This window comes from Mesocricetus auratus, unplaced genomic scaffold, assembly GCF_017639785.1.
Source record: "Mesocricetus auratus isolate SY011 unplaced genomic scaffold, BCM_Maur_2.0 Super-Scaffold_100003, whole genome shotgun sequence".
NCBI classification, from domain to species: domain Eukaryota; kingdom Metazoa; phylum Chordata; class Mammalia; order Rodentia; family Cricetidae; genus Mesocricetus; species Mesocricetus auratus.
This window is the reverse complement of record NW_024429188.1, coordinates 6,760,429-6,831,190: the sequence shown is the minus strand read 5'-3', so window position 1 is coordinate 6,831,190 and position 70,762 is coordinate 6,760,429. Positions and strand designations below refer to the sequence as shown.

Here is a 70,762-nt window from a genome sequence, read left to right as displayed (position 1 = left end):
CCTCCGCACATTCTCAGATACAGGCTGTGCAGCGGGTGTGGCAGTCTGGTCCCTTTATTTCTAAATTATTGGAAGTGAAGCCCTTGAGTTTAGTTTACCCTTTCAATGGGTAGTGCTGTCCCTATGGTGGTGGTACTGACTTCTATAGGAAAGAAGTCTGAGTAAGCTTTGATTAGCAAGCCAGTAAGCAGCATCCCTCCGTGGCTTCTGCCTCCATTCCTGCCTCCAGCTTCTTGTCTTCTTGTAATTCCTGCCGTGACTACCTGCAATGATGGGCTATATATAGAAGGATAAGTCAAATAAACCCTTCCCTCCATAGCTTACTTTTCGTCATGGTATCTCATCATAGCAATAATAATCCTAACTAGGCCAATAAGCTTCCAACATGTAAAAAAGAAAAGGCTGGTGTAAAGTATCAGACCTTGGCACAAATGGATGAGGTGCATATTTAACATATCAAAGTAGACCTGGCTGCAAGGTTCTCCCAACATCCCTCAGTTCCTACGTGTTACAGAGTATGGCTGGAATACCCTACTCACTACCTTAAACTTTTCTAGCCCAGGGACTGGGCTGCCCTTCCTCCAGAGGCTCTTCCCTATACAGTCCAGACACTTTGGATACCCACCTTTGTACCTTTCATTTCTAACAGTTCTCGATATCATCAATGCCTTTCCCTTTGGGAAATTTAGTGTGATAGCCTAGGCTCTCTAAACAAAATAATTCTTTGTGGGAAAAACAAAGTCCCTAACATCAGGGGACCAGGAATTCCCCTGTGCCCTCCTAACAAACACCAAGAACAGGAATGTTAGACACACCTGATCACAAGGATGAAATGCCTATTTACAATTCAAATGCAGAGGAGCCCGAGGAAGCCAAGCGGACCACACGGGCAGAGTGAACTGTGCCAGGGCAAGCAGGGCACCTGACTCCTCACAAGAACCCACGAACACAGCAGGAAATGTGGGGGTTAAGACAGGGTTCAGGCCGGATAACCACACCCCTGCCTTCCACACACCACCAAATGGTGGGGAGGAGAGGCAAGGGGCCTGCTGGCAGAACGAGAAGAGCTGCCACCATTCGCCATGAATGTCCATCTCTCGCCTGGGCCTGGTGCGGCTTAGGCTCAGGCCTGAAGAGAGTTTGAGGGTACCACATGGATTTGCCTTCTGAGCAAAACCATCAGCTTAACGTGGAGTTGGGCAAGAATGATCCTCAACAAGAAGAGTCCTCACCAAGCACCAGAGAATCTACTGGGGACATGACTAGCCCTGAGACTCAGCATGATCAAGACCTCTCAGCTCCTTAGAGGTCTTGATGCTTGGTCACGGCCAGTCATGGACAGTGGTAAGTCCATTGACAGTTACCACAGATTCCTCCTGTGGTACCGCAAATAAAAGAAAATATACATGAGCAGGTGAGTTTCCTGTGGTCTGTGGTGGGCTCTTGGGAGAAAGGGTGGTAGATGGACTGGTTAGAGAGGGGCATTGGTTTGTACAGGTCTGGAAGCCTGACAACTGGTCTACCTACAGCCTGGAGATGGCGGATATGCACTGTTAGCAACCATGCAGAAGTTCAACTTGTTCCTGATGCTTTATTTCCTGGGACAGGATGTGGGCGTAGAAAGGGCTGGTGTGTCTTTGTCCATTTGGAAGGGGCACAGGTGGGTGGGAATGGTTTATAGGGTGGAGGTATGAGATGCTACATGGTGAGAGGTATGGGGACAGCAGTACCAGGCTCCACTGAACATCCTAGATGCCAGCCTCCTCCCAGTGTTTGTTACATGTCACTTTGTGACATAATGCACTTACAGGATTCAAGAGAGCCCAAGATATCTCCTTACTAAAAAAAAAAACAGTAACACCCCAATAAAAGGGTGATTTCAAAACATAATAAATACAGCATTGATTTGCCTAATCCTTATCAGATTTGGTTTTGGAAGGGCAGTGTATGTTGTCTGCTTGTAGTGCAGGTCATAAAGCTGGGGGCATGGTCTACTGGGAGTTTTAAAAGTACTCACCTGCCCTAAAAAATCCTTACTTTGAGTGTTTCCCAAAGTTTCTTACCTTTAAAAAGCAGATGGAAAATCCTCTGATAATTGTCCCTTCAATGCTTTATAACATTACTGGTTTCATCAAAAACAAACATAAGAAGAAGGATGGACATGAAACTCATAAGGATAGAGTTGTCACTGGAAGACTAAACTGGTGTGTTTCCGTTTCAATTGCTGGGACAAACTGCCATGATTATAAACAATGTGGAGGGAACAGTTCATTTTACCTTACAGTTCCACAGCATAGTACATTGCTCGGGGAATTCAGGACAGGAAGTCAAACAGCAGAGGAACCTGGAGCCAGGAGCTGATGCAGTGTCCATAGAGGTGTGCTGCTTGCTGGCTTGCTCCTTCCTGTCTTCTCAACCTGCTTTCTTATAGTAAACTGTGCCACCCGCCCAGAGGACAGCAACACCTGCAATGGCTTGGGACCTCCCACACCAATCACTAATTACGAAAATACACTACAAAGCCAGGCAGTGATGGCACACGCCTTTAATCCCAGCACTCCGTAGGCAGAGGCAGGCAGATCTCTGTGAGTTCAAGGCTGGGCTGGACAGACAGCCTCCAAAACAATACAGAGAAATCCTGTCTCGTAAAATCAAAAACAAACAAACAAACAAAAAAGAAAATACACTACAATCTTGCCTATAGGCCGATCAATCACACCTACAGATTTTCTCAATTTACAGACCCGCTTCTCTTGAAGTCTATTCCTCGTTGTTGGTTTGTCTTGTTCATAGTTAGTGTTTTATATATTATTTTCTTAAATTTTTTTACAAATCAATGAATGAGTGAATGAATGAATGAGTGAATAAAAAACCTAGCCACCATGATAAAATTTAGTAACAGAGATGTCCCTTACACTTATACCTGCTGCAAAACTCAAAACTAAGATTTCTCCATACACTGAGTCTGGAAGGACTTGTTGGAAGGGAAGAATATGATCAAAATACAGTTAAATTTAAAAATTGTCTTAAATAACATAAAATAGTAAAAAGGAATATAAATTGTAAAACACTAAAAAAAGAGAGAATCCATCTTCCTAAATAACTATAGCATGTATCGACTTGACTGAACACTGACCCTGGTTAACTTAATGCATGATCACAACACAATCCAACTACATCCTTCCTTTATCATTTTCGCCTAGAGGGTATGCTAATAGCAAAATGAAATGCAGTACAGCTTTGTAATTTCCGCAGTGTTCAAAATTTCAACACACCACTGAAAGTATTTTCCTAAGGATCTGGCATTGTTTTGGCTTTGCTTCTGTCTAGGCTGTCTTCCTGAATCCTTTCTCACTCAAATCCCAGCCTCCCAAGAGCAAGTTTTAAACACCTTGTGTCCTCTCTGCTACCATAATTCCTTCACTTTGAGGAGGGGGATGCTGTACGGGCCCTATCTGTGACTGAGGATTCACAGATCTTGAACAGTAACTATATTAACTGTTACACAATGCAATAAGAAGATTCTCTGTCCAAGAATGAGATTAGAAGAAATGAATTGAAATAAATATAAACACCTAGAAGACAGTTTGACAACATGGCCACTTGTCAACATCATCAAAAGATTCTCCCCTGGAGTCTGTGATTTCCTTACCCATGGTTTTTGGTCATATGTCTACTAACTGGCATGAATACACTCCTGCACATCAGACCTCAGGTCCTATCAAGAGAGCAGTTGGTTACCACTATGATTGACCCAACGGGCACATCTTGCCTGGAAGTTCAGTATTGCAACATGCAGAGTCCAGTGATAGAAAAGCCAACCTGTTGTCTCCCCCAGCAGCCTGAATAGACTTCCAGCGCTGAGGACGTTATCCAGTAGGGAGGGAATTTTTTGGTCAGTTAATAATTGATTTGTGTATTCTGCAATCAAAGTATGTGATGTCTTCATCATTAACCTCTTGTCATCTATTTATGCTTTGGTAGGCAGTCAAAAGCAAGGGCAAGAGGCTGTGTTAGTTTGTTTGCTTTAAGGCCTCTGTCACCAGCCACACAAGGAAGTAGCTGGTGATTGGCACCTAAATTTTCTTTTTTTAACGTTTATCTTGTATAAGCAGCACTGATCATCCAGGCAGGGTATCTCGGTGTTGTGGAATATTCCCTTTTAGATGTGTTATATTAGTTTATGCTGTGGAACACTTGTCCAATGATGTTAAGACATGATGCATTGTTTTATGTTGCATTTGTTCAACGCTGTGAAGCTGTGTTAGTTTGCCTGTCTAAAACACCTGCTTGATGTAATAAAGAGCTGAATAGCCAATAGCTAATCTGGAGAAAGGACAGGTGGGGCTGGTAGGCAGGGAGAATGAACAGAAGGGTTTAAAGAGAGGAGGAAAGGTAAAATAGCAAGAAAAGAATGGGGCCTGTCACCGACATACAGAGACAGACATGAAGTAAGAAGAAAGTAAAGGCCGGGGGTGGTGACCCTTATCTTTAATCTGTGAATTCAAGTCCAGCCTGGAATACAAGGGATAGTTCCAGGACAGGCTCCAAAGCCACACAGAGAAACCCTGTCTCGAAATTAAAAAAAAAACATAGCAGTGGGATTTCATGCAGTTTCATCCCGTATCTTTAGTTGTAGTTAACTCAGTCGTTGGCACTCCTTTTCCCTCAAATTCAACTTGCATTCCTGTTTAAATTTTGGTTCTAATCTTCCCCCTGCCCCATTTTCCTGTATTATATGTGTTTCAATATCCCCTCTCATTATAATATTTTTCCTTTGGATGCAAGATCATAGGTTCTCATGTAGTTCTTTCACATGTAGTTCACAAATCCAGCCGTTTGATTTTCGTGGTTTGTATTTATTTAATAATTTATTCACCTTGGTATTCCTGAAGCATTTCAAGTAAGTATACAATATATTTTGATCATATCCATTCTCTGTTGCCCCCCTCTCCAATTTCTTGCAAAGTCTCCATATTTCCCTCCTGACTTTATATGCTCTTTATTTTCTTTCATTTCTAATGCACTGAGTCTAGACAGTCCTTCCATGAATGTAAGACTTTCCACTGAAGTGCAGATGACCGAAAAGAGAACATCTGCCAATAAATCTCAGCTAAGGTGGGGGGACTCAGGGCCTCGTCTTCCATCCAATGTGGGATTAGTGGTTAGTTTCTTCCTTTACTAGTCTAGAATTGGTCATTAATCAATATGATCAGAAAGCAGAGATTTCACCATGGACATAAACATATCTTCTTTTAAAATTGTTCTCCTGTAACTAATTTATGGCCACCGGCTTTTAGCTTAGGCTAGCATCTGTCTTGGCATGTAGGTGGAGCTGAACTTCCTGATGCCAGAAAAATCCACACGCTTAGTGTGGGAATGACAGACATGTGCCACCACATAAAAATGGCCTTTTGAATTCTTTCTTCACTTCATTGCTCTGGAAAAAGAAAGAAAGTTGACGCTTGATTAAGCCAGAACTTACTAACTCGGCCCAGCAGGATATCTTTTTCAAACTACTAGTCATCAGAATTTCTAGAACTTGTTAAGGAACTGATTCAGGAATACTGGTCAATCACTAAATCTGACACAACAACATAATATTCTCACCATCTATGATCACCAGACCTTACCATGAATGACACTCGATGTTATGAGAAGCTTTTTCTTTGCTAGCCGCTTTGGTTTATCACCCGCCAGTCGCCTGGGCTCTGCCACATTGTAGTCCCCAAATAACCACACAAGACGCTGTATTAATTATGAAGCTGTTGGCCTTGCTTGTCTCTTACTGGCTAGCTCTTCTTTAAGTAGTTACCCCATAATTGTTAATCTAAGTATGTCTCTTACCGGAGAATAGTTCCAGGCTCCTACCCCATGGCATTACATGTTGACTCCTGTGTTTCTCCTTCCCAGAGTCCTCCTGGACTCCTAGTCCCTCCTATCTAGGCTTCCTATTGGCTCAACAGTACTTTATTGACAAATGCACAGGACTTCCCCCAACATCTCCTCTTTTCTGTTTCAACAAAAAGAAAGGTCTTAACTTTAACATAGTCAAATTGTGTATAACAGAACAGTTATCAAATAAGAACATAGTTACAATATTTTAGCAAGATTTAAAGAAAATATCATCCATCCCATCCTTGTGAGTCCAAAGTTCTATATGTAGCTTATCTTTTATCATAACTAAGGAAAACTATAATTATAACTATCTATCTTCAACTCCATCAAAGACCACAGAAGGATAATATATAAACACTAGGATTGACAGAGACATCTTACTGCCTGGACAGTCACCCGAAGTTCCTCTGTAACATTGGGGCATCCATCTTCAGCCCATAGGCCACAATATGTCCAGAAGATTTCTCAGCAAAGCAGGAAATTTCAAACTGTCCATCTGCATTTGCAGTCTGTCAGTCATTTCTCTGTCCTGTAGAAAGTCTGGTAGACACTTCCATGAAGCAGGAACCCTGTGAGACTGAGTTTAGCAGTCACTTTTCTGTGGGTCCTGCATGTCCAGTTTATACAGCAACAGTCAGTCTAGGCAAGAGCAGTTTCTTGCCCAATGGCTAATCTTGCCATGTTGAAAGCAAACTCCATAACGAGTTACTTCAATGCCTATCTTCCTCTCAGACGTAATTGGTGCTGCCAGGAGCAGACATTTCTCATTGTCAAGAAAAACCCTAAACCATTTTAATTGCCATTTTCTGAAGGTCTTTGAAAGGTTTGAAGAGTGTTTATCTATCTCAAATACATATCCATATATCTAGAAAACCTAACTTACCTAACTATAAATTCTATTATAAGTAACTATCTATAGTCTGTATTCAATTATGCATTATGTTTTAAAAGATCAGTATAAGCACAATACTTAATCAAAAGGAGAAATATACACATCACAAAATTGACCTTGAATTTGTATCAATAAATGAAAAACAATACCCATGCCATAATTCCCCTTTTTACCATTAAAAATAGATTGGTTGTGATCATTAACCAATTATAAACAATCGCATTTAAATGAAAACAAAGATTTATAAACAAGATGGGAATTGGGACGTCGCTCATTCCAAACTGCTTCCTGCTGGAAGGGGGCGCTGTTCATACTATGGGGATCATGACAAAACTCAGAAACCTGTATAAGTCCATATTTTCGAGGTCTGTAAGACTGCATCATCTTAGCTGTTTCAATTGTTGGAACATCTGATCCACTGCTTCCGGGGGTCTTGGTTCGTCAAACGACAGAAGCCTGGAAGGAATCCTCAGCTTTTCATTTTCTGTAGAAACATAAGCAAAAACTCCTTTTCCGAGTAACATATCATTATACTTAAATTTTGAAGTCAAGGCATTTTCAAAAGATAGAAGTTGGATTAATTCAGCAGCATTTATAATCAAGTGTACTTTAGCAGCTGTTCCTTCCTTAGCAATCAAAAAACTGAAAAACACAATAGCATACAGTATCCAGACTCTGTATATTTTCCATCTTTACGTGGCTTATTTATTTATCTATTATTACTTTATTTATTTTACTTTTATTTATTTTTCTCTGAGACAGGGTTTCTCTTTGGAAATCTGCCTGCCTCTGCCTCTGGAGCAATTTCTACCGGCGTGCGCCAACACAGTCGGCTTCTCTACTTATTCACCACTTCGTCGTTTTTTGTTTTGTTTTGTTTTGTTTTATCTCTCTCTCGATCTTACGTATTTTTTTAAACACACTGTAAACCTTTAGAGGGTTTCTTTATCCAAGTCTGACTTTACTGTAAATCTTTATGTTTTTCTGGCCACGTGTCTTATCTGTTAAAACCGCGGCTGTTTTAAACTGACGTTTACAAGATGGCGGGCATAAGCGTGACTCAAGCTTACCGCCTCAGTCCATGCTGACATCCAACAAAAGCTGCCACTTCCACCTGTACGTACACACCTTTTAATCGTTAGCAGAGTCTCTTAAAACAACCTTGCTGGTTTTTTTTTTTTTTATGCCGAGTCAGGAAGACTCTGGTAAACCAGCCACGTGAATCTCGGCTTGTCGATAGCAAAACAGAGCCCACCTGAGAAAAATGCTGCTACCAAAATCTGAGCTTCTCTCTGTTCTTCTGTTTCTAAAATTCCTTTAAAGCTTTTGTTGTTTTGCGTGGAAATTCAATCCCACTCCTGACAACCATTCTGTAAACAGAAGCTTTTTCTTTTAGAAAAGCCTTCCCGCCCGCCTGGTTCTAGATCGGCATCAGTCCCAAATAAACACACAGGAGGCTATATTAATTATGAAGCTGTTGGCCTTGCTTGTCTCTTACTGGCTAGCTCTGCTTTAAGTAATTACCCCATAATTGTTAATCTAAGTATGTCTCTTACCGGAGAATAGTTCCGGGCTCCTACCCCATGGCGTTACATGTTGACTCCTGTGTTTCTCCTTCCCAGAGTCCTCCTGAACTCCTAGTCTCTCCTATCTAGGCTTCCTATTGGCTCAACAGTACTTTATTGACAAATGCACAGGACTTCCCCCAACAACTCGAGAAGATGGAATAGCCTCTAAAAAATATTTAATTCATTGATTACATCATTTAAAACAAGTTTTCTGAATTTGCAAAATGAGTTATGATGTACTACCATGCATTTCTCCATGTGTTATCCTCTTAAGACACCTACATCTTGGGTTCCAGTTTTTCTGTACATTTGTAATTTATCTGTCATTTCACTCAATATTGTTTTCATCACTTGTTTCATTTCCTCTGAGACCCTGCTGATAGGAATGTGGGATCTTTCCATTTCCCTGTCATTATCCTTGTTTGTGTCCTTCTCTCTATTTAATTAAAGAGATCTCCTTCATCTGTCTTAAGTCTGTTGTTTCCTTTGATAACCACATTTAGCACGTTTTTCTTTAAAGGTTCAGGTTGATAATCGCCAATATTAATAACAATAATTTTGCTGTTTTCAAAATACATCACATATTATATTGTGTGTTTATTCATGTGTGTGCACGCATGCCATGGCACATGTATGGAGGTCAGAGGAGAATTTTGGGAGTCTGGTCTTTCCACCAAGTGTGACCCAGGCATAGATTTCAGGACCTCTGGGTTGGTGGCAAGAGTCTTCACCTGCTGAGCTATCTTGTTTCCCACTTAGGATTAGCTGAATTCAGGAAAAAGGAAGGGGGACAGTGGACTACAACCCAAACTATCACTGGCACATCCTGCCTCCTTGACAGCAGAGAGAATCAGCACTTCCCTTCCCTCATATAAAATCTCTCTAGAGAAGAACTATGAAGCTGGGTGTGTAGGGATTTGGAGATATGAGAGGAGATGGGGCAGAGGAAATAAGATCAAAATAGACTGTACAATTTTTTAGTAAAGTAAAAATTCCCTCTCTGTGTCATTGATTATCCCAAACAAAAGACCACATAAAGACATAACCAGGAGATTTCCAGAGATCTACAAGGATAACACCAATGGGCAAACTAAGCAATATCAGAGAGACTACCTTAATAGCCCCTCCGTGATGATAAGATTGATGACTACCTTATATACCATCCTAGAGCCTTTATCCAGTGGCTGATGGAAGCAGAGGAAGACATCCACAGCTAAACACTGAACTGAACTCCTAGAACCAAGTTGCAGAGAGGGAGGAATGATAAGAAAAGGGGTCAAGACCATGATGGTGAAACCCACAAAGACATCTGACCGGACAAGGAGAGCTCTTGAACCCCAGAATGATGGCTGAGAGGCCAACAGGGGACTGACTCCATGAATATACTATCAGTGAGGAGGCCTCAGAAATCTCTGGGGCCTTGAATAATAGACCAGTGATTACTATGACATACGAATGAACTTTGGAAGCACATTCCACATGGAGAGATGCTCTCTCAGCCTGGACACATGGGGGAAGCCCTAAGTCCTGTCCTGGATGAAATGCAGACTCTGAAGATCCCCCCCCCATTGAGGGCCTTTCCCTCCCTGGGGAATGGTGTGGGGATTGGGTGGGAGGTTGGGGGGGCTGGACAGGAGCTGGTGGAGGGACAAGGGAGGAAGGTGGGAGAAGGGAGCTGGGATTAACATGTGAAGCAAGCATGTGTCTAATTTAAATAAAAACATATAAAAAAGACATAACCAGGAAATATGATCATCAGAATTTGACTATCATGGCCCTCTAAATGTGGATCTAGTGTATACTTTGTGAGAAATAAATGTGTGGTGTTTAAATCTTATAAGGTTAAGTGTTGTGGTACAGTAGCCTCAAGGGAAACAATCGATGGTACTAAAGCCTTGGGCTTCATTTTCCTGTGATTGTCTCAATGCAGAATTTCCCAAGAGGATATAAATGAGGATGCTCAGAACATCACTGTTTGTGGCACTGTCATGCCCAGTAAACATAGGTGTCCTTGAAATCAGGAAGGGATTGGATGACAAAACTGGTGTGTACATTCTAAAGGGATATTGCTACTCCATTAGAACTAAATAGCAGCCAGGCAGTGGATGGTACATGCCTTTAGGTCCACCACTCAGGAGGGAGAGACAGGCAGAACTCTGGGAGTTTGAGCAATTATCATGATGAATTATATTTCAGACCAACAAATGTATTAAAGCAACAGCAGCATTTATTTCTCAAAAACACATGATTCAAAAACACCAGAATAGAAGATATGTTACAGGGAAGGAAATGTGTGCCAGCAGTACCACACACACACACACACACACACACACACACACACACACACACACACACACGAACAAAAGAAAAAACCTTTAAAAATAGTTTAAAAAAACAGACTGGTCAGTGTTCAACTGCTGAATAAAAGTAGACATACAGTGGTCTACAAAAGTTTCCAATTTATCCCAAACTCTGTTGATAAGAAGAGGGCGGCCAGAAACATACTCTAAAGTTTTTGAACCTAGGAGGCTCTGGAGGGGAGGTATTGGGGCAGGGATTTAATAAAAATCCATCATACGCTTATATAAAATTTTCCAACAATAAACAGAAAAAATGTTCTAATGAAAATCAATCACCTCTCATGACAAATTTAACAGGTTGGGGAGTACTAATTCATAAAGACCTGGTTTTGTTTGTTTGTAGGAGATTCACCAGCTAAGGAGTCCTAAATTTGACCAAATCACTTTTGGAAATATTTTCAGAATGTTAATATAACGCTCCCTAAGGGAAAATGGAAAGACAAACCAGAATGATCCACTGAGTAGGGGTGACACAGGGAAGAGTTTGGAGAAAAGGGCTTCGTGCCACATCTTCCTCTGCAATGAGCATTGATTGAAGGAAAGAAAAGTTGTTTGGGAAGTAGCTCTTGAAGAAGCTCACCAAGGGCCTCCTGTCTCCTGACAGACTCTCTTCCTTTGCAATCACAATGCCCCCCTCCCCAGAGAGGTATCAAGGTGGTGCATTCTGACTTCTCAGGTACATCCTGGTTTCTCTGGAATCCCACCCCTCAACCCCGTGCCCAGTGCACAGAGAGGTCAGAGGTGGTGCTCTGTGATGCTGGAAAGGTTCATAATGGCTGGTGAGGCTGTGCTGACCAATCAGGGCTGAAGGGTGTGGCCCTGCATTGTTTGGCAGCCTAGATCAGTGGGGAGCAGACAGCTGTGGGTCAGACCTCTCTGGATGGTCTCCGTTATGGATGTTAGTGAGGAGACAGTGGAGACTAATACAGATTTAGAACCTTCAACATCACAAGAACAGCAAAGGAATGCCGTGATTTCCAGTCAGAATTCTCCCTGCACACCTGGCACAGCTGCAGGTCAGCCGATTTCGGCAAGAAGTGGAAATGTGAGACCACTAGAGCAAAGTATCCTTTCTTCTTCATTTAGCAGTTTCCCTTCCCTGGGACTCTTGTCTCTCCGTGGCCTAGCATGGATTTCCTCCTCAGCCCACACCTTTTCCTCACCAGTGTCCCCTTAACAAGCTTATCATCATTGTGCTGTCCTTGCAGGTTCAAAGGTTTTATAAGCGGCAAAGAAGACACCGGCGGCACAGGATGCCAAAGAAAAGACTCATTGAGAGGTATTTGAAAAAAGTTGTGAGAGGTGGGGGAATGCCGTCTGATCAAAACCATAAGCTCAACGTGGAGCTGAGCAAGAATGATCCTCAACAAGAAGAGTCCTCACCAAGCACCAGAGAATCTACTGGAGACATGACCAGCCCCGAGACTCAGCGTGATCAAGATCTCTCACCTCCACAGAGGTCTTGATGGTCAGTCATGCCCAGTCATTGACACGAGCAGGTCCATTGACAGGTACCACAGAGCCCTCTTGTGGTACCGCAAATAAAAGAAAACATACATGAGCAGATGAGTTTCCTGTGGTCTGTGGTGGGCTCTTGGGAGAAAGGGTGGTAGATGGACTGGTTAGAGAGGGACATTGGTTTGTACAGGTCTGGAAGCCTGACAACTGGTCTACCTACAGCCTGGTGATGACAGATATGCACTGTTAGCAACCATGCAGAAGTTCAACTTGTTCCTGATGCTTTATTTCCTGGGACAGGATGTGGGGGTAGAAAGAGCTGGTGTGTCTTTGTCCATTTGGAAGGGGCACAGGTGGGTGGGAATGGTTTATAGGGTGCAGGTATGAGATGCTACATGGTGAGAGGTATGGGGACAGCAGTACCAGGCTCCACTGAACATCCTAGATGCCAGCCTCCTCCCAGTGTTTGTTACATCTCACTTTGTGACATAATGCACTTACAGGATTCAAGAGAGCCCAAGATATCACCTTACTAAAAAAAAAAAACAGTAACACCCCAATAAAAGGGTGATTTCAAAACATAATAAATACAGCATTGATTTTGCCTAATCCTTATCAGATTTGGTGTTTGGAAGGGCAGTGCATGTTTTCTGATTGTAGTGCAGGTCATAAAGCTGGGGGCATGGTCTACAGGGAGTTTTAAAAGTACTCACCTGCCCTAAAAATATCCTTACTTTGAGTGTTTCCCAAAGTTTCTTATCTTTAAATGCAGATGGAAAATCCTCTGATAAGTGTCTTTTCAGTGCTTTATAACATCACTGGTTTCATTAAAACATGAAACTCATAAGGATAGAGTTGTCACTGGAAGACTAAACTGGTGTGTTTCTGTTTCAATTGCTGGGACAAACTGCCATGATTATAAACAATGTGGAGGGAAGAGTTCATTTTAGCTTACAGTTCCACAGCTTAGTACATTCTCCAGGAATTCAGGGCAGGAAATCAATCGGCCAAGGAATCTGGAGCCAGGAACTGATGCAGTATCCATAGAAGTATGCTGCTCTCCCTCCTGCCCTCAGCCTGCTTTCTTGTATGATCCTGTGCCACCCGCCCAGAGGACAGCAACACCTATAATGGCTTGAGGCCTCCCACAGCAATCACTAATTAAGAAAATATACTACAATCTTGCCTACAGACCCAGCAATCATTCCTAGGGAGTTTCTCATTCTATAGACCCTCTTCCCTTGAAATCTTTTCCTTTTTGTTACTTTGTCTTGTTCATAGTTTGTGTTTTATATATTATTTTCTTAAATTGTTTTAAAAATAAATGAAGGAGTGAATGAAAGAAAACCTAGCCACCAGGATAAAATTTAGCAACAGAGCTGTCCCTTACACTTATACCCTCTGGGAAAGGCAAAAATCAATTTTCTCCCTACACTGGATATACCAACCACTCCCGGACAGGCCTCATGCCCAACATAAAACTGAACTCCCCTGTTATTTTGTGTGTGCTCTGATTGGGTTTGGCAGAATTTTCTTTTCATATTTTTCCTGTTTTTTCTTTTTTGAGAAACAGCCTAAATTTGAATGGGACGGGATGGGGTGGGATCTGGACAGACTTGGTAGAAGGGAAAAGTATGATCAAAATATAGTTAAATTTTAAAATTGTTGTAAATTATATAAAATAGTAAAAAGGAATGTAAATTGCGAAACCCTAAAACAGGAGAGAATCCATCTTCCTACCTGACTCTAGCATGTATGTACTTGACCGAAAACTGGCCAGCACAATTGACCTATTGTGAACTTAATGCACAATCACAACACAATCCAACTACAACCCTTCCTTTATCATTTTCTCCTATAAGGTATGTTAATATTAATATTACAGCATGAAATATAGAACAGCTTTATAAGTTACACAGTGTTCAAAATTTCAACACCTTAACGTTTAGTCACTTTAAACATCCAAAGTCTCATTCAGAGTTTAAAGTCTCTCACAAATACAAAAGTGTCTCTTATAAAATCTATGAAATCTTCAACTGTGGGGCTCCTATAAAACGACAACAACAACAATGAGAACACCTTTCTTATTCTGTGGGGGAATAACTAGGGCTAGCCATCAAATGGACTACTCATCAAATGCACTTTACCATTGAGAGTATTTTCCTAAGGATCTGGCATTGTTTGGGCTTTGCTTCTGACTAGGCTGTCGTCCTGAATCCTTTCTCACACAAATCCCAGCCTCCCAAGAGCAGGTTTTGAACACACAATGTCAACAATAAGGGTAAATACGAGAACTAAGAGATTTGCATTCTCAAGTGGTGTTCTTTTTCATTTTACAGGACAACCACTTTGTACTTATTCCTACATCAGTAGCCATACTCCTAAAAAAGCTGACTCTTCCTCTCACAGCAGCCATCAACTGCCAATAGGTCCTCAGCTAGGGCTGGGGCCCTGTGAGCACCCTCATGCTGAAAGTTTCAAGCTGCTTGATTGCTTGCAGGTCTTTCTTGTGTGCCTTGGGCTCTTCTGTGCAAACATCTCATGTCATACCCAGGGCACTGTCTTTCACATCACTCTTCTCCATCTTCTGGCTTCATTCTTTCTGTCCTCTCTTCTAATGTATCCTCTGCACTTTGAGGAGGAGGATGCTATAGGGGTCCTATCTGTGCCTGAGGATTCACAGTTTTTATTCTCAAATTTTGAACAGTAACTATATTAACTGTGACACATTACAATAAGAAGATTCTCTGTCCAAGACTCAGATTAGAAGAAATGCATTGAAATAAATAGAAATACATAGTTTGACAACATGACCACATGTCAACATCATCACAAGATTCTCTCCTGGAGCCTGTGAATTCTTTACCCATGGGTTTTGATAATGTGTCTACTACCTGGCGTAGACCTCAGGTCCTATCAAGAGAGCAGTTGGTTACCACTATTATTGCCCCAATGGGCACATCTTGCCTGGAAGTTCAGTATTGAAACATGCAGAGTCCAGTGAAAGAAAAGCCAACCTGTTGTCTCCCCCAGCAGCCTGAATAGACTTCCAGTGCTAAAGACGTTATCCAGTAGGGAGGGAATTTTTTGGTCAGTTAATAATTGATTTGTGTATCCTGCAATCAAAGTATGTGATGTCTTCATCATTAACCTCTTGCCATCTATTTATGTTTTGGTAGGCAGCAAAAAGCAAGGGCAAGAGGCTGTGTTAGTTTGGTTGCTTTAAGGGCTCTGTCACCAGCCTCACAAGGAAGTAGCTGGTGATTGGCACCTAAATTGTCTTTTATTAACCTTCATCTTTTATAAGCAGCACTGATAATCCAGGCAGGGTATCTCTGTGTTGTGGAATTTTCCTTTATGCTGTGGTACATTTGTTTAATAATGCAAAGATGTGATACATTCTTTTTTTTTTTTTGGTTTTTCTGAGATGGTTTCTCTGTGTAGTTTTGGCTGTCCTGGAACTCGCTCTTGGAGACCAGAGTGTTCTCAAACTCACAGAGATCTATCTGCCTCTACCTCTCTAGTGCTGGGATAAAAGGCATGCACCACCACTGCAGGATGTGATGCATTCGTTTATGTTGCATTTGTTCAACTCTGTGATGCTGTGTTACTTTACCTGTCTAAAATACATGATTGGTGTAATAAAGAGCTGAGTGGCCAATAGCAAATCAGGAGAAAGTCCAGGTGGGGTTGGTAGCCAGATAGAATAAACAGAAGGATTAAAAGAGAAAAGGAAAGGTAAAGAAGGGGGCCTCCCACCTAGCTACACAGACAGACACGAAAAAGAAAAGTAAAGGCCAGGTGGTGGTGACCCTTATCTTTAATCACTGAATTTGGGAGGTAAAGTCAAGTGAATTTCTGTGAGTTCGCATCCAGTCTGGTCTACAAGTGCTAGTTCCAGTATAGTCAAAGCTACACAGAGAAACCCTGTCTTGATAGAATAAAAGGGACAGGGTGTTCAAAACTCTCCCACTCTCTACACATTGTCCAGATGTGGTTCTCTGTCCTTGTTCCCATTTACTGCAAGAGGAACCTTCTCTAGTAGTGACTGAGTGAGGCACCGATCTGTGAAGATAGCAGAATGTCATTAGGAGTCATTTTGTTGTTTCTTCAAAAGAACAAACTCTTCCTTTCCTAAGAGTTCCTCCCTCTAAATGCTTGTAGTTAAATAAGTACTAAGTTTGCTTATCATATATCATAATGACAATGTCATGACAATCATAGAACACAGGATGATCTTTTCATAATGTTGTGTCACTCTTAAGCTCTATCTTTCCTGCAGTGTAGTCAGGGGTCTGACTTTACTTGAGGGGGATGGAACTGGGGTTTCTGGGAGCAGTGCTGGACTGTCTGTCCATGCTGGCACTTTTTAAATATTTGCAGCTTGATCTTTCTTGTTTCCCTGGTAAAAATTTGTCCCTTAGTACTTCAGCTTTATTACATAAATGTTGGTATTCTATGTTTTAAAAATTCATTTCAGTGTGTTTTCCAATTTCCCTTTGATTTTTTTCTTTGATTTTCATTTCCACAAAATGGAGCACATAAGTTTACACAGACTTATGGATTTCACAAGTTTCTTTCTCTTACTAATTTCATTTTGCTTTGTATTCTTTCAAATTTATTCTTTTGCCATCTGGGGATAAAACTCCAGGAACCCAGCATGCTAGACAAGGTAGGTAGAAGCATGGTCAGCCTTCAGTCCTCTAAAACCTATTGTGGTCTGCCATACGGACTATTATATGGCATATTTTTGAGACTGTTCTTGTGAACTTCTGGAAAAGGTCTAATATGTGCTAAGTGTGGTGTTGCATGATTACCCTAGGATTTAGGAGGGTGAGGTTAGGAGTGTCAGTATGCAATCCCAGTCATGGCTCCACAGTGTAAACTGAAGTTCCTAGAGAAAAGAAAAACTACATCTGTATAGAAGGTTCTACAAGTCCAAATGACTGACCCTTGTGATTATGGAGACTTACAATGTTACAGGGGAGAGACAAATCACCTTGAGATACGAACCATTCCTTGTCTTCCCTTGTGTCTGAACCAAAAATCTTGTGACTATCAAAATCTTTAAAATACATTCTTAGCAGACAGTGAGCATCCAAAAATCCAAAGGTAAGAATGTTGTCAGGCTGATCAGTGGTGACACACACCTTTAATCCCAGCACTTGGGAGGCAATGGTAGGCCAATCACTGTGAGTTCAAGGCCAGCCTGGTCTTCAGAGCGAGTTCCAGGACAGCCAATGCTGGTACACAGAGAAACCTTGTCTGAAAAACAACAAAAACAAAAGAATATCATCAGATAGTATCTGAAACATATGCAGAGTTTCCTTCAACCCATTATCTGTGGTCCCTATCAAAGGATTTGGCTTATCCTTTGTTCTATTTCACTAAAATGTCATTTAAGCACTTCCACAAAAAATGTCTTTCTGGGCAACCTGAATCATGGTCGTGGTCATGCATATTTGATACAAGAATGAACTGTCTTTTGTTGCCTTTGAGGTGAGAGTTGTGTCTTTGTGTTGATAACAGCAAGCCCCTGGAAGAAGAAGATGGGAGTAGCAAAGAAGAAGAAGAGAAGATGGAGAAAAACTCAGGAAGTACAACCATCTACCACAAGCCTGAGACGTGACCTGATTTCTATTGTGGAACTCACTTGATGAAAAGAGAGAAACACACACACCACAAATAGATAAATGAAAAATATGTTTGTGTAATGGAGAGGTGTCTCAGTGGTTAAGAACACTAGCCGGTCTTCCAGAAGTCCTGAGTTCAATTCCCAGCAACAACATGATGGCTCAAAACCATCTGTAATAAGCTCTGGCACCGTTTGCTGGTCTGCAGGCATACATGCAGACAGAACACTATAATATGTAAATAAAATCATTTTTAAAAAAGAAAAAAATGTGTGTGTGTGTGTGTTGTGCTGTTAAAATGTGCATTCTAGTTCTCTGACTGGGAGCAGCTCTATCACCTCAGCCTCTCTCCTCTGAAAACATGCCTGCTCCAAGTTAATCCCTACCAGCTTCGTAGTGAGCGGCACCTCTTAGCTACTGCACCCTCTGCTACCTTCAGTGGCACTGAACTGATCAGAGACCATGACAAATGAGAACCTTGGCAGCTTGGCAGTGCTACATCCCTTGACCTCATTTGTCTGTAGCCGAGGCCTCCAAACCAAAGCAATCCCAAAGGACATCCATACAGCCAAGTCCAATGGGGCTGGGATATCTGTATAGCCAACTGCCAATGTGTCAGCCCCCAAAGGACTTGGCTCTGGGACTTGAAATGGTTCTGTGTTTGAGAGCTTTATCATTGGTTATTCTGGGACCCCTCTCCTGAAACAGCAGCTGTTGTGTTACCAACTGGGGTTTTGATTGGGTTTGTTTTCTCTGTCACTTAAAGAAGTAAAAAGTAGGAAGAATCTCAAGCTCGATAGTCAACAGCTGGGAAATTCTCAAACGCAGCAGGCCAAACCAGCCTGGTGAAGAAAAACCTTTATTAGGTGTGATAAAGCACACACATTCAGCAAGCACACAGAGCAAAACAGATGGGGGGGGGGAAACAAAGCCCAGCTTCTCTTTGTTGGCTTGTGGTTCTTTACGTCTTTGAGGGGTCTTCCTCCCCTAATTTAGGGATGGCCAGCTTGAAGAAAGACATGATGGGTGATTGGCCCACAACTGTGGTGTAACACGTCCTGATCTGGCCTTGACTTGGTTGAGCCAGGCCATCAGCAGGGATCTTACTGGCAGGAGGAAAAGCCTACAAGGCTTTTAAATTGCCAGGCTTTTATCTCAGGTTAGGGGAGTGAGAAGGAAGCCAGTTCTGTTGGAAGGTGCAGAAGCAAGCTTCTATCTTGCTTACATCTTTATTACCTCTTCATGACATCTTTCCTTGTCTGTCTGCCTGCCAGGAAATCCATCTGACTCCTAGTTCCTCAGTTCTGTGATGCTGGGCTTTGCCCTCTCAGAAGCTATGGTGGCACTCTTCTGCCCTCTGGTTCCGTTTCTCATCTCTTTGCCTTGCAAAGCAAACGTAGCCATACCCTCTTCTACTTCCTACGTCAACCTTGCATGTCTCCGCTGTCCTGTGTGTTGTGAAGAACCAGCCTGCCTCAATCTTAGGCTTTTTTTGCCTTTGGCTTTTAGAGATAGGATCTCTCTGTGTAGCTCTGGCTGTCCTGGAACTCACTCTGTAGACCAGGCTAGCTTTAAACTCATCAAAATCCGTGCCTCTGCCTCCTGAGTGCTGAGGTTAAAGGCGTGTGCCACCACCACCAGGCTCCATTTTAGGTTTAAAAGCCGTCTTATAGTAAAGGCAAACTAGGTTCATTCCTGTTTATGATTAAACCTGTTTCTCAAGGATTGGGCTACCCCCCCCATCTGTAACCTTAACTACACATAGCTCTGTACTGCCTGTTCCAGGAAGCCGCAACCATGCCTTTGTTTCAAAAAGTTGTTTATAACCATCTTGCAATCCTACCTTTGTTTCAAAAGGTGGTTATGATTACCTGTACTTATGACTACTTTATGACCACCCTGCAATCATGGATGTTTCAGGAGGTGGTTATGACTAACTTGTTATGCTTATGTTCTGCTCCTGTAATCCACCTACTTTTCCCCCTTTGGAAATCCCCTACCCTGAACTATAAAAACTTTTGTCTTCTTCACATCCAATGCTGACCTCTTAAACCCCATTTTAGGGGGAGTCAGCCCGTGTGCACGAATAGAAAAGCTTGTTGCAATTAATTTCTTGCTTTAATTAATTTGGCCATGATAATTTAGGCCAATGGTCTGTCTTCTCCCATCTTTGGGATTAACAGCTCCTTCGCCTGTACTTTCCCAGGAAGTCTGGGGAACGTAGTTGTTTCAGGATTTGAGAAAAAAGACGAAATTGTATTACTAAGACACAAATGTGTATTTTGCTGCAGTTGGCAGTAGTGTTCCATACAGGTGTTATGATGCTGTTTGAAATGTAGTTTTAAATTTTAAAAATTACATTTATTTATTTATTATTATTATTATTATTATTATTTTGTTTTTCGAGACAGGGTTTCTCTGTGGCTTTGGAGGCTGTCCTGGAACTCTGTAGACCAGGCTTGCCTCAAACTCACAGAGATCCGCCTGCCTCTGCCTCCTGAGTGCTGGGATTAAAGGCGTGCGCCAATTGTGCGTGAGCACACGTGCCTGTTCATGCCAGAAGGACGTTGAGGTGAAAGAGGAAACTGCAGGAATTGGTTGTATGTTCCCATCATGTGGGGCTTAGGGATCGAACCCAGGTCATCAGGCATAGGGGCAGCTGCCTTTATTCATTGAGCCTCTTAGGGCCCCTCAGCTGTAGGTTCTTTCTCTCCCTCTCCTTCCTCTCCCCATTTCTCCCTCCCTCTTTTTTTCAGCTGTGCTCCCTAAGTTTCCTGCTCCAGGTTCAACTTTAGTTATTAGTATTTACTGCAGTAAGAGGCATCATCTACCACTGACACAATTTTCGACTCTTCTGGTCTTGCCGCCAGGTCAGCAGACAATGAATCTGCGTTCTGAGGATCGGTTTTCGGCTCATTTGGCCTGACGAAGTGGGCCGCGCCATTAGGCTTCCTGGGAGCCACGTGATCTAAAGGGATGATGGCGGGCGCAGCGGAAGACGTGCGAGCGCTCTTCGGAGCTGCAGTCCGCGCGGCTCTGCAGGCTTGGCCTGCTTTGCAGGTGAGTGAGGCCACGGTGGGGGTCACATTTAGGGCTGGGGCAAAATAGGAGCTGGCCGGGCGAGGCGCCTGAGCCTCGGCGGGGGCGGTGTAGGCGGCAGACTCCCAGGCCAGGGCAGGCCACGCCACTCCAATTTCCATGCTGTCATGGTCGGCTTGGGCCTGTGTTCACAGATCGCTGTGGAGAATGGCTTCGGGGGCGTACACAGCCAGGAGAAGGCCGAATGGCTGGGGGGTGCAGTGGAGGATTACTTCATCGCCAATGGTGAGTGAGTGTGAGACATTGCTGTCTGTCTGTATGGTTTGGGAGCGGCGGAGCCTCGTCCCAGAGAGCCCGCGCTTTCCCACGTCGAATGAATGGTGACGTTGGAATCAGAATCGTGCGTTTCGAGTGCTTTGCAGGCAATGACGCTGAATAGTGCTATGATTCTGGACGACACATTTTTACCTTCCAGAGAGTCACTTTCTTAGTTCCTAGAATGGTTATGAAAAGATCCGACTAATAGAACTGGGCGAGCCATATCATGTAGCTTAAAAAATTGATTTATCAAAAAAAATTGCTGAATCAAGGGAGGGAGAGATGGCTCCGTGGGCAAAGGCCGACAAACATAACGATTCCAGTTTGATAGCTGGGACCACATGGAAGGAGATAGCTGAGTCACTTAAGATGTCCTCTGATTCCCCCTACACAAGTAAACATAACTTAAACATTGTTGTATGAGGAGTGTAGCCCAGTGGTACAGCACTGTCCTAGCATGCTCATGTTTCTGGGTTTCATCCCTAGCACCACCAAAACCAACAGCAGTACCTATAATAAAGTAAAAGGCCAGGCCCTGTGGTACAGGCCTGTAAGTCTGAACAACTTTACCATGGCCTTGTCTTATAATAAAAAGTAGAGTTGGGGATATAGGTTTGTGGAAGTGCTTACCTACTACTGTGAGACTCTAGGTTCAGTCCCCCACTGCCACAAATGAATGACTAGGTAAGTGGATGAAAGAAGCAAATATAATAGTATTAAGCTCACATCCAGTCTAGCACATGGGCCATGTTTGTACTTCTAGCACCAGGGAGACTGAAGCAGGAGAAATACTCTGAGTTTGAAGCCAGCCTTGGCTCCACACCCATTCCTGCTTTTCCAGAGAACTGGAAAGATGGCTCTGCATTGGTTCTCGCAGACGACACCTGGGTTCAGTTCCATGTGTTGACTCAAAACTGTCTGTAAACCCAGTTTCAGGCAATCTGACGCCACCTTCTGTCCTCTGTGGGCACCAGGCATGCACATAGTGCACAGGCAAAATCGTCTTCCCAAATATTTCAGTGTGTCATAAGAATTAAGTATTTTACACCTTTTTAGAATTACATTTGACAATCTGGAGTTCTTAATTGGGACTAGCCACAATTGAAGTGTCTGTGCTCAGTGACCACACATGGCTACTTCTACTTCTGCACCTTTGTTGTCTTTGTGGGGAATGAGAGAACAAAAGGACCTAGGAGGAATAGTACATGCTATGGTTTTTATAAAAGTCTCCATTGATGTCCTAGTTTAGTGGATGATAAGTGTTATGATAAAGAGGTGCTCAGAGTTCTTGAGTTATCTGAGCCTGAGGAGAGGCCTTTTATTTGGTTTTTGGTTTTATTTTGTTTTTTGAGACAGTGTTTTTCTGTGTGGCCCTGGCTGTCCTAGAAGCTCTGTAAACCAGGCTGGCAGCCCCCCACCCACCCTTTTTTTTTTTGGTTTTCAGCTTTTGACAGAGTAGTGATTGGGGAGGGTCTTAAGGAATGAAAACCGGTGAAGGAGCTAGAGACATAAAGCACACTCAAGGGAGTTGAGGAGATGAGTGTTGCATTTTGAAAGGGCTTGCTGCATTGTAGGAAGGGAATGTTAGTGTGGTAGAGTATGAGTGTGCATGTACAAAGACCCTACAGGGTAAGGAATGGAAGGCCTTGTGTGCCTTTATATCCTTTAGGCCAGTGTTTATAAAATTCAAACTATAGAAGACTTGTCTAGTTAAGATATTCAATGCAGAAAAGGTTTCTCCAGTCAAATTACATAAGCTTTTTTCTCAGCTGATAGTAGTAGTAGTAGTAGTAATTGGGGACAGTATCTCCTTTGATAGTCCAGACTGTTGTGGAATTCATGTTCTCCCTGCTTCATTTTGCTGAATGCAGGGATTACAGGTGTGTGCCATTGATCCTGGCTTTGTTTTCCATTAGGTTTCTATGGAAATCCTTATTAAAACTCAGGAAAATCGAGCTGGGGATGAGGCCTGGGTTTCAATCCGCAGAGCCACATTAATCAGGCATCATGATTCATGCTTGTAATCTTAGCATCGAGGAGATAAAGGCAGAGGAATCACCAGTCACTAGTTCTAGGCTACCCTTGAGCTACACAGTTGGATGCTAGCCTGGGCTATATGATAACCTGTAACAAAACAAAACAACCCCTTAAACTCAGCAGAGTATTTCTCAAAGGCAAGCTTCAAAATAGGTAATAAAATTCATGAGCAGATTCTAAGGTAAGTAATAGGATGGTGTTTGTTAGTTAGAAAATTCACAATGTAGTTAGTGTAGACTATGAGAAAGAAACACTCATGAGAAGGCAATTTTTGGTCTAGAAAATAAGGGCTAAAATATGACAATGGCAATGGTCAGGAAAAAAAGAGTTTTGTCCATAGAGGGAGTTGGGGAGACATATTTGTGATGAGTGGCTGGCAGGGTAGATTAGGAAACTTCCATTGGCTAGAGGGATCTTGGAGGATGGGATGCTGGTTTGGAAGGCAGGATAATAAATTTGGCTTTGGATGTGGGGACTTGAAGCACCTATTTAACATCTGGAAGAGAAATTTGGAAGCTGTTATATTTTAATGGCAGGTAAAAGCACGGTGTGGAAGAGTTGTGTCTGGGAGAAAGCACGTAGGGAAGAGAAAGCTAGTCTTTCATTCAGAAAACAGAGCATGGACCCGTAAGATAACTAAGGTGCAGTGAACAGGGCTTAGAGTCACAAAGTTTGATGGTGGCTATTAAGGTTGTGATTTCATTTTTAAAAGTAGTACATTCAGCTAAGGGTGTAGTTCAGTGGTTGAGTGTTTGCCCAGCATGTGCCAGACCCTGGGGTTGATCCCCAGCGCACACAACGAAATTAAGTCCCGTATCCATTTCTTCTTACCCATGGCCCTTGAGTCTCTGGACTCCTGTTATTAGTGGAGCTACAGCTGTGTAGGGTCTCTACCCTTCAATACTTCAGCTCTGAAGTGAAGCAATTTCATATTAGGCATCTCATCTCCCTTGTGCCAAGCTTTGTGTTAGATGAGTCTTCCTAACAGTCCCCAAAGAGCTGCATTAGCCTCTCTTTAGAAATGAGAAATCGAAGACTCTGGGGCTATTTGAAGGACACCTCAAGCTGAGGTCGGTTAGAATAGGCAAGGTGAAAGAGGGTGTTTTAGTGAATAAAGACTCACTGCCCCTTTACCTACCAAGCAGATACAGCAGGCAGGTAGTGAAGAATATTGGGCAGGGCTAATGATGTTGGTCTTTGGCCAAAGAGTCCTGTTCTTTCCTATTTAGCTGACATGGAGCTGGAGGAGGTGGAAGATTTCCTTCGAGAGCTGATGACCACTGAGTTTGATACAGTTGTGGAAGATGGGAGCCTGCCCCAGGTGAGCATATGGAGACAGCTGTCAGCCCCCACCTGCCCGTTCTTCTCCCTACTGTCGGTTTGGGACAAGATTTTTGGTTCTGACCATTCTTTTCTTGAGGCATAGACAAGATTTTCTATTGCATTTTCAAATATTACTTTTATTTCTCTTTAGTTTATTCTCAACCAGGTATTTTCCCCACATGCCATAAGCTGGGCCAGATCAAATTCCATCCCTATTCTGATTAACACTGCTCACCCTGGTGAGATTCTTTCATTTGCATCTTCTCTCCCTCTTTCTTTTTTTGACAGTGTTTTACTCTTTAGCCTAGGCAGCTTGAAATGTACTGTGTATCCCAGGCCAACCTCCAATTCATAGCAGTCATTCTGCCTCAGCTTCCCAAGTACTGGGATTATAGGTGTGCAATTCTAGTACCTTCTCTTCCAGCAGGCCCTCATTCAAAGCTTCATACCCTCACCTAAACCCTAGATTTGTGATTGTTCCACTGGACTTTGTTGTTGCTTTATTTTTTGAGACAGGGTCTTACTATGTTGCCCTGGCTGTCCTGGAACTTGCTATGTAGACCAGACTGGCCTCGAACTCATACATTTGCTTGCCTCTGCCTTCCTAGTGCTGGGATTAAAGGCATGTGCCACCACTCTTAGCTGTTTTATTTTGACAGTATCTACCTTAAACTAACAGTCCTGCCTCAGAGGCCTCCCCACATGATATGAATCCTTCACTGCTCCCAGCTGCTTGGATGAACTTCTCAGGGAGAAAAAAGCCCCATTTTCTTCTGTAAAATCCCAACCCCCTCTCTACTCTGCTTTAAACAGAGGCTGGTTTTATGGTAGATTGTCTGAAAACTCCAAACTGATTGGATGTTTCCTTGGTAGGTGAGTCAGCAGCTACAGACCATGTTCCACCACTTCCAGAAGGGTGATGGGGCTGCTCTGCAGGAGATGACCTCTAACATCAACCAAAAAAAGTGCAAAGTCACGGCTACCCCACTTAAGACAGCCAAAGAAACTGGTGTGGATGAAGATGATGTGGACAGCGTAGAAGAAATGGAGGTGAAAGAGGTGCCTGTGCGTGTGTGGGCACGGGTGTCTCAAGGGTTAAGTTTTTGGAAGAGGAGCTAGATTCCCAGGGAAGTGATGATGGTTGTAGGATTGTGGTGGTACTATCAAGAAAGATCATTCACGTAGTCGTGGGAAAGTTGGGAGCAGAGCATGGGTAATTACTTAGTGCTCTCTGTTATATTTTCCTTCCAGGTGACAGCTACAAATGATGGGGCCACAACGGATGTGGTCTGCCCCCAGCCTCAACCCTCTGATCCAGACCCCCAGACTATTAAGGAAGAGGATATAGTAGAAGATGGTTGGACCATTGTCCGTAGAAAGAAATGAATAGGGCAGTAAATGGTTTGCGCCCTTGTTTGCTAAGTATTATGAAAGAGTTATAGGGGCTGTTTTGGAGGACTATACACCTCTGTCCTGATAACCATATCCCTACCTTGTTTTGATAACCATATTCCTACTAGGGAAGAAAAGCCCTAGGATCCTTGGTTGTGTTGATGGGACCTATTTCAGCCCCCTTGATCCTTAAGGTACCGTATGAGAGAGAAGTGCCTCCTAGCTGCAGTGAATGTGAAGTGGGTGATGAGTGTGGCTGTGGTTGGAGTAGAATCCAGACTTGTGGACAGTAGGCAGGTACATTTGTGGAAAGGATGAGAATTTTCCACAGTGGGAGGCTGGCTGGATTGGGACTAGTGAGATACACATGCAGTTGGATGATGTGGTACCTCCCCAATGTCCCCACCCCAGCCTCCCTTACTGCCCAGAACTTGCATCCTTCTGTGAATGCTCCCACCCTGATACTCTTGAGAGTTTGAAGGACTTGACTAAGTGGTGAACTTCGGAAAGTAGGGCTGTTTTAAGTCCAGGGATGAAGCTTAAGACCTTAATAACATAACACCTTCTTGTTTAATCCATGACTTAACCTTGGAATCATCCTTCTGAGAGCTGAGCTTCAGATTTCAGTGAAAGAGTAGTTTCTGTACCCACACACCCTCCCCCCCCAGTAGTCTAGGACTTTGGACAAACGGACGGACCATAGCAGTGCTCTGAAAGTTACTGTAAGCCTGAAATAAACTGTATTTTCTTTAAAAAACAGTATCCATTGTCCTCCCCCCCCCTCCCATTCCCGTCCTGCCCAGTGGCCCTGCCATGGGTCTGGACGATAAAATACTGGATTGCTTTGGGGCTAGGTAGAAGCTATAAGCCATGGGAAAGGCAAGAAGGGTCTAGTCACCACCCCATGTAAAGTCATACATGTGAAGACACTGGCTGAGGAGGCAAGGGTGGGTTGGGGTTTCAGGGTCAGTAACAGAGCTGGCACTTGGTCTCCTGCCTCTGGTGCTTTTGTGGGGAACTGGGTGGAAGTAGGATCTGTGGGGTGTTGGAAGGAAATAGCCTAATTCAAGTGATTCTAGCAATTAGCTCCTGCCCTCCCTGGGGACATGGATTTAAAAAATTAACATCAATGTAGGAATAGTTTTTAAAAAGCCCACATTTTGTGAAAAGATGAATTAAAAAACCCAAGACCCAGCATTCGGGATTGAAAGTGCCCGTGGTGGGAATTCAAGTATTGACTGCATTGGGAGTGGGCTGGTGCCCCCAATTGAACATGGGCAGCTGGAGTGTGGGGCAGGAGTTTCCCGTCCCCCCAAACCCTCTAGGTCTTGTCTCGGGTCTGGGAGGCTTCAGGAGTTTCAGCAGTGGCTCCTGCGGCTGCCACTGGTGTCTCCTCCATCTCCCTGTCCTCAGACAGTGTGGGCCCTGGGCAGAATGTGTCCCCACGGCCCGCCCTGCCAAGCACAGCCATCCAGCGCCGCTGGAGTTCTTCTGTCTCTGGGCTGAAGTACCAGCTTAGGTGGCTCTGGGTGATCTTGAAGACGTGCCTCCTGTCAGGCCGCTCCCCTGCCTCAGGAGGCCCCACCTCAAAGCCAATGAGGGGCAGGCTGCGCTGGGCTTTCACATCCTAGGGAAGAGAGACAGAGCTAGTGTCACCTAGGGGGCTGAGCTGTGCCCTCTGCCCAGTGAAACAACTTTGTTTTTGTTGTTTCCTCTGCTGAAGACCCTCGCCTTCACTGTATGAACAGGAAGATGTCTGCACTAGGACCAGACGCAGGCTACTTTACATATGTCTCCTCCCGTGCCCAAACCAACTGCTAGTCTTTACTATTATAGATTCAGGGCTTTGGTTATTTCCTCCATCTGCACAGTCAGGCCTAACGGTGCCTGTCTCCAATCCTGTTTTCTCCACAAAGCTAGACTCCCCACCTTACCCTCATTTTCCCTCCATACTTGGCCTCCAAACACTTGTCTCTACGTAATGTCACATAAGGATGGGACTTTTGATTTTTCCCTTCGCTAGCCTCACCCTGTCCCCAAGGGACAAGGCACACAGGGGAGGGGCAGCCTGGCATTGTCGGACGGTCAGAGAAACCTGAAGGAGTGGGATGCACACCTGAGGGGCTCCATAGATGTACAGCACCAAGGGTTCATTCTCAGGAACCACAAACCATGCCTTGTGCCATCCTTTCCCACCCTTCTCCATGTAGTGCAGGAAGCTGCAGATGACGCTGTTCTCAGCAGCCACTGAGGCCTGTTTCTGTGATCAGAGACACGGTACGTCAGTGTTGACAGAAGACTTTGCTCTTGCCTTAAATAGCCCCATAGCGTATGGACTATGTGTCAGACAAAGGTAGCAGAGCATATGAGAGATGGTTTAGCCATTGTCACTTAGGTAAGCAAGCTAGGTATGGCTGCTGCCTCTAACGGCTCGTGGACCACAGTGGGGCATTGAAACGCTGGCCAGGTAATCGACATTCACAGCTAAGCTTTCATCTTTCATTACACATGCATTGCCTGCTCTGAGAAGTCCTAATACTGATGAAAGGGATGAGTGGGTGGTTAACACCATCTGCCCCACAATCCTAAGAATAGATGTAAATGCAGGACTTGTGAGAAGAGCACAGAGACTGTTGATGAGATTCCAATTAGCATAAACAAGGCAATTTACAGTCCTGGTGCAGAGTAAGCTCCCTTAAATGTGGGACACCACGATTCATTTAATAAACAATCACCCCCAAATTGTCCTAGAAATATAGGAAGCACCAGTATTAACAGCTTCTGGGTAAAGGACTATGTCTTTTTTAAATGTTGTGTTATTTATCCTATTTCATAATACAAATAGGCCGAGGCAGGAGAATTGAAAATTCAAAGCCAGCTTAGGCTATGCAGTGAGACTTTGCTGATAAAACAAAACCTACCTAGCAGTGTTTTTCTGTCTGTGCAACCTAGCCAAATACCCTCTCTGGGCTTTAGTTTTTGTTCCTATGTAAATTAAGCATAAGAATATGGGTTGATCAGTAATATGTAGAGTACTTTAATAAACATTACTCTTTTAACCCTTATACTCATTGTCCTTGTCTCAAGTCTAGATCACCTGATTAGTGAGTGCACATAGCACCCTACTGTCTGAGATGTTCAGACCTCAACTACACTGGGTCAGTAACTGGAGGGCACACTTTGGGGATTGTGGTTACGAACTCTTACCTCTAGGATGGACCTCCTACGCTGGGGTGTATGCTGGCTGCAGGCTGGACTGCTCCCAGGTGCTCCGTGCAAGGCCACATAGCAATCAGTGCATACACGGTTGGAACGATTGTTGTCATAGATGAGGCGGGCCCGGAACTCAGAGCATTTCCCACAAACCACCTGGGGCAGCAAGTGGGCAAGAACAGCCTAATTGCCTTGGGCTTTTACCTTCACTGTACCAACTACCACAGCCAACCTGCAGCCACCTCCTCCTCAGAGGGTACCCAATCAGAAGTGAACTTTTAGGCTGTCAGCCTGCCCCCACCTTAGCTGTGCCCCTGCCTCCCAACACTCACATGCCCACAGGCCTTGCAGTGGTGCCTGCGTTTGGTGATGGAATTGAAAGGCTCTTGGCAGCGCATGCACATGGTGACTTCCTTTTCCCGGATAGGCGTAGGTGCCCTCTTCCCGAGATCCACGTTCTAGGGGGAGGGTTAGGTCCTGGGTCAGAGACAGCTCCCCAGTTCAGCCAGCCCTCCTTGCCTCTGCTCCAAGGCCTGAGTCATCACTGGTTAGGGAGCACACACATACAGAAGGTCTGGCTCTGCCCCAACCATGCTGCTAATGGAGGTAAGTCATTTTACTTTCTGGGGTACAATTTCTGCATCCCTATCAGCAGAAGACTGCTTCTTAGGGGTCTGCACTGCCTCTCTACTCCCTATTTTCTGAGAAAAAAGAAGATCACTTCGAGGGAAGGTGGGAACGTAGCGCCTCAAAGGGATCCCGGTACTGGGGGAGAGTAAGACTTACTGGAGAGTTAGGGGGAGTATCTTCATCATCTCTGTTTGTTGAGTTCAACAGTTTGAAAGTCTCCAGGGTCTGTTCATGCTTCAGCAGGGTGGAGTTGATTGCCTGGTGAAGAGGTATGAGAAATGAGAGAAATAAGACACCCACCTATCTCCGCCCTCACCACACCTTCCTGGTGCCGTAGCCTGGAGTTCTAGACCCAGCTCTGGCCCTGACACATTCATATGACTCTGAGAAAATCCCTCCCGAAATCCAGGTCTACATCTAGTAATTATAAAATGTGGAAAGGGGAGTGGTAGCTGAAACCTCAGACGGCTTTCCTGGCTACTGGTTAGGTGCAAGCTTTTATAAAGCCTGGTTCAGAGGAGCTGGCTTTTTAAAATAATGCTTGTGTCTGACTCAGAATTTCAGCTTGTTTATCTGTAAGAGAGTAATAATAGCATCTGCTGGAGGCCTGGTGTCCAGGCCCATGCTGTTTAGACAGTTAAGGGAAAGTATAACAGCCCCTAAGAGACCTGATAATGTCCTTCCAGACCCCTACCACAAAGCCTTTGGTGTTACCTGGACCCAGTCTTTCTTCTCTTCCTCAGTCCTTGTAGGGGAAAAAAGAAAGGGTTGGGTTAGGCAGGTCAACAAAAGGCAATCGGAGTGATGTTTTAGAGTTACAGGACCTAGCTTTGACTTCACTTCTTCACTTAAGATTATGTAACCTCGGACAAGTCACATAAGCTTTTTTTATTCAACAATGTCTTCCAGATCCCAGTACTAGGAACTTAGGCTTCAGAGAAGTCCCTGCCCTCAAGGAGCTCATAGTGCAATAGAGGAGACACACAGGGACAACACGGGGATCAGTGTGAGACTAGATGCAACAAAGACCGAGGAGTCCGGAGAGGGGGACCTGCCTCGGCGGCTTTTAAGGAAGGTTTCCAAAGGGAGGTGCTAGGTCTCAGACAAAGGCAATGGTGAAGATTATGTGAGAGTATGGAACACACGTGAGACTGTAACATGCCCGCTTTGCAAAGGGCAGGTTTTTCTCTTCCACGAAGATGGTGTTTGTCACTGTTCTAAGCATCACTAACATGATGTGTAAAGTGCCCAGCATGCTGTCTGCTACAATACATGGTTTGACATCCTTGGCTCTTTTTCCTTGGTTCTTCCATAGCCTTGTGTTCTCCAAGACCTCTGCCGTGGTACAACCTTATCAACCACCCAATAGGAATAGGACCCTTCATTTTCTGCTCTCTTTCATTTGGACTCTTTTATTTTCCTTCCACATGTATATTCTAAGCTTTAAATGTATTTTCCTAATATGAAAATCCCACTGTACCATTAAGACCACGGTATGAAAAAGTTAGGATGTGAGTCAACATTGGGGATGTGGGGATGTAGGTTAGTGGCTGAGTGCTTACCTATCAGGAGGTGGTGGTCAAACAAGTACTAACCTCTTGAGGAGGTGATGTATGATAAAGCCTGCAACTGATTTTGAAATGTATTAAGTCATCGAAAGGGCTCAGTGGTTGAGGGCATGTAGTCGTGCAGAGTTCAGTTCCTAGCATCCAGAGTATCTCCTACCACCTGTTAACTCCAATTCCAAGGTGATTCAGTGTCTCTGATCCTAAGGCAATTGCACTCACGTGCTCAAACCCATACACAGATATACACTCATACACGTAATTAAAAATACATTTTTAAAAGTCATTGGATATTCAGTTTTCTTGGCACCATCTGTTGAAGAACTGTCTTTTCTACAATGTATGTTTTTAGCATCTTTGTTAAAAATCAAGTGGCTAAGTAAAGCTTGATGGCACATCTGTAAACCCAGCACTTAGTAGATAGAGACAGGATCAGGAGTTCAGGGTTGTCTTGTGCTACAGAAGACCCTGTCTCAAAAAAGCAAAAAGTAAGCAAATTAGTTGGGTAAGGCTGTATGTGTTTTCTAGGTCCTATATTCTATTCATCAATCTACATGTCTGTTTTTGTGTCAGCACCATGGTATTTAGTTATGGCTCTGTAGTATAAGTTGAAATCAAGTATGCTAATACTTCAAATACTGACCCAGCACCTAGGTATATACATGAAAGATTCCAGTCAGCACACCATAGAGACTACATGCCCATCTATGTTTATTGTATCACTATTCACAACAGCCATTATGAAATCAGCCCTGGGTTGTATCAACTGACAGGTAGATAAGAAAGTGTGTGTGTGTGTGTGTGTGTGTGTGTGTGTGTGTGTGTGTGTGTGTATGTGTTAGTGGAGTTTCATAAGGAATAAAATTATGTCATTTGCCAGAAAATGGATGCAACTACTACAGATCATTATATTAAGTGAAATAAGGCAGATGCAGAAAAACAAATACCATGTGTTTTATCTCATTTGTGGACTTTAGATCTTACTATACATAAAATCATTTGTACATATGACATCAAAGTAGAAGCAAGACTGTTGGGGGAAGGACAGTGAGAAGCAAGGAGTCCGAATGGAAAGTATGGTCAAAGTACAGGATATACATACTTGTATGAAAAATGTCTTGCCAGGTGTGATAGCACATGCCTTTAATCCCAGCACTCGAGAGGCAGAGGCAGGTGGATGTCTGTGAGTTCAAGGACAGCCTGGCCTACAGAGTGAGTTCCAAGACAGGCAGAACTACACAGAGAAGCCCTGTCTCAAAAACCAAAAGTCTTTATGAAACCTAGCACGATGTACAATTGACATCTACTAATAAACAATTGAAAGCCATTGGATTGGTGGGCGGCTAAAAGGATATATATGTGAGAAACTAAATATAGTTCCATCTTAACCCCTGTAGACTAAATGGTGGTTTTATTAGTGTTCACTGGGATCCTTTTCTGTATTTTGGAAAATATTCATTAATAAAATGTGACAGCAGGTACTAGGAAAATGGCTCAGTTGGGAAAGTGTTTGCTGTACAAGCATGAAAACCTGAGCTCAATCCCCAGTATCTACACAACAGCTAGAAATTGTGGCAAATATCTGTAAACTCAGCATAGAGAGGGGTTTATTCTGACTATATATTCACATAAAGATTTCTTGTTTGTATTTCTCAACTTGTATTTCTTAGCAGTGCACACATGCTGCTTTTGATTTTTAAGAATTATGGTAGAATTTGTGGCCATGCATAAAGTGTATAAGGGTAAAGTTAATATTTTTTAGTTCCACTTACTTGGGAGACTAAGTTAGGAAGACCATTTAAACTCAGGAATTCCAAGGATGGCCTGGGGGGAAAGCCCCCAATGAAACCAAGCCAAAAAGATCTGGTAAATAGGGAATAAACCTACCACAAGACCCAGCAACTCCACTCTTAGGCATATATCCAAAAGATACATACAACAAGGATGTCTGTTCTACTATGTTCATAGCAGCATTATTTGTAATAGCCAGAACTTGGAAGCAACCTAGATGCCCCTCAACCGAAGAGTGGATACAGAAAATGTAGTACATTTACACAATGGAGTACTATTCAGCAGAAAAAAAACAATGGAATCCTGAGATTTGCAGGCAAATGGATGACACTAGAAGAAACCATCCTGAGTGAGGTAACGCAGTCACAAAAAGAGAAACATGGCATGTACTCTCTCATATATGGATTTTAGACATAGATCTGGGGAAGTGCCAGCCTACAATCCCATGGCCAGAGAGTCTGGGAAACAGAAACTTCATTCAGTGGCTGATGGAAGACGAGGCAGACTCCCATGGCTAAGCACTGAGCTGAACTCAAGAAAGCCAGTAACAGAGAGGGAGGACTGATGACCAAAGGGATTAAGACTGGGCTGGTTTAACCTCCAGAAACAGCTAACCTGACAAAGGTTAACTCTTGAATCCCAGACATTAGCATGGGAATCCAGCACGGGACTGATCAAGACCCCCCTGAATGTGGGTGTCAGTGAGGAGGCCTAGGTAATCTATTGAGCCTTGGGCAGTAGATCAGTACTCATCCCGAGTATACACACGGACTTTGGACTCCAATCCAACAATGTGAGATGCACTCTCACCCTGAACTCTTGGGGGAGGGTCTAGGCCCTGCCCTGGATGAAATGACAGACTATGGACACCCCCATGGAGGGCCTCACCCTCCCTGGGGAAATGAGGGGATAATGGGAGGGTTGGGGGGAGGGCAAAGGTGGAGGGGAGGGAAAGGGAGAGGGACCTGGAACTGACTTGTGAAGCAACCTTGTTTCTAATCTAAATTTAAACTTAAAAATAAATTTAAAAAAAAAAGAAAAAAAAAGATCTGTTAAAATCTTTTTGGCTTCTGTGTGTGGAAGGGGAGAGATTCTGGGGATGGAATCCAGGTCCTTATATATGCTAAGCAAGTTCTCTGTTCCTAACCCTAGTTATTGACTCTTAAATCAGTGGTTCTAAGTTTTGGCACACACATCAAATCACCTGAGGAGCTTTGTTGAGAATACTTGCAGACCAATTAAATCAGAATCTTTGGGGATGGAACCTAGGCATCAGTAGTTTTTTGTTTTGTTGATGGTTTGGGTTTATTTTGAAACAGGTTTCTCTGTGTAGTTCTGGATGTCCTGAACTCACTCTGTAGGCCATGCTGTCCTTGAACTCTGTATAACTCTGTGGCTGTTACACAGAGAAACGGTATCATGAAAAAACAATCAAAGTTTTAAGAAATTTGGTATGTGGTTCACACCAGTCATCTGAGCACTAGGGAGACTAAGCAGGAGGATTATTTTGAGTTCAAGGTCAACCTGGGATAATTACAGACAGTAAATATGACTACAAAGTAACCTCTCCATGTCATCCTATTGATACGAGGAGGAAACCAAACACTGCTTGGTGTGTCCCTCTATACCCAGCATTGAGCTCCCTAACTCTAGGCAGATACCGTGTCTGTGTGGCTGTCCCTTTCCCGGATGGTCCTCTTTTCTAGGGGAGTGTGTTGCTCCTTCCTGCTTTCCCCACTGCAGGCCTCAGGGAGGTTCTCTTGGTCTCCCAGAACTTCAAGGCCCAACTACTTTGTTTCTTTACCCTTCTCCCTCCTGCCTTATGCAGTCCCCATCAGAACCTCTCACTTTCATGTAGTCTATCAGCAAAGGGTCATGGACCAATGCACACTCATCCTCAAGCCCTGATCACGACCTTGTTACACACTCTCACCTGGGCTCTCACAAAGCAGTATGGTCAGTGGCTAGGAGCCCATGTGCTGAGCCGAGGTGACCTAAGCTCTAATTTCAGCTCTGATCCTTGCTAGCTGGATCTAGGGCAAGGTACCTCAACTTCTTCAGCTTTAAAAGGAACTCATGGTAGCCAGGTGTGGCGATAGCCATTTTGAATTTTGTTATTCATGATAGGGTTAAGTAACCCACTCTGCACTGCTTGTTCATTGTCCAACATGCTTTCCTGACAGAAGTGCCACCCTCTCCCCACACCATGCATCCAAGTTTCTAGTGTTCAGGATCGCACACACACATAGCTGAAGAGCAAGTCCACATCGTTAGAGAAAGGTGTTCACTCTTTCTCTGGAAAGAACTCTAGGCCTGGAATGTCTCAGCATATCTGAAGTAAAGAGTGAGCTGGAGAGAAGGCATAGGCAAGGACAGGTACCTGGCCTGGAGTTCTAGAGAGCGCTGCTTTCCTGATACCAGGAAGGTCCGAGGCATGTTGAGGTTGGAGCTCTCCTTTAGCTGAATGGGGAAGGGAAGGGTCATGGTGAAGCCTACAGAGCTCCGCAGGGCCCTGCACATATGCACATGCAGACTGGGGTCAAGGTATGCATGCTCTCCTCAGTACCAATGCCCCACCCCACATTTCCACTTCTCACCTCCATGCCATCTACATCAATGCGTGCCCGCACGCTAAACTTCTGGCCAAGGAGCCGCAGCCTGGGCACGCAGTAAAGGAGGCGGTCGTTGAACTAGGAAGGAAAAGATTTGGGATGCATGAAAATGTCATGGGAGTTACTTCCTAGTGGTAACCTGGTCAAGTCACATATAAATTGTAGTTACACGATCTATAAAAGCAATATATATATTCTAGCTCACATAGTGAAAATATAATGGAAGAAATGGCTAGAGGTCTATTGTTGAATGACTGCCAGGTCACCTATGTATTAAGGGAGGGTACGCCCACCCACAGGCCCACACCTGACACTTACTAATATGAGGTATCGATCTTGAGTGGTCCCATTCTTTGCAGACAGCTTAAGAATATGGCCTTCTTTTATGAGCTCTTTGGTGGGACTGACAATGTCTTCCTCACCCCCTAGCAGCTCATAGACCTTCAGCAGTTTGTGCATTCGTTCCTGGCAGTGAGAACAAGGTAAAGTTTGGGGTGGGCAACACCTCCCCCCTTGGATGTCATCAAGTTACAAGCTCCCACCCCCCCCCAGTACCAGAACAGAGCTACCATAGCGGGACGGCCAAGGAAGGGCAGGGATAGGAGGGTCACTTACCATTTTCCGGATGGCAGCATTAGAGTGCTCTGCTGCTGTGGCTATCAGCTCCAAAGACTCTATGGCACAGAGAAGTGGGATCAGATGGGAGTCAAGCAGAGACGAAACTCTGGGGACTTCTCTCCGCCACCAATATCTCCTCCTGGCCCGACTACACTCTCCCCTTCCCAGCAAATGCCAGCCTCAAAAGATGCTCATGGCAACATCATTTCAAATCAGAAGCTGTCCAGACTAACATCAAAGTAGCAGAAATATGGGATAGCTGGCAGCCAATAAAATGTAAGCTTGGCAGGAAACCTGGTCGTGTTTGGACAGTTATTTCTGGATATTGGGACTATGGATAGTTCTTGTTTGTTTTGTTTGCTTGGTTTTTTTTTTTTTTTGAGGCAGAATCCCCTGGGTGATCTCAAATCAAAGCAAAGCAGCAGCGGCAACAACAAAAGATTAAAACTAAAGAAGGCTGGGGATGTAGTTCAGTTGGTGGAGTGTCTGCTTAGCATGTGCAAGGCTCTGGGGTCCATCCCTAGCACAGCATAAACTGCATGTGGTGGTGTGTGCTATAATCCTACCACAGGCGGTAGAGGTAGTAAGGTCAGAAATTCAAGGTCATCCTTAGGCAGACAGCAAGTTTGAGGTCAGCCTAGATACATAAGACCCTATCTCAAACACACACACACCGAAAATGAAGACGATGATAAAGATAAGGGGGCGGCAGCAGCAACAGCAAAAAACAAAGAGCTAGGAGGAATGTGACTTTGTGGTAGCACTTGCCTTGTGTGATAGAAGCCCTACATTCAATTCTAGTGCACCAGTAAGGGAAGAAGAAAGGGGTTCTATTGTTTGTCTTCCTGATTCTGATTATAGGCACATCTTCTATGCACAAATGCACTTTCACTGCAATGGTGTTTTAGCAATACCAAACCTAAAACAAAAATGTCCAGCCATAGGCGCTCAGTTACATAATTTACAGCGCACTCATATAAGAGAATATCAGGCTTTCCCAATGATACTTATGTAGGGTTTTTAGTAATATGGGAAATGTTTAGAGTGTTTTAAGAAAAGGATACAAGCTTGAATATTAAAAAATGATCAAATTATTGCGAATACATACATCTAAAAAGAGTGTATGCCTAAACATTCATCATGGGACTCAGGTCACAGGTGGCTTCTTGGCCCCCTATTTCTGTCTTCTTCTCTGTAATTTGCATATTTCCTACCGTGACCAGGTGTTACCATGAAAAAATCGAAACGAAATCTCCATAAGCCTCCTCATGTCAAACAAACCCTGCCTCTGCTTATACTGGCTGTACCTTCATGGCCCCCACTCTACACAGTGGACTCCCCGCTCAGAATCTATGCCTGGACTGAAGAAGCACATGTCCCCATGGATCGCAAGCCAGGCCCTGTTTCCTAAGATGAGCACATTCTGGTACTCAAGCAAATCTGTGGCCACTGCTCCAGCTCAAGTCTCCATATGCCTTTCAGGTGCTGGGCCTTTCTCCAACTCTTCTTCAGCCCTGGCAGCCAGAAGGAGCTTTCTTGCACACAGTTTACTGCTTCCCCTCTGCTTAAATCTGTCAATGTCTCACTCTGTGCCAGCACAGCAAAGACCCAGCCCTTTTGTCTAGCATTCAAAGCCCTCGGTGACTGGCTTCTATTGATTGCCGCGGGTTCCTCCATATGCACCTCCTTAAACATGTCCTGTCTTGCTTCATCTGGCCAACTGCCCGTCTTCTGGATTCAGCTCACTGCGTCTAGCAGCCTTTCCTACGTTCCAAGGATGAGTTAGAACACTGTCCTTGCTTCTTCTTCCTCACTAGTCATACTGCACTTACCACTCACTGCATCTGAGGCTTCCTAGGACAGGGCCGAGTTCCCACTACCTTCCTCAGGGATTCCAAAGGATACTCAGGATAAATTAGCTCCTCCAGTAAACAGAGCCTCAGAAGACAGGTGTTACTATGCCCCATTTAGCTGAGGACAAACCCAAGAGTCAGCCAGGTGATTTTCTAACTGGAAGGTAGCAGTTGCCACGAGAGCTGCTTTTTCTCTTGTATGCTGCAGCTTTCACACCCCAGTAGAGCCCAAAAGGAAGAGAAGACTGGCAAATTGGGGGCACATAAACCTAGGTCTGGGGCTGGTGAGGTGACTCAGAGGTTAAGAGCACTGCCTGTTCTTCCAAAGGTCCTGAGTTCAGTTCCCAGCAACCACATGGTGGCTCGAAACTATCTGTAATAAGTAAGATCTGGTGCTTTCTTCTGGCCTCTGGCCTGCAGGCCTACATGCAGGAGGGACACTATATATAATAAATAAATCTTCTTGAAAAACTTAGGCCTGATATGTGGCTGGGCTCAGATTGGAAACTGTGTTTGCTATCAGAACCTGTCTAGTGATCTACCGTGCAGGAAACAGATCGACCTTACTGGGAATCCCATGTGTACAGTCTCTGGGAGTCTGTTGTGGGGATGTTAGTCTAAAGTTAGAAGCTTTAGTGGGGCCTAGGCTTGGCTTGGCAGCCTGGGGTCTCAATCTAGAGTTCAGTCTTGGGCTTAGTGTAAGTAGGTAGCTGAAGGCAGCAGTCCGAAGCAGGCAGTTTGAGAATTGAATCCAGGTTCTAGAGTTTAGTCTGGGAGCTAAAAGGAGATGAGTCAATCAGCAGAACCAAAAAGATGATTCAGTGGGCCTCAGCTTATGGATTTTACTTTGAGACATAAAAGACAAGGAGCATAGGATCTTGGCTGGGGAACACAGTGTGCAAATCTTAGCTGGCTCTCAGAGGTTCTCAATCAAAGCAGCTCCCAAAACCATCCTAGGAAGCTTATTTGTGTGAAGGGGTGGAGGGTGGCGTTAATATAGGGGACACTGACATTTGCTGTAGAGACTCAGATAAGTTTGATGCTAGTGAAAAACAAAAACCATGACACTGAAGTCAATAAGCTCAACCTGATGGCTAATGCAGTACGGCTGACAGTAGCCATCAAAAATAACGAATGCTGCCGGGTGATAGTGGCACACACCTTTAATCCCAGTACTCAGGAGGCAGAGGCAGATAGGCGTCTGTGAGCTCGAGGCTACCCTGGTCTACAGAGTGAGTTCCAGTACAGGCTCCAAAGCTACAGAGAAACCCTGTCTTGAAAAAAAAAACAACCTAATGTTTATTGAGTCTTTGCCTTGTGCCAGGTAGTGTGCTTAAAGTTTTAACTCCATTATCTCATTTAGCATCTCAAAATGATTCTGAGGTAGGCAACATTATCATTCCTATTGTGAGAAAGGTTATGAGATAACCAAGGCTGAAGTTTGCTGGAAAACACATATGCTTTTATGTTGTATTGTTTGGTTTATTTGGGGGGGTGTTAGTTTTTTTTTTCAAGACAAGGGTTTTCTGTATAGTCCTGCTGTCCTAGAATTCACTCTTTAGCCCAGGCTGGCCTCCATCCTGCCTACCTCTGCCTCCCAAGTGCTGGAACTAAAGGTGTGTACCACCACATCCAACTGGGTTTAGGGTTGTTTTTTTTTTTATTTGAAGCCCTGGAGATTTACCCTGTGGCCTCACACACGCTAAGTGCTCCACTGCTACTTTTTTTCCTTCCTAAGTTTTAAGTTTCCCAGGTTGGCTTTGGATTTACCTTGTAGTCCAGGTAGTTTATCCTCACGCCTTGGCCCCTATAGTAGCTATGATTACAAACATGAGCCACCAAGGTACCTGGCCTAAAAGGCACTTTGTTTTTGTGTTTTTCAAGACAAGGTTTCTCTGTGTAACTGCTCTGGCTGTAACTTGGTTAGTAGACCAGACTGGCCTTGAATTCACAACGCCTACTCTACCTTCCCAAGTGCTGAGATTAAAGGCGTGCGTCATCACTGCCTGGCTGGAAAGCACTTTCTTGAGGCTTAGTTTTTTTTAATAATTTATTTTTATTTTATGTGCACTGGTGTTTTGCCTGCATGTATGTCTCTGTGTGAGTGTCAGATCTTGGAGTTACAGACAGTTGTGAGCTGCCATGTGGGTGCTGGGAATTGAACCCAGGTCTCTGGAAGAGCAGTCAGTGGTCTTAAGTGCTAAGCCATCTCTCCAGCCCTGAGGTTTAGGTTTTATGGTTTGCTCGTATTTGGAGAAGAATATGGTACTTAGTATGCAGCTGTCTGTTTGCAGAGCTCGGTTACCAAACTTTCTAGAGGCTAGCTCTATTGAGAGGTCTAGGCTGGGTAGCAAAGTGCTCTCATCTGGTTGGGTAAAGGGTTTGGGATTAGCACAGGAGTCAACTGTTTGCTCCCCATCCCTGTGACATGCAGACTTTCTGTTTTCCTGCTCCTTTCCCGGCTGCTTCTTCACCTCCTTTGCGGGTCCCACTTTCCTGGGTTTTGAAGCTTAACCTCCCATTTTCCCTTCAATTTATATTTCACTCCCTTTGGCAATACTAAGTGTGGACCAATGACATTCAAATCCCTCCCTGGAATGCTAGACTCATCTGTCTAAACTGGCAGCTCACCAAACAGCATATCTCAATAACTGTCATTCAGACAGTTCTCATATGCTGCCTAAGGTGGTCTCAAACTCAGTGATCTTCCTGCCTCTGCCTCCCAGCTGTATCACCATACGCAGCAAGAACCATCAGTGTGGTTTATGATTTACTTTTAAACTGTGTGTGTATGTAAGTGCACATGGAGTCCTGATCCCTCTGGAGCTAGTGAGTTACCTGGGTTTGGGTGCTGGAAACCGAACTTGGCTATATAAGGTGGTATATGCTCTTAACCACAGAGCTCTCTCTCTAGCCCCAAGAACCATCATTCTGGACTCTACCAATCTCCATTATCTATGGTATCTTAGACTTTTCAGTGCCACTTACCAAAAGAACACATCCTGAATGGAATCATTTTTCATTACTTCTGCTGCTACTATTTTCATCTACGTCAGCTTTCGTCATATAAGGTTATTGCAAAGGCCCTCTTATAGATTTCCTGGCTCCTTCTTTATTCTCCAGTTAATGCTAACCATGACCTTCCCATAACTATCCACTATACTCAGAATAAATTAATCACTTCTTCTCAGCCTTCAAAGCTTTGCTCTGCCAACCTCTCTTCTAATGACCATTCTGCCTTCCCTTGTCACGCTCAGGTCACACTGACCCTCTTGTTGTCATAGAGACACATCTACCTCTACCCACTTGCCAATCTCCCCCTGCTTTGGGAACTCTACATTTGATACTACAGCTGCCTGGAACATTCCCCTCCCTTTGGCCCATGGCAACTTTCTTGTTATTCAGGTTTTGGTTCAACCATCTTCCCTGCATTGAAGTCACCCAACTGCCCAGTTGCTGTTACATCATTCTCTTCTACTTCTCCAAGTCACGCTTAGCACCTGGCAAATATTTTCCTGTGTACTTGTCACATTCTTATTGGGTCTCTCCAACTAGAATACATGCTCCCTAAGTCAAAGACCTCATCTATTTGGCTCAGCTTCCTAGTCCCAGTGCCTGGAACAGTGCACGAACGCTTAGCTGTTACGTTAATGATGAATAAATGAAAATATGAGCTTAAGGAAGAGCCAGTGGGCTAGAATCAAGAGCTCTAACTGGGGTCTGGCCCTATACAGATGCGGTCAACATGGAAGGAATCTAAACCAAATACTAGTCTAGTTGTTCACTGAAAGAAGACTCACTGTGAGGAGGAGGAGGAGGAAGGGGAGGAAGAGGAGAAAGGGGAGGAAGGGGAGGAAGGGGAGGAGGAGGAGGAATCTCAACCTATAGATTAAAGCCCGAGAGGCATAAAAAACATGGGGGCACGACGTCTGGAAAAATCAGTACTAGAAAGGCAACATCGGGCTTCTGGTCAGGCTTGAAACCTTTTAGGGAGGTTTATTCTTGGCCAGCAGGCCAGGAGTAGAGTGTTAACTCTGGAGGATGGAAAATTAGAAGTCTGGCTATATGGGGCTTTTACTCGGGAGCTCACCCATGGAGAATCAGTGAAACAGGCTTGGCCTGAAGGATTCAGACTAGCCTCTGAGTCTAAAGGTTCAGGTCTGGAGATTTAAGCACCCTTTCATTTTGTACTCCATTACTACTGCATCCAGAGATGAATCTTGAGTTCAGCCTAAGAAATGCATGGTCTCCTGAGGGGATCATACTAGGCATGCCCCTTAGACTGTATAGTTTCAGTCAGAAGTTCCTAACTGGATACTTTCTAGGTAATAAGGCAGGGTAATGAACTCGGAGGTTCATCCTAACCTCTCACCACAGAGCCTCAAGGTAGGCCCCTCAGTCTGGAGAGTCTATTCTGGGATTTTAATTACAAATGTTGGAAGAGCAGCCTATGAATGAAATGTGGAGTCCTGCCTCAGATGTCTGGGCTAGATCTACCAGTGTGAACAAGTAGGGAGGGCCTAGGGGCACACACTCACTCTGGGCATCCTTGCTGTCCGGGGAGCCATGAGGCAGCTTTAACAGATAGTCCTTAAGAAGAAGCTCATAGCGGGGGATGCGCTGCACGGGCTCCAGCATGTGGTGCTGCAAGGTCAGGTTGCCACAGGCTTCTTCCTTCTGTGACAGAAGCAGAAAAGCTCAGGTCTAGCTAAAGACCTCCCCGTGTCCCTGTAGACCTTTCTTCCTGAAGCATGTTTCATCAAGTTTCAGCCCTTACCTGCACTTCATGGATGATGACTTTAAACTGGGTAGAGCGCTCTGTCCATGTGTTAACCAGCTCTACAGCCCGGTCGAAGTTTTTCACATACTCGCCATACATCTTGAGAAAGGGTGCCAACTTCTGAAGGATGTCACCAATGCGTGGGTAGCGGTCCCTAGAGTAGAAGCAGGGACTGACATGGTCCTGTTGATCCTCCCACAAATCTCCAGCCTCATGAAGAAAGCCATTTTTCAATCGCTTACTTCTTTGGCAATGCTGCTTATATTATAGGCCAATGAGGCTGAGAGACTCAGTTTGGTACCTGCAGCCTGGGAAACACCAGCTCCAACTGTCCATACTGTAAGGGCCACGTATACATTGATTTGCGCCCAGTCTTGAGCCATACCCAGTCAAGCCCTGAGACTAGTACTGTCTTGTAGGGTAAGAAAAGTAACCAGGTCTTGTTGAACTCTTGTGGCCACAGTGTGACGTGAAAGACAGAGCAGATTTCGGGTCACAGGATGGAAAGGCACATGTGGGAACTAGGCTTTCTGTTAGCCCTCCACAGCCACAGTTTTGTAAAAGAGGCACACTTTAGCCTGTGAGTGGAGGGAACATGGAGACAACTTTAAGCAGGCAGTGACATGGCCTGGTTGTTGTTTGGGAAGACCATTCAAGCAGGTGGTATAGACAGTATAGTCTAGATCAAAAGAGAAGAACCTAAAGGCCAGTCAGTCTCTACACCCTGCTCTTCTCCCTTGGGCCTTAGCTCGTTCTCACATCACTCTTTACTCCTAGGGTAGGCTTCGCACCATTTGTCTGCATCCCCAGTCTCCCATCATCACCTTTAGTCTCCCATCATCACCTGTACCCTGGCACTGATAAGAGCAGTAGCTCAGGCCAGCCATGGTAGCACATGGACCTTTGTGAGATCTAGGCCAGCCTGATCTACACCGTGAAGCCCTGTCTCAAAACAGAACAAAGAGCAGCAGCTCATAATCTTCAAACACTTACATGCCAGAAATTCTTTTAATCCCTAAACATGTATTAATACATGTAATTCTTAAAATAACCCTAAAAGGTAGGCCATTAGTTTTGTTCCCATTTTAAAGATCAGGAAGGCTTGAGTACAGCTCATGGTAAAGCACTTGCCTAGCATGTGCAAGGCCTTAAGTTTAGTCCTTAACACTGTAAAAAAACAAACAAAAGTACATACATGAATAAAGATGAGGAAGCCAAGATACAGCAACGTAGGAAACTTGCTTAAATGTAGTAAGTAGCAGAGGCAGAATTTGAACCGAGCCATTTTAGTTCTTTGATTGTTTGTTTTTTCAAGACAGGGTTTCTCTGTGTAGTCCTGGCTATCCTGAAACTCACTCTGTAGGCCAGGCTGGCCTCGAACTCAGAGATCCACCTGCCTCTGCCTCCCAAGTACTGGGATTAAAGGCTTGCGCCACCATGCATGGCTCATTTTAGCTCTTTTTGTTTGTTTTTCAAGACAGGGTTTCTTTGTGTAGCCCTGGCAGTCCTGGAACTCTATTTGTAGGCCAGGCTGGCCTCAAACTCACAGAGATATGCCTGCCTCTGCCTCCTGAGTGCTGGGATTATCATTTTAGCTCTTAAACTCACTCTTTCTGGTTTTTTATTTTTTTGAGGCAGAGTCCCATTATGTAGCCTAAGCTGGCCTCAAATTCACTGATCTGCCACAAACTCCCTAGTGCTGGGATTATAAGCATACAACACCGTAACAGCTAGATCGCAACATTCTTTTTTTGGTCTTAAATTTGATGATGATGATGAGTGGGTATGGTGTGTGTGTGTGCACGTGCATGCATGCGCATGTGCATGAGAGAGACAGACAGAGAGAGGAGAGAGAGAGAGAGAGGGAGAGAGGGAGAGAGAGAGAGAGAGAGAGAGAGAGAGAGAGAGAGAGAGAGAGAGAGAGAGAGAGAGAGAGAGAGAGAGAGAATGAACGTGGGCACATACAGCATGTGTGTGGAAGTCAAAGGACAACTATTTCTTTCCTTCCATCTTTATGTGGGTTCCAGTGCTTGAACTCAGGTTGCCAGCAGCAAGCAGCTCTACCAATTGGGCCATCTCATGAGTCTTCTCATACACTTAAGGGCTCTGCTATTCTACTGTAGCATTCTAGGTCCTGGTCTATGTCCACATTAGATTGTGAAAGCTTAGAAGGCAGAAGTTGGGCCTTTTTTGCAGAAAGAAAGCAGGTAAAAATGAACTTATTTCATGGGGTGGTGGTGATGCATGCCTTTTATTTCAGCACTCGGGAGGCAGAAGCAGGTGGAGCTCTGTGAGTTCAAGGTCAGCCTGGTCTACAGAGCTAGGTCCAGGATAGCCAAGGATACACAGAGAGAAACCCTGTATAGAAATACCCTCCATACCACAAAAAAAGAATGAACTTATTGTCATGATGCTGGGAATGGAATCCAGGGTCTTGCATATTCTAGACAAGAACTCTGCCACAGAGCTACATCCCCAGCCCAGGAATGAAATCCAATGTATACATTTGGGCTTTGCATGCAAGTTGATGCCCGAGTAAACAGACTGGCTCTGGAGCCCCTCACCATTCCTCCATGCGCTTCTCTAGCTCAGGCAGCAGGAATTGCTGGTGGAAGCAATAGATGGAGCAGATGTTAGAGAAGATGCCATGGACAACATCGGCGGGGAAGGAACTGCGGTTCCGAGCTTCTTCCAGCAGTCGGGCACAGAACACCTGTGGACCAAGGCAGATGCACTCAGCCCAGCTGACACTAGAGCTTAGCTGGGGAAAGGAGAGCCAGCAGTTAAGGGGAGTTCTGCATTTCTGAGATCAGTAGTGGTCTTGAGACTGAGAACAGTGGGAATGGAGAGAACTGTAGGTCATCAAGATTAGGACCCAGAGTTAGGAACTGGAATGATGCCAAGTTAGGACCTGGAGCAAGGTCAGAAGCTGATCCAGGTTCGGAGAGAAAATGGGAATTAGATCTCTTTATTTTAACAAATATTTGTGAGTGTCTTGTGTGTAAAGCACTGTCTTGGAGGCTAGAATGGAACAGTGAAAAAAAAGACCCCTACCCTCAGGGTTCTAGTGGATGCAGGGTCAAGAAGAGAATCAAGAGTTAGAATGAGGTCCATGAGGAGGGATAAATTCAAGGGGGGAAGAGTGAGCAGTGACAGAGTCACAATGACAGGACTGGTACATGTCTGTTAAGAGTTAGGAGTGATGATTAAACTTGTAAACATAATCAGAATTGGCTTCAAGGTCAGCAAGAGACTTTACCGCTTCTGGATTCTGGTCTTTTTTTTTTTTTTTTCGAGACAGGGTTTCTCTGTGGCTTTGGAGGCTGTCCAGGAACTCGCTTTGTAGACCAGGTTGGCCTCGAACTCACAGAGATCCACCTGCCTCTGCCTCCCGAGTGCTGGGACTAAAGGCATGCGCCACCAATGCCCGGCTTGGATTCTGGTCTTAAGGGTGGAGTTAGGCTCAGGCCCTAAACATTTCCTCTGTGGAACCTACCTACCACATCCTAAGGTCCTGGGACCCTAGAGGGGGCCATTCACCTGATCCAGGAGATGGAGCCTGGAAACATAGGCCTTCTCAGTTTGCAGGAGCTCATTGGCAATATGGAACACCTTCTGCTGCACAGTCAGCTGGAAAGGAGAAGTGACCCTTGAAACAGTATCTCTACCCTAACCCCAGCTCCTTCTACCCGATTTTCTTCCCTCCCTCCCTTCCCCCACTCATTTATCAGGTATTGCTATGTGCCCTCGACTTAGACTGAAGTGATCCTCCTACATCGCTTCCCCAGTAGCTGGACTACAGGCAATGTCATCATGCCTGGCTCCCCTAAGAGAGTGCACATGATGCCCTAACCTTAGTGCCACCCTGAGATAACCCCAATATGATGCATAAAGCTTCCTGTAGCTTCATCCCTGATTGCCAGTCAGTCAGTCACAAAGCTTGCCCCTCAGTTCTGAAGACATGAACTCCCTCATGCAGATACCCATGTACCCCTTCATTTGCTTTCTTTACTCATTGAGCATAGTTTAGTGGTTAAATGTGAGAACTAGGAAGTCCAACTTACTGGGTTCAAATCCTAGTCTACCATTCGTTTGCATGCATAAGTTGTCTAATTATTTCTGTATTTAAGAGTCCTATCATAAAGACATAATAATAGAGCCTATGTCCATGTGTAATGGAGACAATTTCATTTATTTTAATTTAATTGTTGCAATGTTAGGGATTAAACTTGGGGCCTCATGTATGCTAGGCAAATGCTCTACACTAAGCTACACTCCCAAACCCTAAAAGATTTCCTATAAATAAAAACAGAACAGACTGCAGATTACAGTCTCTAAATATCAGCTATTTATTCACTCAATGAGTTCACTGTCAGCAAAGGCTCGCTGAATATGTGGGGTGTGAGAAAGGCACAGAAATATAAAAATGTCTAAGATTATGCCTGCTGGCTCACTTTCTTGTTTGCAGGCTACACACTTGCTGAGTGTCATTGCATCTCAGCACTCCCTGGCCCCACACTTGAGCTTGGTTCTGGTAAAGCAGGAGTTCTAGCTGAGACCTTACTTGAGTGCAAGGATAACTTGTGAAGAAACATTAAGTAGACAGGGCATGGAAAGAGGTCCTAACCACCGAGAGCTCCACGCCCCATTGGAGCTCTGGCTCTGGGCCCCTCCTCCAGTTGCTGAGAAGTCTCTCTGGCATGAGAGGGGTTCTATCATGCAAACAAGGAAATTGAGGCTTGCAGTGAGGGGTGGAAAGGAAAGAGACATCCCCAGTGTCACACACTCGGTCATGAAAAACCTGAAGTCCATTAGTGGTTCTCTGATGAAAGTGGAACCACCTTCCTAATAGGCATTTAGAATGAGGCATGGCCATTTTGGTGGTCATAGTCACTTGGAAGAGAAGCAGGGTTTTGCTACTGGTGCTCCACACTGGGAAACCAGGGGTGCTAAGCAGACTAAATGGAAGCAGCACCCTGTTTTGAGAAATACCAGGCTGGGGGAAGAACCAAGCACAAATGCCAGGCTCATGATTTCTCTGCATGGTCCTCCCTCTTGGGTAGCATAGGTCAGTACCTCCACAGACTCCTGTCTCTCCAGTGGAGGCACTGGAATTTCTCTTTCCTTCTCTTCCTCCTCTTCCTCCTCCTCGTCTTCCTCTTCCAGGTCACTGTCAACCTCCTGGGAGCCAGGCCGGTGAGGGTCGGCCAAAGCAACTGGCATAGTGGCCAGAGCAGGGGGCCCAGGGCAGAGGCTGTGGCTGGGAGGCCCGTCATCACTGACGAAGCAGGTCTCTTCACTGTTGGATGGCGAGCTGATGCTGTCAATGCCGCTGTCCCGGTTAGGTACCTTCTCACCATCCCGGGGCCCAGGAGCCAGCAGGAACAGGCAGCGAGAAGCCTCACCCTCGGGGAGCTGGGATACTGTTGGCTGCGGGGGTGGTTGTGGCAACATGGCTGGCTCTGGGGGAACTGGGCAGGGGCCAGGGGCTGGCCTATCCGAAGCGACAATCACAGGCTCTCTGAGGTGGGCGATGGACACACACGGAGGCAGGGTATGAGCTTGACCAAGAGACCTCTCCTACAACTGTCCCTTCCTGTCCCATAGCCACCCTTCCTCACAGGGTCCTATAGGGATCAGACTCACCTTTCAAATTTCTCAATCAACGATGACACTGCTGCAGAACTGGTGCTGGCCTCAGCTCTGGGGGCAAGACCCTTGGCCACTCTGGGGTCTGCAGGCAGAGGGCGTGATGGTGGCGGAGGAATGGGCTCAGGTGGAGGAAGCATCCGGGGCATCTGCAAGTAGCTGGGCTTTGGGGGAACTGGTGGATGGGGAAGAAAGGAGAGATGTCACTGCACTGGGTTTAGAGGTGGCTAGCATAGCCAGGCCATAACTAATTTCTCAAACCCCAGAATTTTCTTTTCTGTGCTAGAGATCAAGCCCATTGCCTTGCACATGCCAGGTAAACACTTTTCCATTAAGCTATACCCCCGACAATTTTGATTTGTTAGGTTGGTCTTTTGAGACAGTCTTGGTATACAGTCATACTTGCCTGGTACTAATGGTACTAATAACATAGCCCTGACTGACCTTAAAGTCACAGTGACGATCCTGTTTCAACCTCCTGAGTGCTGGGAGTACAGGCATGTGCTGCCATCGCTTTATTTTCTTTTGCCCAAGGTAGGCACAGAGCAGGACTGAGATGAAGTCCCAGTAGGATGTTAGCCCCAGGCAACACATTTCTGCCCATTAGATAGGTATCTCTCACTGCCCCTTGAGATAAGGGCACTTTCATATTCTTCTGCCACCCATTAATTTCTCCTTTCTTTTTGTACACCTCTCTGGTGCATTTCTCTGCTCCTAATGGAAGCACTTACCCTGTGGCTTAGGGCCTGGTGCCCGCTTCAATGGTGAAGGACGTGGGCCAGGGGTTTCAGTGGGAGGGCCTGGATCTGAACGAAGCCGTTGGGGGCCTTCTGGATGAGGCTCAAGACTCTGGCCAGGGTCAAGGGACAAACTTTTAACCAGGATCCGGTTTCCCTGGTGCAGCCCTGTAGAAAGGGAGAAACTGGCCATGAAGTGGCTTGGTTTTATCCCAAGGGAGAATAGGAAGTAGCATATCTTAGCAGGTATCTAGGGCTACGCTCCTCTGAGCCCTTACTGACCACGCTGTTTTGCCAGGAAGCCCTTCTTCCAGGCCTTAGACAGAGAAACAAGCCCAAGGTGGAGAGTGGCTATTTTCATCAAGAAATAATACGTCTCTGTGATTTGCACATTGACTCCATGTATGTCGGTAGATTATAAAGGACTTAAACCAAACTCAGGAATTTAACCAGGTTGAGAGTAGAAGTACCCATAAAGTTTATGTACATGTCTACATCTCTTGTTTATACAGCCATTCTTCATTCTATTAATTATTTTATTTTTGTTAGTTTTTGAGACAGGACCTCAAAATGCATGGACTGGACTCAAATGCATGACAGTCTTGCTTCAGCCTCACAAGTGCCAGAATTAGAGACACAAACTACCATTCTTGGCTCTTCCTTCCATTTCTTTTCTTTTGGTGGGGGGTTGAGAGAGAGTTTCTCTGTTTCTCTGTAGCTTGGAGGCTGTCCTGGAACTCGCTCTATAGACCAGGCTGGCCTCGAACTCAAGAGATCCGCCTGCCTCTGCCTCCCGAGTGCTAGGATTAAAGGCGTGCCCCAGCAACGCCGGGCTTCGTTCTATTTCTTAATGCCTTGAGAATATATGAACTTTCTTCTCTACAATTTTGTAGAGTTAAGTGTCTTTAAAATGATGAAACTGGGGCTGGAGAGGTGGCTCAGAGGTTAAGAGCACTGACTGCTCTTCCAGAGGTCCTGAGTTCAATTCCCAGCAACCACATGGTGGCTCACAACCATCCATAATGAGATGTGGTGCCCTGTTCTGGCATGCAGACATACATGGAGGCAGGATGTTGTACTCATAATAAATAAATAAATCTTTAAAAAGTTAAAAATAAAATGATGAAACTGGGGTTGAGGGAGTTAACTCAGCATGCAATACCTGCTTAGCATCTGCAAGGCCAGTTTCACTGTGTGCGCGCGCACACACACACACACACACACACACACTACAGCAAAACAGCTTAACTAAGGCCATAAGCCACTACATACCCACAAACATGGACACAAATCAGATACATTTCATCATTTACCGGGTTGCATTCTTGCAACAAGCATGTCCAAGGTATCTGAGGGTCTTAGCTCAGGGATAACACACAAATATAGTCACAAAACACAGGATTTTCTCTCTTCCTGCTCTAAACAAAGTGTTACATGCTGTCTTCACACACTGAGACATCCATACCCTTCCTTACAAGGTCACACAGGCAGAGTCGCCTGGGATTTTAGGTCACTTAGTGTTGGAGGGAACCCGGGGATTCTATAGCTGCTTCCCTGAGCTACTGACCTTATCCCAGCCAGCTACAGGCATCCCAAAGAAAAGTCCAACTACACTGCCACACAGACCTCCATAGATAGACACAGGGTCCCGGGGCTCTCCATCTGCTTCCCGGATCTTAACACCTCAAAGCAGGTGAGCTGGCCTGGGCAAGCCCTACCCAGCAGGGCAGTAGCTGAGCAGCAGGGTGCAGTGGGGCTTCTGTCCTTATGTTCCCCTGCTGCTTCTCAAAGTGGGGCGGTCTATCATTCTCCGTGGGAGCTGCACAGGCTGCCTCTCCATTCTTGCCTCCTTGTAAGCAGTTCTATAGAATAGACCACTGAATGAAATTCAGACTCAGGGATACCCTGGAGTCCCAGATGAGGAAAGCAGCAATTTTTTGGTTCAATGTCTTGTGCAGAGATGAAGACAAGGAAAGCCATGGTGACTAGCGCAAGGTCACACAACAAGGTAATAGTAGACTTTCAGGAAGGCTGCATCTGGCCTGGGTTCTTTTCCTAACTCTGCTCTCCAAGGCCACAGGGCACATGAGAGGACCCTAGTGTTATAGAAAAGCAGTGTGGCTACTGGAAGGGATACCCCAAACCCTGACCACAGGACAGCAGGGTTTCAGTTCATGAGTCTCAGTATGGCCAAGGTGAGGTCCCACTGAGGGCAAAAAGAGTCAAGATCCCTGTCTCCTACTTCTGTAGACCCCATCTTCTCAGCGTCTCCTGTTTTCCCTCGGCGACTACCTTTGTCCCAGGGCTTGCTCTTTCTTGGTGGCATCTTCTTACACAACCTACTGGCAGAACTTGCCATAACTTCCTTCTACCCATGGGAAAATATAAGCATCTTCACCAGATCGCTGTGGCCCTTTGTGGCCCTGCTCAACTCTCTGACTTCCCTCAGCCTGGTTGAGTAAGCTAACTATTTCATAGCTGCTAGACTCTACGCCGAGACTGAGAAAGTCTTATTCCTGCCCTCAGGGGAGCTACTAGAGTAGGGCCCACTTCCTCCTTTCTGAAAACCACAGTGTTTCCTACTTCCCCATCCATCCCACCCACCCAGATCCTAAATTGTTTTCTGCAGACTTTTTTTCTTATGGTTGGTAATTAATTTACAACACTTGCTGACACACATATACCCACACCCGTACCCCCATTAAGGTTCTCTACCAGTGAGCGCTGCTCCTTCCACCTCTCGTTCTACCAGAGTCCCCCCTGTTTCTCACACACATAAAGTCATAAATCTTACAACACCTCATACCATATGCCAACTATGCACAGCCATCTAAGACCCAGAGAGAACCACAGAGGCACCCTATGTATCCTTTCAGTGTACAGTGTGCTCAGCACATGAATCACACAACCACTACTGTGCTCCCGTATCTCTTAGCAATGACAGGAAGCATACCTGAGCATCCTCAGATGCCTACATACTCCCAAGCTTAGCTGCGAACGTGGGGTATACATTCTCTTACTTTACCTCTACACCTCTAGGCCCTCAACTGGCTATAAGGGCAATAATTTGGGGGTGTTTCTGGTTCATGCACATATGTGTGTGTGTCTCTGGGTGTGGGTGCATTATAACCCAGCACACACTAAGAAGGAGCTTTGCCACTGAGCTCTAGTTCAGGAAATAGCAATATTGACTCTTACCCTTCAAGTTATACAACAAAAGTATAGTAATAAAAACAGCATGGTACTGTCATTAAGAACCCACATAAAAACCCACAGTCCTACAAAGAGGCCAACAATGCACACTGAGAAAAGATAGTATAGTCAAACTGGATAGATACATGTAGAAGAATGAACCTGGATCCTAATCTGCTGGCATGGATATGGGGAAAGAAGAATACTTATTCATTGATGGCAGAAGAACAAACTGATGAGGCCACTATGGAAATCATTGTGGAGGTTCCTCAAAAACCTAGAAATAGATCAACCACATGATCCAGCTATATAACTCTCAGACACATACCCTAAGGGTTCTATTATCTTACTTTAGAGATACCTGCTTATCCATGCTCACTGCTGCTGTAGAATAGTATAAGCAGTCTAGATGTCCATCAACTGATGAACGAATAAAGAAAATGTGGTAGATTTGCACAATGGAATATTATTCAGCTGTTTAAAAAAGTGAAATTCGCAGGTAAATAATTGGAGCTAGAAACAAACATTCTGAGTGAGATAACCCAGAACCAAAAAGACAAACATTGAATGCTATCTCTCACTTCTGGGTGTTAGCTCTGAATCTTCAGATATGTGTGTTTCATTTGGAATACCCATCGTGGTCAGGAAATTAGTAAGAGGCTATGGCAGGAGGGCTTTCAATGGGAGACAGAACTCAGTAAAATAAAGGGTTAAAGGGGAATAATGGAAGATGAAAGCTTAAATTAAGAGGGAATAACCTGACATTATAGTAAACTGGTTCCTAAATCCTTGTCGATGTACCCACAGATTACCGTACCTATCAACCCTCATCAGAGAGGGTTACTCAGTATTACTGCCCTGGAACTCGCTCTGTAGAGTTGGAGCTGGCCTTGAACTCACAGAGATCCGCCTGCCTCTGCCTCCCAAGTGCCGGTATTAAAGGTGTGTGCCACTGCCCTGTCAAAGCTTCTGTTTTTAGTAGATGGTGATTAACACAGAAACCCACATTGGTCAAGGCGCAGAGAATAGGAGTGTGTAGTGATGGATAGATGGATGGATGTGAGGTAGCTGTGTGTGTGTGTGTGTGTGTGTGTGTGTATGTGTGTGTGTGTGTATGTGTGTCACTACCTTCCTCCCAAGGCTCAGAGATCATTGTAACAGAGGGGGCAAAATATTTAAAAATATTTTAAGAGCCAGAGATGAGCTGGGTGGTGGTGGCGCACACCTTTAATCCCAGCTCTTGAGAAGCAGAGGCAGGTGGATCTCTGTGAGTTCAAGGACAGCCTGGTCTACAGAGTGAGCTCCAGGACAGACAGGGCTTGTTACACAGAGAAACCCTGGCTTGATAAAAACAAAACAAAAGAACAACATCAAAAAACAACAAGAAAAAGGAGCCAGAAGTAGTGGTTAATCATAAGAAAACATTGTTTGCCTGTACACGAAAGGAAAGTTATACAAATGAACTCACATAAGGTCTGCACAAGGTCAAGTCATATGAAATCCCATCATGGAGAGAGGAGGTGGGCACAAAGTCCCAAGTCCCATCCCAGGCGAATAGCAGCTATCGGCATTTGATAGCTGCTGGGAAAGGGAGAGTCAGTTTTCTTTTAGAGTGTAGTCACTGGCAGATCAACCATACTGCAGTGGAAGGTGACATATCCAAGACTATGTAGGCAGCACAAATTGGACTTGATGGGGTTAACCAAAAAGGACAGAAAGTTGGGTGGGTAGGGAAAGGGGGTGGCTCTGGGAGGAGTCAGGGGAAAGGGGCGAGTATGATCAAAACACATTGTATGAAATCTGCAAAGAAAAGAAAAAAACAGCAAAATAATCAAAATCCTGGTTAGGATTTCGGCATGTGCCTGTTTGGCAGATGCCCTTAGGACGTGCTTCTGGATTTATATGGCAGAGCAGGTCCAGCTTCTAGCTGAATTCGAGGACAAAGATTCCTCCTCTGGCCCATTCTCACTGGAACCTGACCCTGCTTCTCCCGCATCTCTTTCTGGAAAGTTCAGCTGCCAGCTCTCCCTCCTTCCCTGGCCAGCAGCATCCTGTCTCCTTTCTCCCAGCTGTAGCCTTGGCTTAATCTCAAGACAACTATTAGAGCTGCAGACTGGGCCTTGGCTGTTAACTCTCTGGTAACCTGGGACAAATAGCTCCACGGCTCTGGATTCATTCTTTCTTCTTCCTTCCTTCCTTTCTTTTTTTTTTTTTTTTTTTGGTTTTTCAAGACAGGGTTTGTCTGTATTGTTTTGGATGCTGTCCTGGAACTCGCTCTGTAGATCAGGCTGGCCTTGAACTCACAGAGATCTGCCTGCCTCTGCCTCCCGAGTTCTGGGATTAAAGGCATGCGTCACCACCGCCCGGCTTCTGGATTCATTTTCCCATATGCAAACTGGGGATAGTATGTGTGTGCTGTTCATTGTGAGAAGCTGGTGAGAACTAAGAAGAGCAATAGATAGCCCCAGCAGTTGGGTCTCCTCAAAGATGGTGCAAACTCCTCTTCATAGCTCCCCAAATTTTGTCTTTCCCAGCTAAGAGGTGCTGCCTGGAGACAGCTGGAATTTCTGAGGCTGGAGCTGGGTAGCGAAAGAGAACAGAGGGAGTGGAGAAGAACGAACAACAGCGAAAAGGAAAGCAGCCTTGGGAAACCGGGTCTTCCTGAGAAGGAAGAGTCTCTCAGTTGGAGGGAAAAGGGGAGGCTGAAGGCACAGCTGCCCTAACTCTTCCCCCAGGCCTCCTGAACATGAATGGGCTTCAGATCCACTGTCTCCGTCTACCTTCCGAGTAACACTGCATCCAGACCTTGCGTCGCCTAGCAGATGTTCCCTCGGAAAAATGCAAGCACACAGCTCTGTGAAATGTGAAATGTGCTCGTTACAGGAACCCCAAGGGGAGCCCAGCAGTTCCTCCTCACAAGCCTACAGTCTCCTGACTGTAAGGGTCCTGTAAAAAAAGGGGTCATTTCAGGAGTATAAAGATACTTTTAGAAAGTGGGAGACATCTGGTAAGCAAGGAGCTTCCTAGGACTGCACTCTCCTGCAAAACAGGTTCCTGTAAAAGGTCTCTTTGATTTTTAATTTTGGTTTGTTTTTATGAGACAGGGTCTCGTTAATATAGCTCAGGCTGGTTTAGAACTCACTTGGCAGCCTAGGCTGACTTCAAACTCACAGTAATTTCTCTGCCTCCCAAACACTGGGTTTAGAGTTGTATATTACTGCCCTCCTTCAAGTTTTTGTTTGTTTTTTTGAAACAGGATCTCATATGGCCCAGACTGGCCTCAAACTTAAGTGAGAACAAACTTGAACTCCTGATCTTCCTGCTTCCACCTCCCTTGTTTTTGTTGTTTTTAAAGTTCCTCTGTAGAAGAAGAATTTTGGTAAGATAGATTTCTTCAAATTGAGGGATTTTTGTTAAGTGAGGAGAGTTCTACAGAAACCCATTGTAAAGCAGATGGCCTATCAGTAAGTAAAAGACTGACAAAGGAGAAAGCTTGTCCACAAAACAGGAACTTTTTTCCTGGAAAGGGAAGGACCTTTCTATAAAGTGTGCATTCTTGTGTGAAGTGAGGAGCTTTCTGTAGAATAAGGCAGGATGAAGGATTAGGGAATAGTGACAAAGAATAAGAAATGGACTAGGTAAACTGTAGAGCACAGGTCTCCCAATGCCAGGGACAAAATCCATGCCCCCCACCTTCACAGGAATAGTGCTCTGTATTTCAGAGCTTCCAATATTTCAAGAGTTTTATGTGCAATCCCCTAATTTTAAGAGTAAGCAGGTTGCCAGGTAGTAATAGCACATGCCTTTAACCCCAGCACTTGGGAGGCAGAGCCAGGGGGATCTCTGTGAGTTCAAAGCCAGCCTGGGCTACAGAGTTCCAGCACAGCCAGAGCTGTTACATAGAAACCCTGTCTTGAAAAACCAAAAAAGTGAGCAGGCCAATTAAAACAAGAAGATTAAACGACAAACTTGTAGGTTCTCATGTTAAGTAGTTATTAGGTATCTTATACCTTTGCTGTTTACCTTTCTAATTTTTAAGCTATTGTTATTAATACTATTATTATTATAGAGGAGGGTCAGAGGACAACTTTGTGAAGTTAGTCCTTTCCTTCCACCTTTTCATGGGTTCTGGGGATTGAACTCAGGTCAACAGGCTATCAAGGCAAGTGTCCTTACCCACTAAAACACATTGGTAGCCCTGCTGTTTGCCCTGTATTGATATGTTCTGGCCCTTGGGCAGCAACCTTGGAGGCCCCTTGTCCCACCCCTTGAAAGAGCCTAGCTTCTTCTGGACCTAGAATGTCAAGGAAGTTATTTCATATAATATTTGTCAGGCAGTCCCTGAATTGAAATCTGTCTTTGAGGAATGAAAAATATATAGAATTCTCTAGAAGTTAAGCTGTCTTTTTTTTTTGGTTTTTTGAGACAGGGTTTCTCTTTAGTGTTTTGGAGGCTGTCCTGGAACTCGCTCTGTAGACCAGGCTGGCTTCGAACTCACAGAGATCACCTGCCTCTGCCTCCCAAGTGCTGAGATTAAAGGCGTGTGCACCACCACTGCCCGGCTACTGTCATTTTTAAAAGACAGGGTCTCTAGACTAGACTGATCTCCAAATCCCTATGTAGTCCAGAATGACCTAGTTCTTCGCATCTCTGCCTCAATCTACATAGTACATGTCTGACCTTGCAGCAGGGGCCTCTTCTTCCTCAGCCGCCTGTTCCTCTCCTCGAAAGGTCTCCTTTGTAGGCTAGACTAGCCTGGAACTCACTAAGTAGTCCAGGCTGCTGATGGAATCATACTGACCCTCTTGTCTCCACCTCCAGAGTGCTGGGATTGCAGGCATGCACCAGTGCATGTGGTTTATGTGGTGCTAGGGGCACCCACCACAGAGCTGCCTGCTAATCATGTTCACTAAGCAAACACAGTACCAATGGAGCTACACCGTCCACACTAAGCTGTTACTTTTTAATAGACATGACGTATGGGGATTCAACTGCTTATTGAACATTTATTCTGCGTCAGGCATTGTAGTGTCACTTACCTGTGGCATGCTCCTAATGACTCTGAGCTATGAATCCTATTTTGTACATAAAGAAATAGGTACAGCCAGGTGTGGTGGTGGCGGCGGCGCACGCCTGTAATTCAGCACTCAGAGAGGCAGAGGCAGGTTCTCTGTGAGTTGAAGGCCAGTTTGGTCTATATAACTAGTTGCAGGGAAGCCAAGGCTACACAGTGAGAAAGTATCACAATGAAAAAAATAGCAGAAAAGGAAAAGGAAGGAGGGAGGGAGGGAGGGAGGGAGGGAGGGAGGGAGGGAGGGAGGGAATGAAAGGGAGGCATAAAGCAGCGAAATAGCTGACTTGGGGCTCCACAGCTAGAATAACTGAGCTGCAGCTGGATCCTAGGTGTGTCTCTGTGTAGTCACAGAGCACTTTTCATGTGAATTTGCTAAGTTGGGGAAGACAGCACACTTGGAAAGATGAAGGTGACAGCTTTTTCAAGGAGGTGATTTTCCGTGAGCTGTCCCAAATAGGGTGTGCTTTTATTTCATACATAGATGGTCTCAGGGTGGTCCTACAGACAAGAGAAGAAAAGTGGACAAAAGTATAGATACCTGGAAAGGTGTGTAGATGAAGCATGTGACTAATGGGCACAATGTGCTGGGTTTACAAGAAGATTCCAGAATAGGAAGAACTGGCAGGAAATGCCAAAAGATGCAGATAGACAACCCTATCTGCTACCCTAGCCACCGTTCTTAGGACACTGACTTAAGGGGACATAGTGACAGACACCAAAACAGAAAAAAACAGCCAGACCCACACAGAGAAGCAGCTAGAAACTTCCAGGGCTAAGACTGAGCCAAACGACATAATCCCACAACATACAGTGATGCAAAGACACACACGCATATATACAGACACACAGGCAAACTTCCACACAAGCATCCAGCAAGAACGGTAAGACAGAAAACAACCCATGGGGACAAAGACTGCCAAGAGGACAGGGACAGGCACTTGCAGTCACACACACACACACACACACACACACACACACACACACACACACACACAGAGAGAGAGAGAGAGAGAGAGAGAGAGAGAGAGAGAGAGAGAGAGAGAGAGAGTGCACTGCTACCGAAGAGCACAAGTGACCCATCCCTTTTCTATCTGCTTGATTGCTATGAAAGCCTGGCCACCTCCTCTGGTCTTCCCTGGACCAGAGGCCAGAAAGGGACAGAGGGTGGTAGCTCCACCCCTGGGAGGAGCTGGGGACTTCAGAGGACAGGAAGGGAAGGGAGTGGAGCTGCAGCTGGGAGCACTGGGGACAGTAATTACCCAGTGCTAGGGCTGCCACGTTGGCTAGAATTACCCTCCCAATGAGGACAAAGCCACTGGAGGGATGATCCCTCTGACCCCTGTCTTGACCCCAGGGTTGTCCCCCTAAAACCAATGCATCGACTCTCACACCCACTAGAAGCCTGGTCAAATCTGAGAACTGCATACACAGAGGAATTCTAAGAGGGGAAGGCCTTTTATAGAAAGCTGGACATGGTGGTAAATGGCAGTAATCCTAGCACTTGGGAGACAAGAGGCAGAAGGACCAAGGGTTCAAGGCCAGCCCCACTACATAGTAAGTTTAATGCCAACTTGGACTACAAAAACAAACAAAGAAACCTTAATAAAGAAAGATTCTGTGACAAAGACAAGGAAGCAGAAGGCAGGAAACCTTCAGAAACTCAGACAGATATAAGAGGAAAGACAGAAAATGGGACAAGTCAGAATGGAGATGGACACGGGGTGGTCTGCATGGGGCATGGAAGTCACTGAGGGATACAGGCAAAATGGCAGGCCAGGGCCATCTGTTGAGCACAGCTACAATGGGTCTCTGGGCTTTGCCTATGGAGTCTAATCCTTACAATAGTCCTAAGAGGTGTGAATTACAAGGCATTTTATGGTTAAGAAAACTAAGGCACAGAGAAGCAAGACGACATGAAACTTTCCAAGGTGGCAGGAATGGGTCTGGGAGGGGGCCTCTCCCATCACTGCAAGAGACATGGCTCAAAGATCCCGGAAGGAATTCTCCAGAGAGAGAAGTCCCAGAGACGAGGAAAGTCACCCTAAAAGTCACACACACAGTGAAAGAGACGTCCACCTTCCGGAGCCCCCTCGTGTGCTGCCCTGCAGTGTGAGAGGGGCTGCACCTACACCTGGAATGTATTAGGTAGGGAGGCCCGGACTAGGGGAGCCAGGAAGAGGCTGGAGGGGGAGCAGGGAAGGTGAAGGCAAAGCAAAGAACAGCGTGGGCGGCTGCAGCAGCAGCAGCGCTGGCCTTATGGGCTAGCGGAAGGGCTTCTATGCCAGCTGCAGCTCCCAGGGGCCAGCCCTGCCAGTCCCGCCTTTCCCACTTTCCAGAACAGACTTTGGCTCAGCGACTTAACCCTTTCCCTTTCAGGCCAGTGTGAAGCATAACACAGGAAGTGGGGCAGACAACTGAAAGGGAAAAGGCAGGATAGCCCACTGTGCTCTGGCAGCTCTGGTCACACACCTGTGACCTCACCATCCTGTCCTTACTTTGGGGCCCAGGAAGATACAGCTGGTGCCTATTGTGCGCTGTGTTCTACATGTCTTACGCTGGGCCTTCTAAGACTCTGTGTATCCTAAAACTAACAAACATCCCTACCCCAGCCAACAGTTAGCCACTCCAGGAACAGCGAGCACCTCTACTGACCCAGGCTGCCCAAGTCACAGGCTGACACTCCTCTCCACCTTATCTCACACAACCAAGCAACTCCCAAGTCCTGCAGACAGGATCCTTTAGCAGCTCTCGAATCCGTACAATGTTCGCTTCCAGTCTCTAACTGACCCCCTCCATCCTCAGGGCCCTCTCCAAGGCACTCTCCATAGTCCAGCCAGGCTTATTCTAGCCTTGGGGTGAACTCTCAACTCCAGAGGATAGGAACAAGAAAGCCCTAAGCTCATGAACACTGCCCCACACCCATCCTGGAGCCACAATGGCCTCTTGTCTATTCCTCGAAAGTGCTTTCTTCCGCCTGGGGCTTTGGCATATGTCGTTCCTGCAGCCTGAACTCCTTTTCCACATCTCACCTCTGGACATCTATCTATTTACCCTTCAGGTTTGAACATTAATGTCTGCCTGCCTCCTCTCCACGTGCCCCTGCAACATCTGTGCTGGCAATGACTTGCAGTGTATCTGTCCTGCTAGCAATGAGCGCCACGAGGATAGCCATATCTCAGCACGTATCACAAAACTGAGCACACTGGAGGCAAGCAATAGACCTATTAAGGAAACAGTGTATTTATGCTTGTCATATTATATCCCAGACAAATGGGATAAGCGGTACTAGAAACGGGGAAACTCAAGCTCTGACATGGCAAGTGAGGCCTGGGAGCACGAGGAACCAGTGGCGGATCCAGGAGTGCTGAGGCTCCTTCAATGGATGCCCTATAACCTTGACTCCAAGTGTTCTGGAGGTTAACATGCCTTCCAGGTTCAAGGAACTGGACACTAGAGCCCTGAAGGGCTGGATTTGTGGCTCCAAGGGTGTCTGTTCTCTCTGCATTAAGGAACTTAAATCCAAGTGGCTAGCCAATGACAGGCTATACTTCCTGCCCTCATTCCAGACAGGTCCTAGCCCCACCCAGCCAGTGTCTGGCCAGCACCACATCTGCCTAAGGCATTTAGCTAACTGGCTGCAGAAAGCCACTGCTTATGTCTGTGTAGGGTACTGTTAGCTGTCACTCATGCTTGAGGGAGGAGGGAGCCCTAGCTGGGCCCTCCTTGGATAGGACAGCTGAAAGGGCTGAAGAGTGGGGTGCCATGTAGCTACATTTGAAACTTTCAATTCCTTTAATATGGGCAAAGCCCCTTTGCCCACCCACCCAGTCTTGACATCTTGTTTTCTGACTAAAAAGCTCCAGCTGACTAGGAACCAAATCTCAAATGTTTCCCAAACCTACCGGGCTCTCCAAAAATCCTGTAAACCTCACTACCTAGCTCACCACTGTTCCTGGCCTGAGACCCCCCTGTTTTCCTCCAGGAAAAAACAAATCTTCTGAGGCCTCTCAGATGCCCTCACCATGGAAAACAAGGAAGGAGCCACACAAATATTTTTTTGGTAATGTTTGATTTGCCTTTTAGGAGTTCTTTACAAAAGCCAGCTATCCTCAATGTGCGTGAAATAGGCCTCAGCTCCACGCAAACGCTTTTAAAACTGTCACACACAGAGACTTATCAGAATGTGGCTTACTGACTTTAGCACATGTCTTCAAGCAACAAATCCTTAGAACCACACATACCCTGCATAAGAGCCACCTTGTGGTCTATGGTATATGTTGGTGGTGAATACTACTAAACATCTCTCACATAGAAATCCTTCTGGAAATTTATAATCATAAACCCAAATGTCTGCTGACCATCACTGCCTTGATATCCTCCTAGGCCTCAAACTCAGCGAGTCTCAAACACAACTCATCACACAATTCATCATTTTCCCCTAAACCGGCTCCTTGTCTTGTGTAGACGGATGGCTCCATTATCGTCCACCAGGTCACTATAACTGGTTTCAGAAACCTCTCCGAAACCATCCAGGATTTTTCCCTCCTTCCTTGGCCTCTAGAGCCATTCATTACCAAGGCTTGTCCATGTTAGCACTTAAATGTTCTTCCAAGCCACCTGCTACAACTTTAACCTAAGCTGCCATTACCTTTCACAAAACACCCGCAAGTTCGACCCCTCCATGCACATCCACTTTTGTTGGTGGTGTTTGTTTTGGGGGTGGATTTTTTTTTTTTTTTGGTTTTTGGAGGCAGGGTTTCTCTGTATAGCCCTGGATGTCCTGGAACTGGCTGTGTAGACCAGGTTGGCCTCAAACTCACAGTCCCAGAGTTCTGGGACTAAAAGCATGTGCCACCACTGCCTGGCTTAATTAACGCTTCACGAATTTGCCTTTCATCCTTGCGCAGGGGCCATGCAAATCTTCTCTGTATCGTTCCAATTTCAGTATGTGCACTGCCGAAGCGAGTACACACTCCTTCTCTTTAGCCCTTTCGGTCCACTTTCCATGAAAGCTTTGAAACACTAGCAGCGGAGCACATCACTTCCCTGGGAATACGCCCTTGCTGGATCCTGCTTGCCCTCAGGACAGTCCCTCGACTAGCCTTATTCCTCCGCTCTTTCCCAGTACCCGTTCGTTCCCTAATCGGTGTCTGTTTGCGTGCCTTTGCTGAGACCAGACAGAACTGACCCCCATGTTTTCTAGGTCTACGAGCCTTAGTAGACATACTTCTAGGTCCCTTCCCTTGGGACAGGATTGGGCCTTGAACTGGGTACTGCTAATACCACATTTCCTATGCCTAGAGTTCCAGAATTGTTAACTGTCTTCCAACGTAAAATAGTCCAACGACAGTCATCACAAAAGCAGGGGAGAAAGGTAAGCTGAGTGTGTGCATCGGGGCAAGGAATTAACTCACTTTCTTACAACCCATGCTTCAGTTCTGGGCTTGGAGTGAGCTGAAGGACATTCACATATGACTCTGGGAAGAAGACTTCAGAGACAGCTCTCACTCACTATAGCACCATGGCTGAATCACCACCTCTCTGGGTCTCCACTGACTCAACTGCAAAAATGAGCAGGCTTCCACCCTAGGCTATGTGCTGAAATCATCTGGGAATCTTTTGTTACTGTTGTCGAGACAGAATCTCACTATGCAGTCCTGGCTGGCCTGGAACCTAGAGCTCTTCCTGCCTCTGCCTGGGATTAAAGGTGTGCACCACTACACCTGCCCCTTGTCTTGGAATCTTGTTTGAAGCCAGATTCCTGAGCTCTAACTCCAAGACCCTGGAGCTCTGAGTTGGAGTCTGAGAAGGACATTTATTCTTCAAGGTCGATGAAGTATTCTAATGCTTACTGAGGGCAGGAAACTCAGAACCATCCAGTGTCTAGGAACTTTTGCAGCACTTAATTCTTTGAGTCTCTAAAGATGTAACCAAATAAGAACAAACCAGCCCCTTCTGCTACTTTCATTGGCTGTTCTCTCACTCCCCACAAAACAACTGATCCCAGTACCAGGAGGCAGAGGCAGGCAGATCTCTGTAAGTTCAAAACCAGCCTGGTCTACAGAGTGAGTTCCAGGACAGCCAGGACTGTCACACAGAGAAACCAGACCTTGTCTTGAAAAACCAAACCAAATAAAACCAAAACAAACAAATAAATAAAAAATAGCTCTAACATCAAGTCCAACTCGACTGGCTGGGTCAGGCCCCCAGCTTTCTCCAACCCCCAGCACGTGGAAAGACATTCTAGGCCTCAGCCTTGAGGATTACAATAAGACTCCCAAATTCCTGTACATATAAACCTCTACTCGAAAGCCCTCCACTAACCCTCCCTATGCCATCTCCAGTATCTCACTGGGTTATCCCAGTGACCCAAGGAAGCCTTGGGCTTTATCAGTCTAGAAAAGTAGCATAACACTCTCCACCAGGAACTAGACAGAATAACAAAAAGAAAGGCCCGGAGGTAATTCAGAGCTCTTCACATGGATAAGACATAATTATTATTTTCACACCACCCACCCCCTGCTGCTCTGGGATATGCCACTGGGACCAAAGGCTGGTGATTCAATAAAAGCCTCCGGAGTCTGAAGGAGGAAGTCAGCAGGCACATGAACATCTTAACATGTGGACTAAAATGTCTCGAATCCTGTAACTGAAGTTCAGGTCTCTGTCTCTCCGTGTCTCTCTCTCTCCCTCCTTCCTGCTCTCTCTCTTATACACAAACACTGCAACCACCAATCATGCCCATTCTGAGCCAATTCTAGGCAAGTCCTGTGGAAAGAGAAGCAAGTCACTTGTGCCTAGCCCTGGGCTGGCTGTGCAGAGGGGGAGGCGGGCCTCTCACAACACATGCTACTGTGAATCACAGGGCCCAGTGCCCGCCTTGTCAGGACTTGAGAAATTCCTCCGCCTCTTCTTCAGAAGGGTTTTCTCTCTTCAGACTTTATTAAGTCCTCAGTGGCTGAGGGCTTTGCAAACAAGAATCTTACAGATTCCTAGATATCATTCCCTAGATGAGGGCAACTAAGGTACCAAGAACTGGAAGGGCCATTCATTCAGGTCACACAGTAAGTAAGGAATGGCTAGATGGGAGACTGTCTCTCCCTGACATCCTTTTCATTCCTAATCTTCCTTTATATTAAAATAAAAGACTCCCACTGGACAGTGCTGGCACATGCCTTTGATTTCTAGTGCTTATGAGGCAGAGGCAGGCAGATCTCTATGAGTTCAAGACCAGCCTGGTCTACAGAGCTAGTTACAGGACAGCCAGGACTACACTGAGAAACTCTGTTTCCAAAAAGTGTAAAAAAGTTATTCATCATGTCATTATAGAGGCAAGGACTTAACTAAGGAAAAGGACCCTGAAAACACTATTAATTTGGGGAGAAGAGAAAGGTTTGGGAAAGGTACTGTGCTTTGAAGTTTGGAAGAACTGGCGGAGTGGAAAAGCAAGCTCGTATCAGCCCCATGTTGACTAGAGAGGGCAGAGACCAAGGGTCAAGACCTTCCTAGCTACTGACTCCCAGACAAAGAGTATCTGCTAGGTGCTTAGGCAATAGTCACAGAGGGCCTACTGTGTGTTCCCTTACCATCTATTCAGACATTTGTTGAACAAGGGTTTACTGAGTACCTGCCTTGTTCTAGGCACTACACTAGTTCCTTGGGTATACAATAATGAACAAAACAGACGCAAACTCCTTGCCCTCAAGGAGCGCACATTCTGGCATAAGGGCAGACGCATACACGAGGGTACTTTCAGACAGACACACACTGGCAGCTGTGATGGAGATTCACAAGAGGCCCTACTTAAAAGTGGTCAGGGAAGGTCTCTCAGAGGGGACATTTGAGCTGAGACCAGAAAGATGAGGAGCAAGCCAGGTGGAGGGCTGAGGGAGAGGGAAGGGCCAGGAGGCAGAAGGCAAAGCAAATGCAAAGGCTCTGCAGTGGGAGAGTTGTGGGTGTATGGGGATGTGCAGGGAGGAGCTAAAATAAAATAAGTATGTCTGATTAGCCCCCTCTCCACAGCACGTGTCCAGGGGAGTTTGGAAAGCCAGCAGAAGCAACAAGCAGGGCAGGGCATTAAAAAGTTGTCAGCTGGCTATCTCCAGTTCACGAGGGGGAGGGGGTGCCTAAAATCTCCCAGAGGTTCCATAACTATCCAAAGAACAGATAGCAGTGAGAGGCGCATCCTGCCCGTGTTTTATGCTTCACTAACTATTCCTGTTACCTGGTACTGAGCCATAGTATTAGTGACCTGTGGAAGCTCAGATAGGAGCTCTGGAAGCAGTGAGATGCTCGCTCACCACCTCCTTCACCAATGAAGATAGGGCAGATATCCACTGGTTTCCCTTCAAGGCTCCTAGACTAAGGTCCACGTGAGAATATCCTAGAGGCTCTGCTTAGGCTGCTCAGATATTCAGGCTATGAAAAGGCCCATCCAGGTCTATGGCCCATCTGACCTAGAGTTGTTCCACCACTGCAAAGCCAAGCAACAACCATCCTGATTATCTTTCCAAACAATCTGCTGGCCCCGCAGCTCTCCCTTCTGACCTTTCTGCTCTCTTCCTACCTACCAGCCCCTTGAGCCCTTTCCTCCAGGCTCGTCCCCACCTTTCTCTCTCATCAGTACCTCCTACTTCTCCCTCCCCTTGTATTTTGGCCACAAACACCTAGCAGAAGCACAATCCAGGCTCAGTCCACCATCTCCCTCTCTCTTTTTCTCACACTTCAGGGCTACTGAATAGTATAGGGGGAAATCACATAAGCAGAAAGCTTAGCATTTATCTCCAGCTTTGGTTTGGGGAAGCAGAAAGACCACAGATTTTGGACTCTGCTCCATAATGACAGTGTGACCTTGGACAAGTTACTGCTCAGAGCCTCAGTCTGCACCCCTCAAAATGTGGTTGATGATATCCACTTGAGATGGCTCCTGAAGCTGAAACAAGAACGCTTGTAAAAGTACCCAGTTCAGTGCCATGCACGAATGTAGGCACTTAGCTAATGGGAGCCTTCTTTTCTCCTATTCCCCCAACCACATCCCCACTGCTGCCTTGAAATCCTGCCCCCTTTTCTTGGGAGGGCTTCCTCTCCTGTTAGCCTCAGCAGTTAGAAGAGAAAGGACTCTTAAGGACTGAGGGCGCAAGGGACAGAGATGAGCAAACGCTGAAAGAACTGGACGGAAGGCTGCGGGAGGGAGGACGAATAGGTTTTGAGGGGACCCATGGGGTTAGGGTGAGCATGTCGGCCCCAAGTCCTAGAACAAGAACCGTTCCCAGTACCAGGCCCGTGGCCCAGGTTCCCATGCCGTCTGGATCACTCACCAGGCCGAGGCTGCGAGCCCTCCAGGTGGTAGGAGAAGCGCAGGGCCCGGTGGTGCTGTGGGCTAGGGCCGCAGGGCAAGACCCTGGAGCTTGGAGGAGCTCCCAGGCTGGCGTCCGAGGGTCCGACAAACTGAGGATCCAAAGGGCCTCCAAGAGCCGAGCCTGAGCCCCTGCGTACCGGCAGTCCGGGTTCCAGGGCTCCAGGGTCCGAGTCGGCACAGGCCAGTGGAGCGGCGCCAGGGGTATTCGCCGCCAAGCGTTCGGGATCCGAAGGCCCAGGGCCCCCCGGGACTCGGTGGCCATGCATGGTCCGGGCCTGGGCGCGGGGCCCGGGCTCCCCGCTTGGCTCCAGTTCCTGGGGCGGAGGCGCGGGCGGAGAAGGCCCGGCGCCCGGCGGAGCAGCGGCCTCAGGCTCGGGGGGCGGGGCTGCGGGCTCAGCCCCACTGCGGAGACTCGAGCCCCCGACCCGGGCTCCGGCCAGCAGCCGTGGCGGCAGCAGCAGTAGCCGCGGCCAGCGCCGTTGCCGCGCCAGGCATCGCCGGCCCTGGCCCCAAGCGGGGACTGGGCTCGGCGGGGCCGGGGGCCCGCTGGGGAGCGCTGTCTATGAGGCTGCGGCTGGGCGAGGGTCGGGGGGCTGCGCTATGCGCGGGCTCTCCTGACGGACGGCCAGTCGCTTCCGTGGCCGGGGGCTAGCGGCCAGCCGGTCTCCCAACGCGGGGGGTCTCTCCTTTCTCCGGGAATGAGAATCGACCTGGGCTCTCTGGGCTGGTCGGGAAGGGTTCTTCCTCCCGCCGCAGCGGAGGCTGGGGGCGGAGGAGAGGGGAGGGGAGAGAGGAGAGGAAGGAGGGAAGAGAGGACGGCCGTGGCCGGGAGGCGCGCGTGTGCGCCGCGCTCTCCGGCTGGCTGGCTGCGAGGCTTGCCTTCCGGCAGTCCTCCAGGACGATGCTCGAGCCGCGCGGACACAGGAACGGACGGGACCGGGCTTCTCCGCCTTTGGCCTGGGTCTCCACCGCGGCGGGCGGGAAGAGCCCTGGGAACTGGGGGGGATGGGGAGGCGCGAGCCGTTGCTGAGACAGCCGCAGCCACCGCGGCGCTGGGACCCAGTTACTAGAGTCCCGCCCCCTCGTCGGGATTTGAGCTTGACCACGCCCCCTCGCTAGGGCCAGTTTCACCTCTAGCAGGAGCTTAAGGCCCTCCTTCTGCTGGCCCTGAACTTTCCCTTCAGCTTTCTTTCCCATCCTTCCCTGGTCCCACAGAGGCAAGTCTCCCAGCTCAGTTTCCAAAATCAACCCTTCCGTCGCATCTCATGTCTTTTTCCGCTCTCCCATCACTCTCCTTCCCAGAAGCCTTTCCACGTATTTCAGAGTTAAGCTAGGCTTGGCTCATTGTGATCCTTTGCTGTTCTTCATTTCCTCAGACCAGATCTCATGGTCCTTTACTTTCCCAATCATTCAGTCTTAGTTCCTTGTTTTGTCCGTTATCCTACTGGCAGCGACCCAATCCTGAATCGGTCCAACTGTTTGCCCCCCCCTTACTTGTGCCCAGGCAGCTGAACACTGCTGGATAATACTACAATTTTCTAGATTTGTATCATGATAAACCCTCATTTCCCAGCTTCTACAAGTCTCTCAGAACTGACGTATCACCCTACTAGTAGTCAACTTTCTCTTCCAATTCCCCACCAGTCCCTAGTTAAGTCTCACCCACGGTGGCCATTTCAAATCTAGTCTCCCCAACATCTTGAATTTGCCCCCTAGTTTTCAGCAAATAAATCCTACCTCTTATTACATGGAGTAAACAGAAGACACCAGAGAAGAGGTCTCGTCTTGAATTCTTGACACCAAACCTCTGAATTTGTCCCGTGTTCCTTCTCCACCTTAAATACACCTCAGGTATCTTTCATCTAAAAAACAATCACCAAAAATTCTCTCTCTCTCTTTTTTTACAGATGACTCAGGACTTGCTCACACTCAACTGCCTCTTTTCCTACCTCCCACTTCTCTTGAACCCTGCTCCAACTCACCTCCACTACTTCTTCCAAACTGCTTTCTTATCAAGATCTGCCATAGTTTATGTCACTAAATCCAAAAGAGTCTTTTCAGAGGTCATCCTTCTTGGCTTTTGGGTAGCATTTGGGTAGCACTCGTGACCACTCCTTCCTCCTGAAATTTCTCCCCTATGACACAGCACAATGTTTACTTTCATCCTTTTTTTCCTTTTCAGGTTCTTCCTTGTCCCTTGGGATCATTGGCCTGAGCTTTCCTGTCTTCTCTTGTGCTCTTTGGTCTTTCTCTCAGTGTTTCATTTGCTTCCATGGCTTTGGTTTTCAGTTCTTTGCTTATAATTCGAAAATAATTCAAGTCCAGATATTTCTCCTGGCCCAGACATTGAGTTAAATATAAGACAGCATTGCTTGAAGATCCTAGAGAAACCTAAAATCTCAGTTCTTCCCCAACTCAAAATATCCTCCTCTCAATGAGTTTGTGTTTTTGTACCTACCTTGAGTGAAGGATGTAGTTCAAAAGTAGAAACCCAAGTTATACCCTGTCTCTTCTCTATATCTTCTATACACCCCCATGCAATTACCAAGTTCTGTCATTTACAGGAATATCTCTAAAGTCTATTTATACAGTATCTTGATTTCCATTGCCACTGTCCTGGTTTAGGCCAGCACAATTTCTTTTTTTTTTCTTTTTGATTTTTCGAGACAGGGTTTCTCTGTATTGTTTTGGAGGCTGTCCTGGAACTCGCTCTGGAAATCAGGACCAGCACAATTTCTAATCTGCATTATCTTCACAGTTTCTCCATTTCACTCTTGTTCTCTGGAATCTATTCTTAATTATTTTTCATCTCTGGGCATCAAACCCAGGGTATCATGAACGCTAGGCAAAATGTACTCACTTGTATGGCAAGTGAGTCCTGGAATCTATTCTCTATGTTGTATGCAGTCTGTATTTTTTAAGGTTTATCTACTCATGTATTTTATGTATGTGAATGCTCTATTTGCATGGCAGAAGAGAGCATCAGATTTCATTACAGATGGTTGTGAGCCACCATGTAGGTGCTAGGAATTGAACTCGGGATCTCTGGAAGAGCAGCCAGTGCTCTTAACTGCTGAGCAATCTCTTCAGTCCACACCCCCTCACACTTTTTGAGACAAGGTCTCATTATGTAGCCCAGGTAGACCTTGAACTTACGATTCTTCTTCGGCTGCTTCCTGAGTGTTGAGATTAAAAGCATGTGCTACCACATTTAGCCAGTCTATTTCTTTTTTAAATTAAATTGTATCATTCACAAGTTTAGACTCTTTCAAGTTCCCACGGGTTCTAAAGTATCTTAACATGGAAAGTTCAGCAGTTCAGCGGGGCTCTTTATGATCTGGCCTCTACTAACCTTTCTAAACCCCTGTGGTTGAGTCAAAGTTGAAAAATTCTAAGACTGTTGCTTGGTCTATTGAGCCTCTGGAGGTTTTTTGTTTTGTTTTACTTTGTTTTTCCTTTTAAAAATTCTTTGACAATTCCATACATGTATATAACCTCTGAAGGACTTTGGTTGTTTTGTTTTGCTTCTTTGGCTTTTGGAGACAGAGCCTCACTCCGTAGTCCAGGCTGACCTTGGACTTGCAACAATCCTCTTGCTCCAGGCTCCTGCGTGTTGGGATTTCAGCTGAGTTTTTGCACGTTTTGTTGCCTTTGCATGAACCTCTCTTCACTTTTCCCTAATTCCATTTCATGTATCTAAGTTTCAGCTGACTCCATGAATGTCTTTTGAGCATGTAGTCCAGGCTCCCTGTGAGACGCTAGCTAGAATCAC

At 45.7% G+C, this 70,762-nt stretch overlaps 2 protein-coding genes and 1 non-coding gene across 4 annotated transcripts; 1 reads left to right on the top strand and 2 right to left on the bottom strand.

The window, feature by feature from the left end:
* Positions 1 to 20,738: 20,738 nt before the first annotated feature.
* Positions 20,739 to 28,983, top strand: Tsr2 (TSR2 ribosome maturation factor). Of its 2 annotated transcripts, none has more exons than XM_005087839.4 (5): positions 20,739 to 20,869; positions 21,043 to 21,133; positions 24,433 to 24,524; positions 25,400 to 25,576; positions 25,778 to 28,983. In XM_005087839.4, the coding sequence occupies exons 1-5, from the start codon at positions 20,786 to 20,788 to the stop codon at positions 25,910 to 25,912; spliced, it is 579 nt and encodes a 192-aa protein (XP_005087896.1). In that variant the 5' UTR covers positions 20,739 to 20,785; the 3' UTR covers positions 25,913 to 28,983. The 2 variants fall into 2 exon arrangements, with proteins under 2 accessions (XP_005087896.1, XP_005087895.1); XM_005087838.4 differs by having other exon boundaries at positions 25,400 to 25,585.
* Fgd1 (FYVE, RhoGEF and PH domain containing 1) lies at positions 26,470 to 68,038 on the bottom strand. The gene is made up of 18 exons (XM_005087840.4): positions 66,950 to 68,038; positions 49,361 to 49,534; positions 48,627 to 48,804; positions 48,057 to 48,501; positions 46,521 to 46,610; positions 45,545 to 45,693; positions 42,978 to 43,134; positions 42,739 to 42,877; positions 36,345 to 36,403; positions 36,048 to 36,194; positions 35,715 to 35,807; positions 35,498 to 35,577; positions 30,476 to 30,506; positions 29,918 to 30,019; positions 29,464 to 29,589; positions 29,126 to 29,287; positions 28,035 to 28,178; positions 26,470 to 27,545 (listed from the first exon to the last, which is right to left on the bottom strand). The coding sequence occupies exons 1-18, from the start codon at positions 67,254 to 67,256 to the stop codon at positions 27,240 to 27,242; spliced, it is 2,889 nt and encodes a 962-aa protein (XP_005087897.1). The 5' UTR covers positions 67,257 to 68,038; the 3' UTR covers positions 26,470 to 27,239.
* LOC121140064 lies at positions 62,495 to 62,601 on the bottom strand. Its single transcript, XR_005876904.1, has one exon. It is a non-coding gene; the product is annotated as a U6 spliceosomal RNA (small nuclear RNA).
* Positions 68,039 to 70,762: the final 2,724 nt, after the last annotated feature.

What these genes read in the sequence shown, in the direction of transcription:
- Tsr2 (XM_005087838.4), top strand. Translation starts at nt 20,786, where the DNA reads ATGATGGCGGGCGCAGCGGAAGACGTGCGAGCGCTCTTCGGAGCTGCA. An exon ending in AGGCTTGGCCTGCTTTGCAG is followed by an intron (nt 20,870 to 21,042) that starts GTGAGTGAGGCC and finishes CTGTGTTCACAG; the next exon opens with ATCGCTGTGGAGAATGGCTT. An exon ending in AAGATGGGAGCCTGCCCCAG is followed by an intron (nt 24,525 to 25,399) that starts GTGAGCATATGG and finishes TTTCCTTGGTAG; the next exon opens with GTGAGTCAGCAGCTACAGAC.
- Fgd1 (XM_005087840.4), bottom strand. Translation starts at nt 67,256, where the DNA reads ATGCATGGCCACCGAGTCCCGGGGGGCCCTGGGCCTTCGGATCCCGAA. An exon ending in TCTCTAGAACTCCAGGCCAG is followed by an intron (nt 30,507 to 35,497) that starts GTACCTGTCCTT and finishes TTCCCCTACAAG; the next exon opens with GACTGAGGAAGAGAAGAAAG. An exon ending in ACTGCAAGGCCTGTGGGCAT is followed by an intron (nt 29,288 to 29,463) that starts GTGAGTGTTGGG and finishes TTGCTGCCCCAG; the next exon opens with GTGGTTTGTGGGAAATGCTC.